At 44.6% G+C, this 72089-nt stretch overlaps 2 protein-coding genes across 2 annotated transcripts; one reads left to right on the top strand and one right to left on the bottom strand.

Annotated features, from left to right (window-relative positions):
* Window positions 1-20145: 20145 nt before the first annotated feature.
* On the top strand, window positions 20146-29566 carry LOC128306422 (homeotic protein ocelliless). The gene is made up of 3 exons (XM_053043942.1): window positions 20146-20326; window positions 25320-25474; window positions 28074-29566. Exons 1-3 carry the CDS (start codon window positions 20146-20148, stop codon window positions 29205-29207), a joined length of 1470 nt encoding a protein of 489 aa, XP_052899902.1. The 3' UTR covers window positions 29208-29566.
* Window positions 29567-55449: 25883 nt separating this feature from the next.
* On the bottom strand, window positions 55450-64078 carry LOC128306364 (irregular chiasm C-roughest protein-like). The gene is made up of 8 exons (XM_053043853.1): window positions 63821-64078; window positions 63574-63739; window positions 62977-63506; window positions 62242-62902; window positions 62006-62145; window positions 61159-61382; window positions 60733-61091; window positions 55450-58871 (listed from the first exon to the last, which is right to left on the bottom strand). Exons 1-8 carry the CDS (start codon window positions 64076-64078, stop codon window positions 58390-58392), a joined length of 2820 nt encoding a protein of 939 aa, XP_052899813.1. The 3' UTR covers window positions 55450-58389.
* Between the last annotated feature and the right edge of the window lie 8011 nt (window positions 64079-72089).

Here is a 72089-nt window from a genome sequence, read left to right as displayed (position 1 = left end):
GAGTACATGTGCCCAGCGGATTAACATTAATTATCATTTTTATTGTTGTTTGTTTAATTAAAAACCATTCCCTGCTCTGGTACCAAAAAAAGGGTGTCTGTTGTGCGCGTGTTGTGTGTGTGTTTATACGCCGACTCATTCACGACCGTGCAGTGCGTGCTACAACCAGGCTACATCGTCCGTCAGAGTGGTTCGCGATCGGCCACTAGCTGGAAGCTACCGGGACCCCCGCTATCTGAAAGTGTGTTTATAATAGAAAAAAAGAAAGCTTCAAACGGTGCGATTTTTCGTGCAAATTCCTGGCGGGAATTCCTGATCGATCAGCTCCTCAGGACGACCCCGCAACGCGCGCCACACACACACACACACACCAGCCGTGTGTGTGTGCCAGGGAGAGAAAGAGAGAGAGAGAAGGGGAAAGTGTGTATGTGTGCGTGTTTTGTTTGTGTGTTCCGTGTCACGGTGTCACCGCTGTGTTTTGCTGCCAGGCACCACAGGCACGTGTGCCCAGACGAGTCAGCTAAGCCGCACAGGAAAGCCGAAGGTGTCCGGGGATAGATCCACGATCAATCTGCAGCAAGCAGCTCAAAATAGCAAATAGAAAACAAGTGCCCAAGGTTGGGTAGGCGAACCGAAAAATCCACAGTTTTCCCGCAGCGCACTGGGTCGGCTTGGGGTCAACACCCTCCCCCCGCAAAACAAATAAATTAAAAACAGCAGCGCGGACAGTGCACGTGTCAATCGTATCGTAGGTGTAACGAGTGCCCTGTGGCTGTGTGTGCGTGCATGTTGGTGTGCGTGTGAGTGTGTGTTTGTAAAGTTGTAAGTGCGAGAGTGTGGAACTCCAGCCGTCTCCAATGGTGGTCTAGCTAAACATTATTTTCCTCCCCCGGGAAAGCTTCGCGTGTGCATCTTCGATCGTATCGCGCGCAGTACGGCACCATAACTATCATCAAACGGATACGGGCACGGGTAGCCGTATATGTGGAGTGTTTAGATATATACGGGGGCACGCAGGTGAGCCCTGTCCCAAACGCCAGTGCAAACAGTGAAGGTGTACAGTTGGTGCTCAAAACCCACCGGTGCTCCGGTTTCCAATCAACATCCACAACTATCAAAAGTCGCCGCTGCGAAAGGTGAGTACGCGCTGCACTGTTACTGCGAATAGCTGCTGGGCTCCACCATTTTTTCGGGTTACCCATGGCCTAACCCTCGGTAGAGCCCATGCTCCATGGCATCCCGATCCGGAACGGAGTATTTGCAGGACTTTATTCTGTTTCGCCTAACCCCAAATTAATGGGCTTCCCGTCGTCCTTTACCGAGTCGCTTTTACATCAATCAACCGAAGCGCTGTAAGGCTCGCATCGACGATAGTATACGGCGGGTGTAGTGTGTTCGAAGTAGTCGAAGATGTGTGCAACAATCAATTTGGGGCCAGAGTTTGAAGGTACAGATGTTGTGTTGTGTTTTTTCAAAAAGAGGACTAAAGATATTGGTAGAACTTCAAGGTCTGGAAGGACCCGTCGGAACATGAGGGCGTTTTCAAATGGGTTTGTTTAAAGGACTCTACGATTTGGACATGTGCTACAGAGCATCTCAATTTGTAATTAGGAATAAAATTACAATTCTTGATTCAATGACATCCCTGGGATTCATTGTGGGTGGAGATCTTTCATTGCAATACATGTAAATATGTGTTGGAGCTCGACTTGGCTGACACAGAGCTTGCTCTTGAAGTCTATAGTCTTCACATAAAGAGCTTCTGGAACTCTGGGAGAATTCATGGCAGGAGTTGTACTGATATATTTGTATTATTACTAACAACTCCAAAGACACATACAAATTGAATTTTTGAACAGAATAACTGTGCAGTTTCATAAATTTGCTGAATATCTTCACATTATTATTGTTTGTGATTTGTTCTTCCTTCTATAATGACAAAATGTTTGAAATAAATTTAAAATATCAGCTTCAAAGAGCACTCAGATGAGGTTTCATGGAGTTGTACCACGTTGTTGTGTCAAAAACACTAAAGGTCATAGTTTTAATCTTGTCTGGTATAGAATACCAGTAGCAAAGATTATAAATAACTCGATTGAGTGGTCAATATATAATCAAGTCAGCTCAGTATACTAAGGCAAGTATAGAATAAGCTCAGATTAAGCTGAGATGGAAACAAAAGAATATTAAACTTCGTCAAAAGCTCTTTGAAAGACAAGGTCTAGCTATAAATACAACTCTGTGAGAGAATTGTTAACATGTACCGAGATATTTGACGATCTCCCGTATCTTGAAATCAAAGGCTTACAGCTTCAAACATATTCTAAAGATGTTTGTAAAAATGATTTTTTTATGGATGTTCCTTCACAACAGTTGAAACATACATTTTCCTCTAAATTGTGACAACGACTTCATTAAAAAGGTGCCTGTAAGTACACCAACTAGTAGATTGTGAATGTTTAGCCACGGAATAAAATGTCCTGGATCATTACATCATCATTACAGCCGTGGGATCACATCTCTGGAGGTTACTTTTTCCCACCGTTTCAAACATTCGAACCAAGGATAATGGTCTGTGGGTTACAATGGCGAATAGGTCCAGCTATTACAGCGGTGTATCCGCTGCATCCGTTTCTTTGTCCCATGCCTCGCTAGATGTCAGAATAAGGTGTCCCAAGAAGAACAGGAAAACAGGAAAGATAGAACCGCTCGAGGGGAAGCAAATGAAAGTTTTGATATTTGTGTGGAAATTTTAGCGATTGACCTGTGCATTGAGCTACCTGTTCGCCGGGGCTAGTGGAGTTGCGTTCCGAAAACCAGACCGTACGGGGTTTGGACCCTCTGGTCTGGGTGAATTATGTGTTGCGTTACGTACAGCTTGGACAGCGTGGACTGAAAACTATGAATGGATAACACCGAGTCGTGGTGCACCCGCACATAGATCTTCCAACGGACACTTGATTCCGGGATGGATGGAGACCAATACAAGAAGGAATACAAATAAAAAAAAGACTCAAAATAAAGAAAAAAAAACGATAGAAAAGGACAAACAAGCAAAACCCAAACGGAAAACTATTCAATTCATCTCGATCTCCACTCGCCTCGCCGTGACGCGAACCCGGCGAACTCGAGATTTTTAATCAATGAAATATCAATCAATTCTCACCCTTTTTCATTCCACCATCCGTGTTGCCACCGCTCGATGGGCAGCTGAATGGAGACAAAAACTCAACTCCGCGGTTCAGCATATTCGGAAGCATTCGAAATGCGGAGCAAAAGCAGCGTGTCTGACAGGGCAACGCGTCAAACGCGTCATGTGTCATACACGTCCGCAATTCCTGCCCGTAACTATATCTATATATATATATATATTCCTCCGTTCGAGGTCCAAGATTATTGTGACTTTTGATTTCCTACCAGTCACCTCACAACTTCAGGGACCACTTCTTCATCTGTCGCTCCTTGCCGTCTTCTCCTCCGCTGAACGTGGGTGCTTGTCGGCTGATGGCAACTGCACGACGGTATACCTTCGCCAACACCTTTCCAAAGCGTTTGCCGTGTGTCTGCTTTACTGTCGCACACTCGATCTATCTCTCTTACGGTGTTTCTCCGGTTTGGTACGGATTTTTTTGTGATTGTGATTGAAACAGGGTAAGAAGATGCCGAATTGAACCCAAGATCGAGACATACTGGAATAGAATAGATGTATGTTGTTTTATTGTAACTTTATTTCGCTCGGTTAATGTATGTTGCTGTGTATATTGACCTCTTTTAATGACTTGACAAACCAAAATCGGAACTCCACACCACGCAGGTGAACCGTGGTGGGACGCGGGACGACAGTACCGACCACTTGTGTCACTTTCTTGGGAGGGCAACCAATGGAGAGAAAAAAAAACCGAGGAAAAAAGTTCTCCACCGCAGCCAAGAACAAATCTTTATGAATGCTTAAGTGCTCTTTATCAACGGGCAGTAAGAGGGGGAAGAACAAAACGAAGCAAAACAAAGGTACCCGAAAGAACCACACACACGCTCCAATCGAATTCCGGATGAGTTGAATGCTTTGTGGAGTTGCCTGTGGCCTCTTAAGAGTGCGATCGTCCGGTTCGGCGGTTCGTCGGCGTCACCCCCAAAAACGATCCGGCGACAGCGTCTGCATCATGCCGATTTGCTTGATGGAAGCGAATGGCGAATGCGACATTGGTGAAACGTCGATATCTTGGCGGGCTCCATACCGTAGCAATCTATTAATAAAAGAAACTAAAAAAACACACACAAATACACATTCAATATCCGTAGAAATCCGCAAATGTCCAGCAATGGGTTGGTACGAACTCGGTGAAAGAATGTGTTCAAACGCCCACCGCTTTCGCGTGTAACCGAGTATCGTTACAGTTTCCGGCACTTCCTTAATGCTTCTGTGAAGTGTTGAAATTTGCCGACGCAGCGGACCGTGCACCACGCACTGAGTGCGCCTGCATAATTATGTCATTCGAACCGGTGTCGGACAACTTGGTTTGCCCAAGAATTTCTTCTCTGTCCGGCTGATAGGGTTTCGCCGTTTTGAATTCTCTGGATACCCGACCAGCTGGCTAACGACCGGGATGGGAGATAAAACGGAGGAAAAACATAAAATCATCACAAGCCATCCGCCAAACAAACAACCACGGGCCACGGGTATCGAACCTGTCCGAATCGATGAGTTACATTAGATGTGTCCGAGCTTTTAGTGTGCGTACCGGGGTGGGGGAAACCGCGGACGCGAAAGGTTTGAAATATCGCACCGTTTGCTATTTTATTGATGGCTAAACTGGTGTTGTTGGATTGGAGTGATAAAGCAAATGGTTGTTAGGCATCCGGGCTCAGGAACGGGGACGCGCGCTTGTGTGCTTCCCTAGGAGGTCTAATGTGGTCCAAGAAATATACAAATGCGTTCGAGATTATTGGTCGTCGTCGGGAGCCTCGGGGTCGGCGGGTAGGCGGGTTATTTGTAAAACATTAGCAACGCAGCAACGCCTCACCCGGTGTGCCTTTGCTGGCGGCGTGATCCGACCGACTCCGATTTACGACGGAAACGAAACGGGAATGATCACGGGAAAAAAACGGGGATTCCTCTTGAAGCGTATGGAGTTGGAAATAGGAAAAAAGACTGATGACGTTGAGTGGCCGCTATAAAACAAATCCCTCGCGACCGTGTCAAACAAACATATTGAGCATCCCCCCTATCATCTACGACGAGTCGTAACGTTTTGGGATCCTTGCCCGGGTTTCGCTGGTCCGGTGGACGGGTGGAGAATTTTTCAGAATCCATTTCCGCCGTGCGTTGCTGTTTGTTCGATCGAAAAGACAAAAGTGGAAGAAGAAACGACGAATGAAGCCTACGGCAAAGGAAAGAAACAGAGAGAGGAAAAAAAACTGCGCGACACGATCTATTAACATCGTGTAAATGAGTCGTTTACAAATCGAAACACCGATGCAGCCTGCGTGCGTATTACGTGTGTTGAATCGGGTTTTCTTTTTGAATATCTCTCGCCCCGCTGTTGGCTCGGTGGTGTGTGCCATTGAACAGCCGGCTTCACCTCACCCTCAGTCTCAGAACCGATGAAAATATTTTTATTCCAACTGTCGACCGGTGCGGGGTAGAATTTGATTGGGCGCGCGCGAACGGTGCAGTGAAGGTAACATTAAGGCAAAGCAGCAGATAATCTAGAGTGACTTAGAATTTTCAAAAACCTCCTCCCCTCCCCGGCCACCGAAAGAAGGTGCTGCGCCTTGACAGGGTTGACATTTTTGACACTTCCGTTGTTGGTCGTTGGCGTTTTGTGTTGTTTTGTTACACACGGTTGATTGTACGCTTCCAGCCCGAGCGTTTGCCGTCCATCATGCCTTTATCGAAGAGCATCGAAATCTGCTTCAATTGAACCAGAGGAATGAATGTTTCTCCCAAAAAAGAAAAAAACCAAACATAATAAAAAACAAACGATGTTGTGTTATGTTCTACAGCACAGCCACGGATGCCACCGTATTTTATCACTTAGTAAAATTATACTTTTTAAACTTATTTTCAATATTATTTATCTACATCCAGATGTGTTATTAATATTTGAAAAGTGTTTCAAAACTCTACAGCACAAAAACCAACTCAACTCGAAAGCAACTGGACAGCACGTTGATATAATTTTATTTCACTTGTAAAACGGGGGTTCGTCGCTTTGAGTCTTTTGTTTCGCCCAAGCGTTTTTGTGTACCGCTTACATTTTTTTATCGACAACAACCTCAAGAGTTTTAGGACTGCCATTACTGGCTTTCTTTGACTTTATTTACACGTAACCAGATAGTTAAATCTGCGTAACAATATAGTAACAATATAGCCGGGATGGCAATTAAATGCTTGAATCTTGCATTAAAAATCTTACAATTTATTTTTACTATAAATAAGCGACCTTACAACATTCTGAGTGTATTTGAGTGTACGCACATGTGCACAGCGGCTGTTACTAGTTGCATTTAATTCAGAATCGATTAGTCGATTAAGAGAATCAATTTCCGTTGATTAAAGTCAATCATTACGGAAACGTTTCTTGTTTTCGCTTGAACTATCGTTCGAAATATTCAATGCTGAGCGGCTTAGTTTTATTGTTAATTGATTTAATTTTTTTTATGTTTTATAATAGTGTTAACGCTTGGAATAATACTTCAAAAGTATTCTTCTACATTTATAATTACTGAAAATACTAACTGGAAACTATGAACTAAAGAACTACTATTTTTGCCGATACATCTGTCTACTACCCACTTAACAAACAACATAATTCTAGATAACACATAAAATACGCTTTGCGTATCAAACATAAAAAACGCACATGTGTAAAACCTGCTGCAGAGTCGTAAAACCGTGCGTTCTATAAAGCGAAACCGAAGAAGCGGGAGAAAAAAAGCGCTTCTTTTCGCTGCGCCTTATCGACAAACAACGCCATCCTCAAGTTTTTTTTTTATACCTTTTTTTCGGGTGTAGGTCTTCTCCCATACACTTTACAATACTTTACCGATGGCAGCTTGCAGAAAGGGTCACTTAAGCGACCCACCGTTCTGATGTCCATTTTTATGATTGCTGATAAATAAGAAAAAAAAGCTACACTGCGATTTTAGGCGATTGATTCGAAACCTTGCTGTTTATGTTTTATATTGGTGAGTTTATTGCTTTAGATTTTTTTTGGGCAGCGTAACGTGATGTCGATGAATTAATGGAAGAAGATTCTTTTAGGTTAATTGTGAACATTAAAAAATAGAATTATTCTTTTAAAAAATATGTTGAAACAGCACAGTAAAATAGTTTTTTTTATAGAAAAGTGATATAAAGTGAGTGATATAAAAGTGCATTGTGTTCAAAAGTGTACTAAATCGACTCTGAGTGAGGTTTTGATCGATGTCAATATTGTATGTTACTATTATATTTTAATATTCAAATAATGAGCCGCTAAATCGTAAAGTGAAACATAACAACCATAATGTCAGCCAAGAGTAACAAAATCGGTCAGAAATGTGCCTGCCTTACCAGTTAGCCATCTGTCGCTCGTGCTACATAATCAGCGAAGAATGTCGCAAACAAACCCGCCCAACCTCAGCCGCTAATGGTTTGACGTGTGGTTCGTGGCCGAAAGGAATGAAATAAAGCCGAAAATAACATAACATCGCACCCGTGCTAGAGAGCGGGTTGTTCGACGGATGCCACCTTCCTTCCGTTGGCTTCCATCCATTTGTAAGAACGAACAAAAAAAAAAAACGAGAGACATGAAGTGCCGGGGCGCAGGTGGATTATCTTATTGGCGGATCTGCAAAGAACTACAAATCGTTGCAATGGTTCCGCGCCTTGCGGGTTTGTTTCCTCGCGGAAAGCGACTCTACTAAGCTACGGGGAAGTTTTATTTATGCGTGTTTCAATCACTTCGAACGGTGCAACATTCTTTTCTTTCCCGGGCATCTGGCCAGCAATCAGGATGGATGCGATTTAGATTTCAGTTCCATTTTTCTGTCGCAAATTCTGGCCTCTCTTTTATGAATTTGTGTCACGTTCCGGCGGTCTGATGAAGGCAGGAAAAGGAGCCGAAACATTAGCGGTTTGCGCATCGCCGATCGCCAACCTCCGGCATTGAAAGTTTTTCGATTAGGCGCCCCCGGGGTGCTGGAGCTCGTGCGCGCCTTATCGTGGTTGTTGACGGAGAACTTCTCCTTATTTTATTTTTTAATCTCTGTGTGTTGTTGTTTTTTTGTTGTTGTGTGCTTTTCGAAATATTTTGGTTTCATTTTTGGGATTTGGTTGTCAAATGTAAATATTACCCCACAGTGGCCGAAAATCTGCCGACGCCGGCATTGTGCTTGCTGTACATTTGTCGCTTTCGGGCCATTTTCTTGACCAGCTTTGTCTTACCCAATGCTTGCAGCTCAGTTTGCTACCGTCTTTTACCCCGGGGGTGTCTCGTTTCATTTCGCTCTGCCGCAGACTGCTAGAGCCGACAGTTGATCCCACTTCGTTCCTCTTCGGTTAATAGCAGACCGCTTTTCCCATTTTTTTTCCAACGCTTCCGTTACGCAGTGGGCTTTGTTTTTGCAAACGCCCGATCTAACACCGATAGCGCGGCGAAGTGTTCCGGCATCTTTCTTCGGTCTGCTGTTTTTGGGTCGTTTGGCAACAAATCTGACACCGGGCCCCGAGGCTCAATTTTCGCTCCGTAATCGATCGGGTGTAACGATCGGGTGTCTAAAAGCGCAGTGAGACAAATTATGAAAACGCCAATCGAAAGCTCAAATTTCCCAGGGCACAGGGATGGATGGATGGACAGGGAAAAAAATCGCCGGAGGCTGTGGCCCCCGGGGCTAGGCGCGTGTCTTCGTGTACGTGCGAAATTTAAGGGCGTACGAAATGGCGCGCTCGGTTCGCTGTTCGTTTGTCTGCCCAGCACGTTCACGTGTGCGATTGGCGAACCGATGTGAAGTGCCCACTTCCGGCGGGTTTGTATGGTTGTGCTAATTTTTGCGTGTTGCCTCCTTTACGCTATAGGACCACCGCTTCCGGGCTAGGTGCCTTCCACTTTTACGCTTGTGTGTGAACCACTTGGCAGCTTGAAGTTGGTACGAATTTATGTGTATTTCGTTTCTTCAAAGTTTTCCGGCTTGAAACCAGCTGCTTTCTTTTGTTTCAAAGGGAAAAAAGTTTAATGATTGGAAAGCACAAAAGATTTTTAAATTGCTGGAAGGTTTAGTAAAAATGCAAATAGCACTAGCCGTCGCAAATCGCAATAATATTTTTGTAGGTGAATGTTTTTGTAGTGTACTGAACCCTATTTTAATCAAATTTTTCATCGTAAAAATTTTGATAACACATGTCTCAACGAGCATGTTTTTTGTTTATTTAAAAGTTGTTGGTAAAAATACTGTTCAGTCAAAGAGAGCTCGTATTATATTATCTAATTATGGAGCCATCATTTGCGGAGCTTTAATTTCTGTGCAAATTTCTTCTGGCTGACAGTGATGAAGTTATTTATATTATTCTATTATTCTTCTCCAATTATATTCTATTCTTTTTATATTATTAGGTATTATTCGTCTCCAATTATAAGTCCAGGAAGGCCTTGTAAGTTTTTTGGTGAAGATATCAACTTGTCTGAGTTCGACCAACTTGTCTGACTGAATTCTATTCCTCGTAATAAATAATAAGAGCAATTCAATATTATCAGCATATGACCTACTAGTAATTATGGCGCAAGACATTTGACGTTCTTATCCGTGATGTATCGGTGGCGTAAAATAAAAAGTAGTCATATAAAGGCTTGTGAACTTGAAATAATAAAATTTCAATGCTGATCCTGATTTATTAAAGGCTCGAAAGATAATTTTTCTAAATAGAACTATTTTATAAAATGATTTATTATTACTAAACCCACTATACTGTTTTCTATTTTACGAAAGCTTTTGTGATGATACATTGCTAGAGAATGTTTAAAAAACGTAACAATCTACTTTGCAAGCGGTATGATATAGAAGACACCAGCTAACATGCCAACGCTTCTGGCATCCTAGTTGTTTCCGGCGTGAAACAGAATTATCTAAACACCCATAAAGACTCCCGGGGTGGATCGAAAACTCCCGGCGGGAAGCCAGAACGTTTGGTTTGCTTGCCCTGAAAAAAAGGTACTTTCGAGATGAAATGTACGTATATGTACGTGCGAGCGCGGGAGCGAGAAAGCGAGCGAAAGAGTGAGGTCGAACCGAAAAAGGAAAATGCCGAATCTGAATCATAAAAGCAGAACTACATAATTAATTATAATCCTCAGTAGCCGGACCGCGGGATCATAAATATTTATTTATATGTGCGTATATTATGTATTCACACACCGAGCGAGAGAAAAAGAGGCTGCACACATACATACCGTCCGCAACGGTGGCTTCTCCCAAAACGACTCCCGTCGCACCCGCGGCCAAACGCGTTGAAGCCGCCGGAGCTTTGGAGGACCAAAATTTGGTAAAATACACATTTTTCTCCCCATCTCCCCAACGGTCGGCTGGGCGTGCGGGTTTTCCACCAGACAAAGGAAGATGTGGAATGTGAATAAAGCTGAAATTAAAGTACACTGGTAGCCACATTCCTACGGCGCATACCGCGCGAGCATGTTCGCGGCTGTTGATCAATTGCATTTAAATTAATCTTAATTATTAGATATTTTACTCCCGTGTTCATGGGGTGGGTGCGTTGGCTTTTTTTTTTCGCCCACATATTTACCTTTTTTCCCATACGGTTAGCTTGTTTTTCTTTCGGAAAAGAGAGAGAGAGAGAGAGAGAGAGAGAGAGAGAGAAAAAAAAAGGCAGTGAAAAAATTGCTCCCGTTTGACAACGCTTCTGGGTCGAGCGGAGTGAACGAGACCGTTTTTCTCGCTTGTCATTCAATTTAATCATAAGGTTGAACCGGATTGTGCTTTTGCTACGGATGGTTTGATGAGGATATGCCGCGCGATTATCTTGTGGGAAAAGTATTGCACAATTTACAGCTCAAATAAAAAAACATGTTACTAATATTCACTTCTAGAAACAGTACTTCCGAAAAGATTTTCCATAACAGGAAGCGTGTCTACTTAAAACAAAAATAAATTTGTTTTAAATGTATGAAAAGAAACAAATAATGAAGGTGAACAAGACAAGGATTTCTTTTCAAACAAATTGAAGCAAATAATATTATATTTGCTATTTGCTAAAATATTATACTGTCGAAAACTTTCCGAGGAAAAAGGGAAATCAACCGAGGTGGATCCGCATGATAATGCTCGAATATGATCAAAATCATCAACTTTCCGACGGTAACGGCACTTCACAAAACTAACTTCTGGTCTTTTTGATCCCGAGAGACCGGGAGAAATGAGCATAATGAATGTGGAGCTAAGATGGAACCGGGAAAAGAAATGACCGTCGCCACGAATAAATGGAATGAAAACGCACCGACACCGAAAACCCCGATACAGGAGCAAGAACTGTTTTATTAGAGCTTCAAGAGCAGTTTGTGTTTATTATTATTATTTTTTTTCTTTCCTCCCCAAAAGCGAAATAATCAATTTTTTTTTCGTCGGGATGCTCTTTGGTGAAGTGGAGTGGCGGAATACGTGGAGTGCGGTGTTTGACATTTGTGACCCCCTAGCCCCCACCCCCCTCCCATATTCTCCACAATCATCCACTCACCCGAAAACTGCCTTCATCTATCCAGCCGAGAATGGGCCAGAAATGAGTCCGAAGCCACCTTGACAGTAATCAAGGAATCCGGGCGGCGTCGGCGGATATCAAAAGGAATTCACCCCCCCGTTCGCAGACCGTTTACCTTCGTGCCGACGCTCCGGCCCTATTGCTAGACGGTGGATGACACTCGATCATATCGTGTTGATTTCCGATCGCACCTCCCGGGTGCCGAGCGAGGCATCGTGGAACCGTGCGCAGAAGTATGGAAAATGCCTCCGGTGTCCCTTTTTGTTTCCCCCCGTGTCTTGTTGCTTCGCCACAGTCATGATCGCTTTTTGCCGTATTTTATTTTATTATCACGCCGGTATGGAAACTGGTTTTGGTCAGGGGGATGACAACCGAAGTTGCTGTATGGGGGTGTCGGTGAACGAGCGTGTTTCGGGTCAAAATCAGGACCGCTCTCGTTCGCTCCAGCTTGGCTTTTCCCGTGCATCACACCGGGAAGCAGTGATTGTGATTGGGATGAAGATTTTTCTTCCAAAAGGCCAAGCTTTGACAGAATGATAGCGCGCGAGAGCGAAAGAGAAAGAGAGAGAGAGGGAGATCGAAAAAGGGTGGGTGATTTTTTTAACCTTCTCGGCAAATTCCAAAATCCCACCAAAATGGGGTACCCCGGCGGATGGCCGTGGAAGGAGTGAAAATATATACATAAATAATAATAAAAACGAGATATAAATTATGAAAAATATGACGATATTATACGCTACCGTATTCATATTTTCCCTGATCCCCCTCGCTGGCTGTTACGTTGCTGCCTAACAGGTGAGGAAAGGGATGAGGATGGATAGCGAGAGAGAGAGAGAGAGAGAGAGAGAGAGAAAGAGAGAGAGAGAGATAGAGAGAAAGAAACAAATGAGGTTCTTGTAGGTGCACGGATCGAATCGCTGTAGAATAAACCCCGATCAAGAATGTCTTGAGGGAGGTAGAAATAAAAGTCCGAATATAAAAAAAACACTAACCCACTGCCTGAACGTTGCGTACGGTTAGGACGTACGGTGGCGTACGTGGGGCAGATACCCGCCCGGTTGGTTGTGATCCGGGAACTCGGCGGGAACAGAAGCAAATATTTTTATTGCGTCCGAATCGATTTAGTGTAGACCCGCGGTGGGACCCGGTGTTGAGACGACCCGGGGTTCGTCGCTTAGTCCTTTGCCCGGTGCGCTGTCGCGACTGTCAACGGCCGTGTGAGATGCTGCGCGCGGCAATACAGGCCCTCCCGGTGGTGCCTTTTGCGCAAAGGCTACGCAAGGTGCGAATGTCTAATGAGATACAATCTGTGCTTGGAATTTGGCGTGGAAGGTGTGTGTGTGTTCGGAATAGATCCCGCAGGTATACGACAAAAAAAAAGAGGGATGTCTTGACGGGCGGCGTACCGGGTGGTGTTTCCATAATTGGATATTTTTATTAAAAATTAATTTTTGAGGGTGATTTTATTTTTGCGAACATCCAACTTTTCTAACCATTTACGATTGGATTCGGATTCGCTACAGTTCGTTGTAGCCCGATGGTTGGTGCTGGAGCATTCTTATTCCCGCAGTACCGCTGTTTGTAAACGGGAATAACGCCAGAAATGCTACGAGATTTCCAAAAACGGTAAAGAAATGTCAGAAATTTTGATTATGGAAAGTTAAAAAAAACAAGCGAAAAGAAATATAGAAAGGCACCGACATAAAGCTCGAGAACGATCCAGCGAACGAATGCCTTAGCGGTGAGTGCGACCCGGGCGACACGAGCCACGGCCTGTGTAAAGGTGGGTGCATCGCAACCACCGACCAGCTCTGTATACCGGTTGAAACCGAACGGCAAAAGGCAGGGCCGACAAACCAAAACGAAGACGTTTGGATATAAAAATAATCGTAAAAATAATCAACGGCCAATATCAAGATTAGAAGATACAAATTTTTTATCGCCTCGCTTCACTGCCCAACATGGAGGGGGAGGGATGGATGTTGGGTGGAAAAGTAGCAGCTTGGCGAGAGAACGAGGGAGAGAGGGAGAGAAAAAAGGAAGGAAAAAAATCGTTTTGCTCCGTGTGTCTCTATTTCCGAGACGGGTGGTTTTTCTGGTGGCAAAGTTAGTAGCAACCTTTTTTGCATATTTCGCCCGTTTTCTCACAACGGGGCGTTGGGCCTGTGTCGCACGGTGTGTGCACGGGTAGAATACCACACCGTCGGATTTTCGAAGCAACGTAATGCGCCCGCCTGATCGGTCGTTCGGTAATTTTTCGGTAGGCCAGTAGCGTGCGCGGCACGTTTATTTTCACACATCTCTACAACAAATCGGTAGCCAAATCACACGGGATAAGCACAGCTGGGGTGTTTTTTTTATTTTGAGAGGCTGCGCGGTTGGCAGTGGCGTGAAGAGAACGATAAAACATATTAAACCCAGCTCAACCATCATATGCCAGATGATGGTCAACGTTTGATTCGTGTTTTCCACTATGTTGAAAGTATTTTTTCATTTTTAAGATATATCATTTACTACATTTTTTTATTTTTGAAAATTGATTTGTTAGGTAATTTTTAGTAAATTTTACCAAATTATTGCCTTTTTTACCCAGTTAACGCTATTTTTGTTACAGGGACTTTGTACAAAAGACTTAAGCGACGAACCCCCTTTTATGACGCACGAGGGTTCGTCGCTTAAGTCTTTCGTACATTATTTGTACGCTGGCTTCGATGCGCTACGCCTATTGCACAATGTTGTTGGAAGTGGCGTTTTGCTGTTCAGCGTTTACAGTTTGAAGGTGATAAATGATTACATCTTCCTGAACAGAGATTTCGTCACACCGTATAGCTCGGAAATCTGGGTCGCCACCTGTTTGGCCAGCTATGAATGTTGAACTGGTTCGGGGTTTTTGTTTTTTTAAATATAACAGGACACAAAAAAAAGGCAGACAGCCAGACAAAAATCAAATCGCCAATACCTGGCGGGGTGAAGATATGATCGCACCAATTAGGGTGTACTCCCGTGCCCGGTTTCGTGGAATGTGTGCGTTCGTTGGTTTGTCCGTACGCGTTGTGATTGATGTTGTCACCTTCGCCTAGTTCGGGCCTTCTCTTCTCTCTCTCCGCGCGGTTTGTCAACCCGAAAACAAAAAAAAAGAAGCAGAATGAAGCAAAAAAAAACAACTAGTCTCAATCGGAAACCGAACGGTCGGTACGCAGTGTGAGAAGGTGGCATAAAAGCAAGCTATCTGATCTGAAGTTGGATGGCAGGCCGGTACGGGAATGGAGCGAGCAGTTCGCGGTAGCTACTCAATCATGCTCTTCGTTTATGCCCACTTATGTAAGCAAACTTAATTAATGCAATTAGTTGCATCGAGCACCCTTCTGCTGGTCCACCCGCCAGGCGTTGTTGATAGCCGACCGTGACTGGTGGTCACCACCGAGCAGCAAAACAAGCGGCGCGCAAGAGTACGAATGAGAAATATCGGATGAATCAAACACGGTCGGGGGGAAAAAATGAACGAAGAAAGCTGTACTTGTTTTGATTGATTTCATTTGAATAATCGAAACAACACGAAACGGCACTTTTTCTCCGACTTCGACGGGTTTGACAGACCCGCACACACACACACACACACACACACACACACACACACACAGCAACGGATGCTGTTGGCCTTGATTTTGCTAGTGCTGCGCCACACTGCAACACAACATTTCAATAAAATGCTTATCCTTTTTTTCCCAACCGTGTCTCCGTGTGACGGTTGCGCGATCTCAACGTTCCTGCTGTACTATTGGCGGGGAGTGCATCCGAAGACAGACAGTGCACGGCAGCTAGCAGTGCCAGCGTGAAAGCGCGCCGCAAACGAGACGCGATGGGTTATAAATCATCGATCGAATAAGGGGCCACCGAACCAAACGCGCACGGTTCGGAACGAAATATTTCGAGCAGTGTATGTGTGTGTGTGTATGTGCGTTTAACGGGGTTGAGACGGGGAGGGCTTGTCTAGCAAGAGGGAGTCGCTAGGTGGCGTTCCGGGCCGTTCGTGGTGGCGGATAAACCTGTCCGGAATGTAATGGTGTCACTTCGGATCGGTGCCTGATTACGCCGTCTGCCGTCTTGATAATTTTGGAATTCAAAAGAAGGAACAGACATAAAAACTACACATACACACACACAAATAAGTTGAAGGAAATACCGGACTGGTAAACCGGGATGAGAGTGTAATAATAATAATAACAATAAACGGAAGAAGAACTCGCAGCGAACGGGAGACAAAAAAAATAAACAAGAACACGATGCCGTTGAATATTTTATATTGATTCGTTTCGGTGTTTCGGTTTTCGGAGCAGCGAACGGGACGTTTAACATAACCTGACTGCTGCCGCTGACTCAATATGCGCGATAAGGCATATCCCGGGCACGAGCGGGAACAGGCCCACAGTATTTCGATAAATACGGTGCAGTACAGCTTCCCGCCGCGACTGATCGCGATTGCAAAACGGCCAAGCGAACTGTTGCACAGTGAAACGAAACGCTTCGTTAGGGTGCGGTTTGTGCAGGTCTCTTCAGCAGCAGCAGAGGCGCAAACTGCTAGATTTACATCTTTCACACCTCATTACAAAACCTCTACGAGCAGGAGATCGATAAAATCGGCTCGCCCGGGTTTCTCGCTTGTTTGATCGCAAGTCTTTTGTTTCAAAACGGCTTACGCTTTTGCCGAGTGACTTCAACGGGGCAGTAAGGAAGGAACCCATCAAACGGCGGTGTGACACGTCACGCGATTAAGATGTGTTTTCTTTCCGCGTTTCGTTCTTGGGCGCGATGAGTCATAAATACTTTCCAATCTTCCATGAGGTGGGGGGGGGGGGGGGGGAGGAGGGGGTTTATATTTATATGTCCATCCTCTGTTCACCCTTATGGTTGATTCTACGGGCTATACGTATATATATAAAAGAAAAAGAAATCGAAACAGATGATCGCCTGATTCTAAGCTTCGATGAGGTTCTGATGTGTTTGATTATGTTACCACCTAATTGATCCCGCATGTCTGGCCCTGCTCCACGGTGAGTGCATTTTGGTGTATTCGGAAACCGTTCTGTTTCTAGTTTGAATAAAAGAAAAAAGCCGTAGCGTGGGCAACGCCACAGTTCAATGTTGTGTTTTGTAGCTGATATGCAAAGTGACGCATTAACCAATCATCGTCCATCCATTAGAGGAAGGAGTGGAGTAAAAAAAACCAAAAACCAAGACCGAATGTTGGAAAACAATTAAAATTTTCACCCACTTGCAAAATCGAACCCTTGCTTGTGGTTCGAATTATGCAAGCAGCATTCCAACCGTGATATTACATTTGGCTATCACAAAAAAGCACACAAAGAAATGGAAAAGGAATCAACAACAAAACTTAAATAAAACAAACAAACTTTCCTCTCCTGCCGCCGGGGTGTTTCCTCCCTCGTTGAGGATAAATGCAAACAAAACAAAAAAAACCTCCTCGATCCCCCTTTCGGGCACGGAAAGAATAACGATACAACAGAAATACCCATGTTTGATCTCGGTTGATCAGATTAGGCGAAATTAATTTGATCTCTTAATTTTATTAATGACCACGAGTGAGCATTCTCGCTCGTCTTCCCCGCGTGCGCTAGCTTCTCGGCATGCGTGTGTGTGTGAGTATGTGTGTTTATATGTGCGTGCTTGAAGGCGCCTTTAAGAGCGATCGTATCGATTACAGCGGCGGCCTTGTGAGTGATCGTACAGTCGGACACCGCCCAGTAGCCAAAATACCCTGGGGCCCTCGGATTTGATGGGAAATCTCGGTGGATCGTTTATCTTATCCTTTCTCCACCCCTCACAGTTTCGGCAGTTGCACGCTATCTGATTCATATTACATCGATTTAAATTGCCCAAGGGGTACTCCCCCTCAAAAAGCCGCTGCTTTCCCCTCCTCGTTTCTTCCATTCCCCAAAGTGGATGAGATTGATTAAGTGATTATCTGCGCGCCGGAGGTTCGTCGCCTGTCCCGTGCTCAAGTCTTTCGTTTTATTTTTCTGCAGACCGTACGCTTTCACCGCGTGGTATTCCTTCGTTTGGGGTTAAAGGGTTTTTTTTATTTGTTTTCTCTCCCGCCTTTTTTTTCTTCTTGTTATCCTCCTGCTTGTATCCCCCACTTTCATTTCCACCACGGCAAGGTACCACTTTATGTGAAGTGATGTGTTTTTTTTCTCAATTTTTCTTTATTGTTTGGTTTTGTTTTACTTCGCTTGTTTTATGTTACTGTTGTTCGTTTTTTTGTTTCTTCTTCTTGACGGCGCGTGTGGTTTAGTGCGATCAGTCGGCAATTACGATAGCGGGTGGTAGGCGCCACGCACGAGATTTATTGACGGTGTCGGATGCTGAAAAATGGGTTCGCAAAGTGTACATGCCCCTTGGGAGCGCAAAGGGCTCTGGAAGAAATCGCAACAACAAAAAGGGCATACGCATCGTTTTTTTTTTGAGCGTTTCCTTTAGCAAAAGGAGTCAACTTTTAATTCCGCACGTACACAAACACACTCACACCGAAACACTCAAATGTGACGTTCGTTCGAGACCACACACCGCACACACATTCGAAGCTTTTGGTACTTAAGGCTGAAGCGGCGTGTGCTGTCAGTTTCTAACGAGATGACACTCACCCGGTACCGCGGACACCCAGTGCCACCCTCTTGACGGTGCACCGGACACAAACGGCACGCTGTCAGCGCGCGTTGATTTCCTTGCGCCTTCCCGGGGCCTTCTTGCCGGGCCGGGCGAAATAATGTTGATTCATGTTCGTTCGCCACGATTTCACCGCGGCTAATTGAATGAAATTTATTTACCTCCCCCGATGCACAACTGACCACGGCCTCGATGGGAAGGAGGGAATCGAACAGAATATTACAAACAACAAAAAATCATATAAACTACGTAACCGATCAAGCTTTTGTATATGCACGGTGCGCACAATATTTACGCTTTCAATCAATGCACTGCACTGTCGGCTTACGGAAGAAAAAGGCATATGTTTTTTTTTCGCTCCCGGCTCTCTCCCACTCGCAGATCCATTCTCGTTGCATGCTGGATGTTGCAGAATTGTCAGGAATGCGTACCAAGCTCACCGAGTTGACAAATGAAACGAAACGTGCCGGAAAACAAATGAACTAACGCACCCCGGCACGGGAACTGGTCCGAAAAGGTTTCGTTCCGGGACATGGTCGTATGAATGTTGCGCATGCCATTGTCACAGTCACGGGCGTAAACGATGAGCACGTTCGCTTCCCAACGTTCTTCCCAACCTTCGGACGTTGAATTTCCTCGTGGAGTTTTTTTTTATTTCCACTTTCGTTTCTGCTCTCATCATTTAATTTTTTTCGGTCCCGAAAAAAACCCATCAGCTATCAGTCATACTCGATTGCGTCCCATTCGGCTGTGGCCACCTAGTCTGAAGGCTCTATCCAGCTCCCACTGTCTATCCGGCTCGAATATGTTTGAAGACGGACGACAGCGCAGCACACACCGCGGAATGGAATGTTCCGGTTGTCTCGGAATCGTTATCGCTAACGCCAACGCCGGGCGGGCGCACATTGGACGCGAAGGCGATTCTGCGGGTGATTAGTTGTGACACAAGCGGCGGTCTCGCAGCGCGGTACCAACAGTGTTGTCTAGGTCTCCGACACTGCCGCTGAGTGACAAATATTTCCACACTGGGCTGCGCGAGGGTTTTGCCAGAACGTTGTTCGATACCTTTTTAATGGATTATTTATGTTCTCGCATAGGTTCGGTCCGCGCCTCGCCCAAAGCCCCGCTTTATCGGGCGGTTGTGTTTTCCAGTTTCGGATACCTCCAGTACCTGGCAGGCTTCTGTGCTACAGTTCGGGAAAAACAAACAGCCCAACTGCGGGTTTCTTTTTTATTGGGTGGAACAGAGAGAAGATTATCCCTTTTTCGGTATGCCAGGGACCAGGGCGAAGATCCTGAATTCCTGGGATGCCGATTAGCGCTGGGATCTTCAATAGTGCAGCAGGTTTGCGGGTGAGCCGAGGATTATCCGGGTGTGGGTCAAGGTCGGGCCGAAACAACTTGAAACACTTCTTACTGCGGTAGCTTTGAGCAAATGAAAAGACAACAAGGTTGGAAAGGTTTTTGAAGATGCTCGGATTCGTTGCCAGAAAAGTCCTAACGATTCGTTCTAACCTTACTCAAAATTCGCATTCTTCATTCTTTCCAATTACAGGCCTAAGCAGCGCAGTACAAACGGAGGAGAGCGACCGTCGGGACCGCAGCAACGTAACGCCAGCACCGTGAGCAGCTACGCGCACCAGTACGCGTCTGTTGGGGGTCGGTACTGCCAACAACACCCATCCACCGTGGCGCTCCACTCGACCGAGGCCCTGATGGCGGGCTTTCTCAAGTCGTCCGATCTCGGACCGCACCCGCACGGGTACGGTACCGCCCATCATCCACACCATGCGCATCCGCATGGACCTTTACCGCCCGGAATGCCTATGACATCGTTAGCCCCGTTCGGTCTTCCCCACGGGCTAGATGCTGTAGGATTTCCGCAAGGTATGTGGGGTAAATATTCGCTTTTTTCTACTCTTTATTAACTATAATGCTAAAACCACCCCCCACTACCAGTTCCGAAATGTGACGACACTGGGACAGAAGCTGTAAAATGAGTAGAGCGAAGTTACCCGTTTGCAGTTACCGAAGAAAAATAAATCGCTCAATTGTTTTCCAATACAAAACGAAGGGGTTCCGAAACAAAGCCCAAGCAGCATAATCCAGCAACCACGAACCGAACTGCAAAACTGGTAGCTTCGTTAATTTTACAGCTTCCGTCGGGATCAGTTCCCGATTCCTCAAGAGTCACCGCGCTCAGGTACCTTGCTCCAGCCGGGCAATTCCAACGGTGGATCTCGATCAACCTTCCCCATTCCCGGTGGTGGATGATTGATTCGTATCCCACACTGTCAGTAGTGCCGGAGCTGGAGGTGCCTGCAGTGTGTCTGGCAACCCTGCCCATCCGCTATCCCACCCGTAGTGTCCAGTAATGGTGTAGCAGTAGTACCGTACCTAGTAGCATTTACCCCCTCTTATCTGAAACGAAAAAAAGGAAAGATCACGCGACAGCAATGAGATGGGAGCGAGAAGAGCCTTTGGGGGGGTTTTTTTTTTGGGACTCCGGGTCTTCCCCCCCAAACAAGATGGTGGGCTGCAAAACAAAGATGGAAAGCATGGAAGAACCTCGCACGACGGGGAAAGCGCTTCCAAAATTACGCTCGAGTGATCACCGTGACAATAATTCATCCGTCACTCCGCTGCTTCGCATCGTTCTATTTATTTAGCTTCTCGTGGTTGGGTTTTCGTTTGGCTGGCTTCCTCGTTTCTTTTGTGTTTTTTTTTTTGGGAGGCAGAAGAACAACAACAAGGAGGCAGATTTTGTCCGCCCTTTTTGAATGCCCGAAGGTTGAAAGCAAACCGCCGCCCGGTTGCTCTTCTTTTTTGTGTTAAGGTTTTCCTCGCCTGAAATGCCCCATCAAAAGGCCCCCAAGCCGCCAGCCGACAGGCCGGGAGTGTGGATGGGTTTTTTTTTCGCTCTCTCTCCCTTTTTCTTCCACTGTTGGGCTGCATCAGTGCCTTTGAGCGATCAGTGGTTCACATTTTCTTTTTTCACCCGATTTTGACGCGGTTTCCCATGACGTGCCGACGTGGAGCCCTGTGGGATCTGTGTAGATCTTGCACGTAGATTGTCTCTGTTTTGTGTCTCTCCTCAGCCATTCCACCGCAGCACTTCGGCGTTGCTCGCAGGAACCGAAACCTGACAGCAAATGGCGCGAGCGCCTGCCAAACGCGAGCCCAGAGTGACAGAAGCGGCGACCTTTAAGATGGCGATACGGGCGAGAATGTGTTTTTGCTGGCTTTAAGAACGGTCCCGGACGTTCAAGTTGGGAGCCCGGGGATCGGGAAGAACTCACGGCAATGAAAACTGTGCATTTCTTTCGTGTTTTTTTTTGTTCGTTGCTCATCAACGTTTACCGTCGGTTGCGCTTGAGTGACAAATTAAATTTTAATGAATCGAGAAGCGGCCATTTGTGCGCTCCGTTTCGGTTGGTTGCGCGAATTGGCAAGCTCTTTTTTTTGGGGAATTCTATTTCTTTTTACGTTGTTTTTTTTTTGTTTTGCTTACACTGTGCCTGAGGGCTGCTTTGCCGTACGGTTGAAGTGTTTCGCCTAATGGATGTGGAATTTTGCGAGACGCGAGAAATGATGTAAAACTGTCCATGTGCGGAATGCTGGACAGATTCTGGAACTTTTAGTCCACTGACAGCCTGTAGCGCTGTTCGGATGCTATAAAACATCTAGGACCGGCATCGGACGTACCAATCGAGCCCATCGCACGACAAAAAAGTGGGAGTTTTTGCAACGAAATGTGATCACTTTCCCACTGCATTCGGTCTATCGTGCGGCCGTGGATGTGTAATCGAAATTCAGAAATCCCTTCACCGTTGGAAAGGGATCCGTTGCAGCTGTAGTTCGCAGTACTGCTTTTTTCGTCATGAATGGACCGAGATAAACCGCTTAACGGGGTGGCAAATGAAAATCAAACGAGCCAACCCTCCGGCGTGTCCGCGACGGGCAGCGCCCACAATGAAGATGGAAAATCGATCAACGAGACGTCGGAGGTCCTCGAGGAAATTGGAGTTAGAATTTTTGGGATTTTCGTTGTTAGATTTGTTTACAGCACCAGGCGTAAGTTCCATCCCCATTCGCCGTCCCCATAGTCGGCCGAAAGATTGGGCTTGAACTCCTCGGCCAGTTGCAGCCGAATGACCTCGCGTACGTGACCTTTACGGTGTGGTGAGAGTTCCCTGCACCACTTTTCTTTCGGTACAGTGGAAAAAAAGGCCGCATCGGATAGGGCTTCACCGGCTGTACGGCTTCTCCGGTACGGTTTTGTTTGGTAGCCTCCGTTGTAGAAGACTCTCACCTAGACACCGTTCGGCACACGGCTCGACAATCGATGTTCGAGACACTGCAAATCCATTTCCAAGCATTGTTGCTCAGCGCTACCGCCACGGGAAATTCTAGCAGTAAGGCTAATTAATACCCTTCGTGTTTACGTCACCGTCCGCGTGGTATACGACCAAGCCAAACGACTGCCAGACACCTTTCGCTACGGCGCGGGTGGATGCGCGACATGCGATACGTGGCCGGGTCCGATACATCGGCAGGGTTTCTCGGCCGCTTTCACCCAAACCCGTGCCTGTAACCGATACATCCCGAGATCCTTGCATGACGGGCATGAAAAGTCAAACCCTCCCAACCCATCACCCACCCTCCCCCCCCCCTCTCCCCCATGCCCAACACTTTCCGAAGTGCCCTCGTATACCCGGCGGGGATATCGAGTTTTAAGGTTCACTTCCTTGGCGTGCGCAAACACTATCCCGAAGAGCGAAACAACCCCGTAGAGTGTTTTTGTTTTTTTGTTTCGGGTTGTTTGTGGGTGTGTATGTGTGTTTGCATATCAATTACCGTGTTCGCGTGGTGAGGGAAGCCCACCCCCGACGGCGATGGCAAAAGCCTTACGGGAAGACCCGTAGCAGCACACGTGACTCGGGAATTGGGATAACGGTGCGAGCTACCTAACCGACGTGTGTGACTTGACTTACCCATAGCCAAAGACAAATATTGACACGACACTCTGCTTGTGGACTTTCACGCTCGTGTGTGAGTGTTTTTGTAAAAATCCCTCTCGAAACGTTAAAAAAACAACAAAAAATAAATGAGCCAACATCCTCCAGCCGTTCGCCTTGAACTACCGTTGCTTTCGGCTTGTTCTCGGCGTGCGTACGTGGGAGCGCCGTGTAGGGCCCAGCGCTGAGATGGAAAATGTAGCGCAAAGATGGCGCAGTTGGCGCCACGAAACGACCGAACTTCATCGCCGCATGCTGCGAAAAGCGTAAAAGCAAGTCGCTAAATACGAACAAAAAAATATCCCCTGTCCACAGTCGAAAATTGTTTGGAAGAAGGGAAAAAAACGCAAGACAACCACCATTTTGTAAATTTTGGGCGCCGATCAGATGCAAACTCACGGAACTCAGTTTCCCGCGACCCTGTATGGCAGCGCATTGGCTGGTTCGACATTTTGCCGCTGTGTTTCCACCGAGTTATCCCCTTTTCGGCTTGATCTCCCGGAACACATGCAGCCCACTGTGGGCTTTTTTTTCTTTATTTCATGTTCTCGCTTCTTCCCTCACACGCTGGTTACGTTGAGCCAAAAAGCAACATCAACACTCCAGTTTGTTTAGGGGTGCTCCCTGGCCATTACCAGCGCGGCACTGTACGTGCCTGCCATAAATCAGGGGTCTTGGTGTTGTTTTGCAGTCCCGCCGCATGTACGCTGCCGTTCCGTGCATGTTTGCGTCTGTTTTTGAGTCTCAGCCTGTGCCCGCTTCAAACGTTTCACCGTTGGTTATAACGAGCTCGATACGACAACTGGTAGCTGAGGCGTGATTTGGAATAAATTTGTCAAACTTTGGCCGCATCTGCACGCTCCGGACCCCAGATTGTTTTTATTTTTTGCGGGCCATTCTTCCCGTTCCTTTTTTCACTTTGGTGATATCCGGTTATAAGGACAAGATAGATGTTAGGATTTGCTCAGTGCCATGCGCAGAAACGGCGTCAGTGTGCCGTAAAACCATTTAAACCATTATACTGCTGGCGCACATAATTATGGCATCGCTTTACGATCGAGACGCTTTTTTTTTTTGGTACCAGTGGGTCTTTAATGCACTTGCAGCTGGTGTTTTACAGTTTTCAGTATTATTTTCGCTTTCATGTCCGTGTGCCGTGAACTCTTTAGCAGAATGGGCGAAATCACACCCTGCAGCACAATGACCTTTGCAGTAGGTAACGCGCGTGGCGAAGATGGTGTTGGAGCCAGTAACAGAAGCAGTAACTATTTCATTACCAATTTCAGCCAACTAACTATGCTTCCATGTTCTTGCAGGACATCACCTCGAGACCTGAAGAAGGATACGAAAGGATGGCCGTACTACCGCGTACCTAATGGAGGAGTAGTCGCTATTCTGGATTCGCTCAGGACAATTAAATGCTTTCTCACAGACACAGTTTTTCCTTCCCCTGTCTACGTCTGGATGTCTTAAGGCATTTTTTTCTCAAATCAAATAATGACTCTCTTTGGTTTTTTTTTTGGTCCACAATTTGGCAGCACTTGAAGCAACTTCGGCATTGCATTGACTATTTGTTATCAATTTTTCGTCAGCAAAATTTGTCCAAACCAAAAAATTATCTCATTTATGTTTTCTCGTTTGATTTTGCGAGGAATTTGCCCTTTGGTTTTGCTCCTTTTTTACGTTTCAGATAGTGCTCGTATATTAGTATTGCAGCGTAGCGTAAGCTTATCCTTCTAACCCTGCCCAACAAAACCCCTGCCTTAACAATAATACGCTTTCCAGCTTCATGGATAGATTTTTAATATTACTTTCTTTATTTTCTTTTCTTCCCTTTTCTTTTCGTTTGTTTTTCGTTCTCCCACTTGTAGGTGTGAATCCTAGAAAACAACGCCGCGAACGGACTACCTTCACCCGGGCCCAGCTGGATGTGCTGGAAGCCCTATTCGGCAAGACACGCTATCCGGACATTTTCATGCGCGAAGAGGTGGCACTAAAGATCAATCTTCCTGAATCGCGCGTACAGGTGAGTTGGATTTGGACGGGGTGTTATGAATTATTGCCGCACTAAACATGAATATCGTGAGAAATTTACACGCAGCAAGAACTGGGCTAAAAGAATGATATGGTAAAGAGCGAAAAGAAGCAACACCACCTTCATCGAAAACCGTTTCCTGAAATGGTGGGTGAGAATTTTCCGGCGGCAAAACATGTGCCGACGGGGAATGAAGCGGACGGTTTGGACTGGGCTAACACAACAAACGGGCCCTAAAGGGTGGTGTCAAGTGACACATTTTCATTTCGCGCGTCCGTGCTTCGTTTGCGTTGTTTGCGGCGAATTAAACATTTATGGACGGTAGCAAGGTTTTTGCGGCACCCGCATTTTGAGTTTGTTGATTTAATTTTAATTTTAAATCAATTGCCCTTCGGGAAGCGGCACCGTGCGCTTTTACTTCCCTCCGTTGTTTTCTTTTCGCCCGACGCCCCAAGGTGCGGGGTGGGTGTTGGGAAATTGGATGCTGCTTCTTGCAGCAGAGCATCCATCCACGGCGTGGTGAGAATGCTGAAAGGGGACCGTATAATGGAGTGATAATCAAGGATTTGGTATTCATTCGCCGTCGCGGTTTTTGTGTCGCTACATTTCGGTTGAGTGACGTTCGAGATTTGACGAAACGCACCACAAAAAAAGAGGGGGAAAATCGGTTTTATTTTGACTGTCGGCATCGTGAAAGAGAGCAAGAGGAAAGAAGAAAAAAACTCCATTTCCAGGGTTTTGTTATTCGAAGGGAAAATGTGCGTATGGTGCGGAAAATTGAATCTTTTCGCTTATCAGTGGCGGGCGCATCAGTTTACCGATGAAGTTTCTTCCCCTCGGAAATGTTGCGGTGCTGTGGTGGGCTATTTTAAATATGCCGCGCAACAAGCCTGTTAACAGAATACTTTTAATTTAGCTAAATAATGTATTTTTAACTTTCATCAAATTGCTACGTGGTGATTTTGATGAAGTACACAAATTCGCTAGTGTTGAGTGATTCTGATTTAGATAAATGTGTTTGATTGCATAACGCAGCACCTTTTTACTAAAATCATGAACTCTCATAATATCATAAATCTTAATATTTTTAATTTTTAAATTTCAACAAATCATGAAAGATTTATGCAATCAAATAGATTTTTGAATTCTGGAGGAATCACAAATGAATTATAGAGGATTATGGACTAAATTTTTTTAACAGATGAATCATGAAGGATTGATCATTGAGGAATTTTTGACGCCTCATTCAGAATTCAAATGGATGATTTTCAATTAATAATAGAATTTTGATTTATCTTCTACTGTAATGATACTCCTTGATCGCGCCAGCCATACTTCTGATTTACTGGACTTATTTTCGACTTATATTTATTATATCAACCAAAGGGTTATATTTTATTTAATTATATTACTATTCGTCATTGAATTAAAAACTATTTTTATTATGATGTTCAGCAACATCATTAACAGCTGCTAACAATTGCACAGTTTCGTAATGCCAAGTACGGGCCCAATGTCTGACGCTACTTGGTGACAAAATCGAACAAACAAACAACACGGTAGAAACATCTGTTTCTCCCAATCCAAACAGCCACAACAATCTGCGACGGTCCCATTCTTCTGCATCCCTACTGTTCGAACCGTGCGCAAACAAGCGTTTGTCCTGTTGTGTTTGTTTTGCATGCTCCGGCATAAACGTATATATAATGCTCAACAATACACGACGAACCCGGACCCCGGGAGTCCTGCAATCGATTGCGATCTTGGGTAGCAAAAATTTCACAACGAAAAACCTCGCTAACCAAACAAACCGCGAATTTGTGATCGCTTCATTTTGGGTTGGGTCTTCGGTGCTGTCATCGATCATGTCGTGCAACATTTTGCGGGGTCTATGTTTGCCATTTTTGTGTACCTTTGCTTGTGCTGGTAGCCTTTTCTATTGTTATGTTATTGTGGGCACGGTTAAAGGTCCCAGACGCTTCTACCGAACTGAGGTAGATCAGAAGAAGTTTCGGGATGGGCCTTTTTTATACTGTGCTAAATGTTTGTTTTGGACATTCGTGTTTAGCATGACCAGCTGTTGTGGGAAATATAAATTTTCCGGCTCCGGCTCCGGTAATGGGAAGCTTACCCACCCCGGGCAGTAAATTTCCCTTGGGGTTGCGTCAGTGTCGTCGAGTGTGATGGAGAGATTTTCTGGCTGTTATTTGATACTGCGCCTGCCGGATAAGCCTGATGGCCTTCCCTGGAAAATTGATTTCCATCCCTCCACAATGCACGGTTGCGGTGTCTCTCGGGGGAAAACCTTCTGGCAGGAGTGCGTGATTTGTTTCGATTCACTTCATTTTATTACGATTACCATTCGGTGGGTTGTGTAACAGTGATTATAGAATCATTACCGATTTTGGTAACGTTCTGGGAGTAGCTCAGCGGGAGTCACAGCGGGCACTCGGGAGCGAACTCTTCGGAGCAAGAGATCCTTCCTGCCGGTCAGCGGACCAGCGGGATAGTTGGTTAAAGCAAACGGAGTAGCATTATTAATGTGAGATTTCTTCCCCTTTTCTGTTTTCTTTTCCTTGCGTTTCAATAGGTATGGTTCAAGAATCGACGTGCCAAGTGCCGGCAACAGCTCCAGCACCAGTCCTCATCGAATCTCAACAGCAGCAAATCGTCCGGCGGTGGTGGGTCGAGCGGATCAGCCCGTTCGGGACAGGCTGGCGGCAACAATGGGCCAGCCGGTGGCAATACGGGCTCATCCGGTGGCGCCGGCAATAACAACGGCAACAACGGCAGTCACAGCGGTACCAAGAGCTCGATAGTGAACGCAAATAACAAGCCCACGATCAAGCACACGCCGATGAACAACAGTCACAACAGCGGCGGTAGTGGGCCCGGCGCGGGCAGCAACGGTGGCAATGGCGGTGCGGGCAACCAGTCGAACCCGGCCGGTCCGAACCATAACGGTCCGCTCGGGTTGAGCCACAGCAATGCCTCGCCGATACTGCCGATTACACCATCAACCTCCGTCAGTCCGCCGATCAACGTGATCTGCAAGAAGGAGCAACCCTCGTCCTATCATCACGGAGCGGGCGGCGGCGGTGGTGGGGGCGGTGGTGGCAACGAAACAGGGGGCATGAAGCCAACCGGCTACGACCTGCTGAAGGACTCGGAGCTGAACCTAGCGCACCATTCGTCCTCCGCCTACGTCAACATTAACTCGCGGCTAGGGCAATCGCTCAGCTCGGCCGGCGTCGGTGGAGTCGGCGGTGTCGGCGGAGTCGGCGGTGTTGGTGGCGTCGGCGGGGTCGGTGTCGGGGTCGGGGTGGGTGCGGGCGGCGGGCTGGGCAATGGGCCGTCCGCCGGCAATCTGACGCCGCTCGGGTCGAACTCCTCCATCATGACGACACCGTCGCCACCGATCACACCGCAAACGTCCCACAATCCGCTGTCGTACGTGCCGAACCACGAGACGTACAACTTCTGGCACAACCAGTACCAGCAGTATCCGAACAACTACAACACACCGTCCTACTACAGCCAGATGGACTACTTCCAGAACCAGAACCAGGGTAACTACAACATGGGCCACACCGGGTACACCACGTCCGCCAACTTCGGGCTCGCGTCCACGTCCGCCCTGGCCGGCCCGATGGGCTCGCAAACGTTCAGCCCGAACGGGCTCGACTACATGAACCCGCAGGACAAGTACGTCAACATGGTGTAAGTAGCTGCGACGATGACGACCCCTGTCACACGGCACCATATCACACACTACACTCTGCCAGGACGCGAGAATAACTCACAAACGCGCGACGCGGCCTCGCTCGAAGAGCTGCCAGCTCGCGAGCTCTTCTAGGTGAGCGGACAAGAGCAGATCATATCAAAATCAGAAGCAACAGCAACAAACACGCAAAAAAAGAACCAGGACTCTTCTTCTCACTCACCTACTCGCGTAGTTCTCGCTCGAGTTTTCTCCCTCCGTAATAGCGTTTTTGATCGTTCCCTCGCTTGCTCTCTCTCCCACTCATGACGGCCCGTGCACCGAGAGGGTGGTTGTGGAGCCAAGGTGCCAACACATACTCACGACGCATGTACAGGGTCCTGCCAGTGTTTTGGTAGGTCCTTGTACGGTCCGCGCTATACCTAGCGCACCCGAATGCGGACTTCGGGGTGCGTTCGGGGATTTGTGACATAGACATTAAAGATGAAGCAAAAAAAAAACATTTTAGACGGTAGGTTTAGTATGGCGGGTTTTAGGTCTTAAAACAACAAACACACGCGCGTGAATGCCACCGAATGTTGTGGAGGGCGGGGGAGAAAAGCGTCCTGGTGCGAATTTCTGGAGCCCTTTGTCTCCTAAAAACCCGTGTTTTGTGTACTGTTGCACCGTGAGATGAGTAGAAGAAACCAACCGAGAGAAGACACAACAAAATCGTACGCAAAAAGTGTAGACAAATGCTATATCAAATAGTTCATATCAGTATTTTCCTCCTTCGGGAGGGAGTTTTTCTATTGTTTCGGGGTTTTGTTATTCTGTTTGAGCTCCATCTGGTCGGGGGGGACCGCAGTGTGTTTGTATAATCAAAGCAAAAAAAAAATGCGTCCATCGCCGCAAACAACCGATTTCAAGCGTAGCTCTGCCACCATTCCGGAAGCAAACCTTGAAGATTCCAAACCTTCAAGACTTTCGCCAACTAAAAATTTCCAAATACTCCCAGCTTACCTCCCGTAGGAACGTAAGTCAAGTACGAACTACGAATTAAACTGTGTATAGGCTGATTTTGGTTAGTTTGCATTTTGTGTTTTTCATTCAACTGCTGTTGAATCCTTTAACGGAAAGCGGATATTGGGGGGAGTTTGCTTGCTAAGTGCGTAATGCAGGCAGAAACTGTGCAATTTAGTTCGTTTCCATTCGCTTCGGTTGTGGACAGGAAGGTTGAAAAAAATAGAATGCTTGTATACCTTCGAAACCTTTACTCCAACCGTCAGCAAAAACGGCCCCACAAACGCTCCCCCGCATAATCGAAGATCCTTTCAAAAGGGCCTTTTTATTCCCAATTCTGTGAGGATTGTGAAAAGACAAAAATACAGCAAAAAATCACGAATTATCAAAGCAGAGACAGAACGCGCGTAAAAAAAAAGAATTTAGCGCACTTGCAAGGATAGACAGAGGAAGAATGGGAGGAGGGCAAGGGAAGGGAAACAAACAACTCATTGCGGCAAACTAGGTAGTACATAAAAAAAACTATAAACATATAAAAAACATAATTTTTAATTGCAAATTAAAATATTTTAACTGTATATCGTACACTATTTAAGTTCCGGCTAGATGTAAGGTAAGGCGTAGGCATCCGAAGCATTAAGCGGGTTGCCTAAATGATGGAAATGATTCACCTTCCGTCAAATCAAAGTCGAAGTCGAAGCAACGAGCAAAACTAGAGCAAAAAAAAGGAAAACAAATGAAAAACGGTTAAAAACAAGTAAAAATCGGACAAAAGTTATGAAAATTATACAGACAAGCAAAACGAAAAAAAAAACAAAACACTCTCTCTAGCACTAGGTACAATATTTTTCCCTCCCCGTTTGCCATAAACGCGCGTGAAAGGGGAAAACCCCTCTCCGGAATAGTAGATATGACTGTGGGCGATGGCATGTGTGAAGGAGCGTGTTAATGAGAAATGGTGAAAAAGAAATAAACAAAGTAATAATACAACAAACGCGACGCAAAAAAGCAAAAAAAGGAAGAAAACGTTATGTTAAGTATCGAATCGCAGGTAAAGTTATGGGCGTAGATATGTAGCTTACGCGAAACACGATTGGATGTGGAAACATTCTGCTGTAAATCTGAAGAAAAAAAAACACGGAAATAAATTGAAAATTTAATTTTGAAAGCAAAAAACCAACATACAAACGAACAAAGACAAATCTCCCTCAAGAGTTAATGGGTATCGTTTCTCGAACGGGCAGCAGCAAAACACACAAAAAAATAAACAAACCAAGAAAAAAGTACACTCATAGAAATACTGGAATGGACAAAAAGGATAAGTTAATGGTAATAGAAGGTGAAAGCTGGCAGATGGAATGGAAGAAAAAGAAAAACATTTGCAGATACGAAAGTAAGCGCAAAACTCTAGCGCGCTGTAAAATATTGGGAAAATGTGACAAGACAGCTGAATTAACTTGGAGTGGTCCAGCAGGCGACAACTCTTCAAGCCTCCCAGTGGGGCTAGGGAACCAGAAACGGTAGTGGGAAAGTGATGGGCACGGTAAAAAAGGAAGAGAAAGAGAGAGAGAGAGAAATAATGAGAGAAAGAGAGAGAGAAAGAGAAAAGTAGTATAAACACGCTAGTAGTATGACTTGCTTTTCATATCCATTCATAAGGCAAACAAACCAGAAAAAGCAGGAGTCAAAGCCGAGTAAAGTCTTCTATTCGATCATTTATCCGGACAGTATTCCCACATCTTTTCTGGGGCGGTTTTTGTAAACTCCATCAGTCAATATCCGGCAACTGTCATATCCAAAACACTTCTCCTCTGTCTCTCTCACTATCTCTCCCTGTTTTTCTCTCTCTTTCTCTCTCTCTCTCTCCTTTAGCTGGTGCCAGGCTCACGTGTTGTACATAGTATTCTAAACATTATTGAAAAACTATATATTATCTCTAAAAGGATAAAATGATATAAAAATATATTGAACAAAAAAAACAACAACCAACACACACACGTAATCGAATGCGTTTCGTTTGCTTTTTTTGTCGAATCCGAATGTCACATTGTGCAACAGGAGAGAACAAAAACCTACCGTCTGCAAAAGGGTTCACTTTTTCCATTCGCCATCTCTGGCCCATCCAGCTCGTCAGAAGCGCAGGTCTGTGCTTAGTGGCGCTGTTTTACATCGTCGCGGCTACGAAATATCGCCGGTCTCGCTGATCTCGCCAAAAAAAATACCCCAAGAAGTCATGCGTCGCCCGGGTGTCCCTTTTTTGACTGGTGATTTGTTTTTTCCCATATTTATTCGCCTGACGTGATCGTTTCGGGCAAGTACCGCTTGCTTGGTCGCTTGGCTCACCAATTCCCTCTGCCGCCTGTCCACGCTTTCCAACGGCTCCAGGTATGGTGCCATGTTTTCGGTCTGATGTTGTTATCTGGTGCCTTTTCGGCATCCGATCGCTTACCGTAGTGGTGGCACCGTCTTCTGTTTGCCTAGCCTTGGTTCTCCCCATTCCAGCTTACTTTGTTATGTGTCGTGTCGCTGCTATCGCTAAAATTCAAAATTATTCAACGACAATTATGGAGCTCGTGCCGAAGACCGATAGTGCGATATCGCCGCCACGATGAAAATCCTTTGTGGTTTTTCGATCGAAGCAAACCAAAAAATAAAACAAAAAAAAATATCGCCCGCCTCGTGTTGTCGAAGCCCCGTGCCAAAAAGGATGCCGGAATAGAAGCCGAATGGGATGGGGCTTTTGGGGGCAGGGTGTGGGCTGGACGTTTCGGAGGCAGACACGCGGCATGATGGAAAAACACTAAATCCATGTGCACGGTTAATGTGAATTTATTTATTCTAGCCAACATTCGCCCGCACACAACAACATCAAAGCTAATGCATGAGGACGCACCACGCACGCACACCTTTTCGGAGTTTGATGCAAAAAGAAGACACACACAACAACAAAAAAACAAGCGGAAGAAGATGAAAGAAGGCAAGAAAAAATAACGTGCAAAATGCGGCCTGTACCAAAAATACAACCCGAAGACACCGTTCGGGGCGGGCCACTTTTCTATCCCGTTCCTTTTTATCTCAGGTGGCAGTTAGAGTGGTTTGCTGAGTGGTTCTGCAGCGGGCCAGACCAAGAGCGGGGCAGGGTATCGGTGGTGTGATTGCGGCGGGATGGAAGGCGGAAAGATTGAGCGGGTGAGCCTCCGGGCGGTAAGCGCGGACAAGAGACACCGGCTCGTCAATTTCGACCCGCTCAAGGCGCTGGAAGCATTTTATCGACTTTTAAAATTTCCATAAAAAAAGCATTTGTTTATTTATTGTTATTGGGTGAGCGGTGGATACGATGATGGGCTTGCAGGCCTCGGGACTGCCAAAGGGTAATACTGTTCAGCAGAGTCATCGGAAGGGAGACGAGGAGAAAGGGGACAAGGGCGGCTATCGGCGAGCGGGCGAAAACACCCCGAAACCCACCCCGGCGCTGGACGAAAATTTGTTCTGATAGTGTCTGCGTGTCAGTGATGTCATTCACGGTGTCGGCGGTTTCTTCAATTTTTCCTGCGGTGGGCTGGCTAAATTTTGAGTTGGGGTGAAGGCTTATTTTTGGGAAACTTCCGTATAGACTTACTTTGAAGTATTCTTCATTAACGGGTTGATAAACTAACGCATGTTGCACAAGGTGCAGTTGTGTCTGATGCATTTGTTTATTTATTCTAAACCTTCCATCGGCTCCAACGAGACGACGAAGTGGCTGAAAATGGTAAGACAAGCTGAAATAAAATTGAAAATCTAACAATTCCCCAGGACCTTGTCGACCATAAATGGACATCTCTGGTCAAATCGGCTCAACTTGTTTCTCATTCAATAGGAAACGGAGTATGAGATTTATCGATCGGTACTCTTGAAGCAGTTGACCACTGATGTAGAGTGTGAAGTCAGCTTAGGTAATTGCTCTGCTCGCTACTCGCTGATTACTACTCTTTAGTTACAGAGCGGTGGTTCTCATCGAGTAGATTTAGATCACATACTTTTGAGATCAATTCTGAAACGATACATCTTTAGCAATGGATGCCTGTTCGGCTATGCGATGTTACTAAAGTTAATCTATTTTCCCTGGGTTTTTCATGACATCTCGTGAAGACTGTAGTATTATAGCAACTGCGTTGCAAGAATTACTTGAATATCATAATACATATTAAGCTATTCAAACTAGTCGAATCTCATTTAAGATATCTTCACATGGAATTCTAAAGACACTCTGCTCTTGAAGAATTCAAGAATTGATTATGATTGATTTGTTGAGAATTCTGAAGAACTTGGATTCAATGGCAGGACTGACTATCCAGTTACGGGTAAATAAAAATTCACAGATAGCCAGAAATGGCTGGAATAGACCTCTTGAGGTTGTTGTGCCGATTAAGAAGAATATCTTGAATAGCCATTTTTACTCTTTTATATCTATATCTAAAACTTAACAATAATTTAATAACTTTGCTTTATGAAATACTATCCTTAATAATCATTGGTTAAAGTCTTTTCTTCTTGCTATCGACTAGTTCATACCGAATCCAAGTACTTCGAACCTTTGACTTACTTACTTATAGTTCAGTACGTGTATAATTATGTTTTAATATTTTTATTAAATGTCCTTGTGCTCATTAGCAAAACCTTGTCCTTTATTAAAATTTAATATCACAGCTTTAAGCTCTGATATGGTGAGTAAACATGATGTAATCAAGCCGAACATCAGCACATCAACATTAACACAAACTGTCGCACCTCTTTCGGCCGTTGTTGGTGAGTTGGCGACAAAACCACATTTGCGGACAGGCATATAAAATTACAAATTAGACGCGGTGACGCGTAGAAACGGCACGCAATCCGTGACATCCGACAACGAGATGCCCGGCATAGATGAAAGCGACACCCTCGGTGCTCCAACAGCGCGCCGAGTGACCGAAACCGATTCGAACCAACGTGGGAACTCCGGCCCGATCGCGTAGGTGCGAAAGGAAGCCCGACCATTCATTCTGGGCCACCATAATCAAATAGAAATCAAATTCCGGAATTGCGGAAGAAAGCAGGAAGCCCGGATCGGTCACACGATCTAACAAATCAGGACCATTTCGATGGTTAGCTGTTTGGTGCACTGGTTTATGACAGTTATTTTTTTTTTCTTCTCCTTTCTTTTGATTCCGTCACCTCCCTACTCGACCTCCGGCCAGGAGCCTCCTAGGAGACCTCTAGGGGCCAAGGGATCGAATCGATTTGCCTGGCAGTTTCCGTGCCGGTGCAGTCATTTAGGACCCTGCAGCTTCCACCTTGTTGGTCCATTCTTGCAACGGAAAAAAGGGCCCTCTTCCTTTTCATAATCTTACATTATTGCTGCTGGTCCGACGGTGGTACACACAGGGATGGATTTATTTCTTCCCCCGGGTGCCTCCGCACATCCGCAACAAATGACACACGGAGCGGAGGAAGCGAAGCAATAAAGGATAGACGAGAGAGAAAAAAAAATCCCCTCAAAATTCCCCGACACCCGGTAATGGTGACGAAAAATCGTTTGTCACTGTTTTGATAAAGCGAAACGATTAGTCGCTAGATGGTTCATTTTACGGGTCGTTTTTTAATATTTTCCACGCTATTCTTCACCGTCCGTCTGTCTCGCCGTGGTAGCGTCTTGTGCGCTTTATTAATATTTACTCTGTCGCACGATTTCGGTCGTTTTGTGTGTAAAATATTCCTTTAATTTCCCGCACCGACACCTTCTACCCGGGGACGGTTGTCCGCAGCGGCTGGTACGTTCTATTTGACATCAATTGGTGGACGGTGTGAAGAGGAAGAAAATAAAAAGCGAAGAGGGAGTTTAAACAGGCATTAGGAAATAGTAATAAAAAAACGAGTTCAACAAAAAAAAGAAAGATATTTTGCAATAAATCAACAATCATGAGCGTGGTTGAGGTTCCTCGAGCTCTGCTGTGTCCCCGGGTCCCAAAGTGAGTAGTTCCGGCTTTAGTTAGATCGGGCAAGGGTTTCGTTTTTTTATTGGAAATGACTGCACTGATGGACCCTAGCGTTCAAAGGATCCAAACAAACCAGATATTCGATAATATGCTTTGAACAAAAGCAACAAACAGAACAGTGTACATCACCGAATAGGAAACAGCAGGAACACACAGGATGAGGAAGGAAGGCGATCAACCCAAAACAAAAGGAAACAGAAAAGAAAAAAAAGAGAGAGAGAGAGAGAGAGAGAGAGAGAGAGAGAGAGAGAGAGAGAGAGAGAACCACCGATAGCGTCAAACCGCAAACCAAATCGGAAGTCTAGCTTAAGCGGAGGTGATAAATTAGAGGATTTAACACCAACGGTAGCATTGGAAGTTGCTACTGGAAGTTGCTGGAATAGCAGCAGTAGAGGCAGCTGCGACATCACGGGTGATGCCAGCTCGAGGTGACCACCCTGGCGAAGATTATTGCTTAATTGACCAAGTGTGCTAAAAAAAACGCACTACATGCGGTCCTCCGGAACAATTGGCATGCTCCTGGCATTCGCTTGGTTGTAGTGTTCCAGACGCATGTGTATACAAATAAAACCGGACAAATCTTTCTACATTTTCCCAATAAGGTAGGATATGTAGTATTAAAGTTTCCTACTTTCTTAAATTATCAAAAACACAACTAGATCTCCCAGACTTTCCTATCAACAGAAAGATAAAACTGATCGAGGAAACAAACAACACTAAAGCATGCAATAGTGTGCTGACATTATGAGAGTGCCTGGAGTGAAATTACCATATTTTAGCGTGTATAGCGACCCCCCGTGTGGAACAGCGCCCTAGATGAGTTATCCAAGATTTTTGGAAAAAAAAGAATTTATTTATTTTTTTAAAACAATTGGAACAATTTTATTGTTGCAATTAATTTTAAACATTATAACTCATAATACTCTTTGGGAAGCATCGGGTTTTGGGATTCTGGATGCACTGTTGTTGTCTGATAAGCAGCGATTTTTGTCGGACATCGCCAGCACCGCTGCTTGTTACGCTTAATTAAGATGTTAACCAAAAAAAAGCTAGCAACTTCATGCTAACCACTGCCATCATACCCCAGGGGGAAATGATAATTAACTGCCGGGAGTTCATTGAGCAGGGCCAACAGCAGGGACCAAACATAACCTCAAATTCACGGTAAAGTACAGGAAGAGTGGTAAACAGAGGCACACGCCCACTCTCCCCCCCACACACCCGAACATTTGGATGATTAGGTTTTTACGACCTGTTTATTGTCGGCACTATTGTAAGGGTTTGTGTGTGTGTATATATGGTCAGGATGATACGCCAAGAAAGCATTATCAGACCAAAAAGTCGTCCCAAGTTTTATATTGTTGGGCTGATCGCCAAAGGAAACAAGACCGCGCCATGAAGGGTACATTCCAGCGGGAAACCTTTTGCGCACTTTTACCGCACCCCGAAGGTGGTGGTTTTATGCCAACTTGTATGGTAGCACTTGATTATTAGAGCCGGCAGCCGACCGGGCGCGTGTCAGGGCTCATCATCCTTTCCCTCATCCCCCACTGCATGGATGGCGTGTGGATGCGCACGTTCTTAACAGATAAGAAATACGATTATGATTAATTTTTAGCAACCATCCTCCTTCCAGCCAACCACTTTCCACCTCCCCAATCACAATGAAACAAAAAAAAAACGCGTGCCGGTTCGGGTCTATCGTTTGCCGGCAAAAATGCTAATCGTTTACTTTCAGACTGGCACGCGACTTCCATCGATATCGGAATCGCCTGGCTTCCGGTTACGCCCCCTTGCAAACAACCCCCTGTGCGGCGCCGCGTCAACCACGATTGCGACAACAAATTGAAAACGTACATCGGTTGTGTGTCCGCCTCTCCGATTTGCCGGTGGGTTGCCATTAGCACGTTCTGGTTCCTCCGGGCGGCGGCTGGTAGATGCTGGTGGCTCAGGTTGCGAACGCACACGTGCCACAGTTTGCGTTGTTCTCTTGAACGCCGTCGAAATGACAGCTATATCACAACGAGCCCGGTGCAAGGTGATGTCCTTTTGGGCGACACTGTCACTCGGTACCCGGTTGCCTCCTGCAAACGCCCCGCGCTTAGACCATTGGTGATTTCTATTTTTGATTTGCCTAATTGGAATATTAATTAATATATCTCGTTCCCAAAACTGGGATCCGCATTTTTAGGCGAAAAATCCCGACAAAAGCAGGATTGGACAAAGGTGCAGTACGATCGATGTTCGCATGATCGTATCGAAAGCGAGCTGCAAACCTACGCATAACGAGCACTGATAATGCCGAACAGATAATGCTCGTCCAACAATGGTAAACGAGACAGAGACAGACAACAATGAAGCAGGCGGTAGGTTTCCTTTTGAACGGGAACGGATTTTCCAGCGGGAATAATTTAGTTAATGAGACCCGATGATTTCAGTAAGGGTGGTGAATTTATAGTGTTTCGTTTGGATTGTATTATCTCATGTTATCACAAAACATTGTTGACTTATATATATTTTAAATAACTATGTTGTATAAATTTAACATGTTTTAGGAAAATTCCATTTGTTTCTGAAACGAGATTATATGATGATGGCATGGAATCGAATTTGAGACCTTAACATATTAAAGAATATAATAGCTCAGAATTGATTTCATTTTGGATATTGTGTGTAACTGTACTGGAATGTACTGGAAACTCTGGAACACAAGTTAGCCTTGTGCCAAAGAGTGAATGGAGCCTGGACAACACTCCTGCAATATAGCAATATATAGCAACAAGGATAGGAATGTAAAAAAACAAATTTGGTTTCACGTTTATTTGAGATGTCAATGTGGTCTTGATGATGGAATTATATAAAAATATGCGATACTGCAGTCGAATTCAAGAGGATTTTTAATGGATATTCAAGGACCCTTTAGAAAATACTTTCTAAACATTTTCATCTGCAGCATCCTGGACAAAAATATTGACAGAAGTTAAAGCAAGCTCTGATTTTGTCCCAAGAGCCACTAATGGCTACTTTAATACATCAAAAGCATACGCTTAAAAGAGCTGCAGCTATAGCTTTGATCAAGCTTTTGCGAGAAAAAACACAACGAAACATTAATCCAGGATTGATTCAATTTGCACGGCGATTATTGATCGAAATGCCATCAGAATTCAGCGATAGCCATTTTCATTTAACGTTGCGTTTAAATTGAAAAAAAAGCTCACAAATAAGCGCACCGTCATCAGGGGGGGGGGAGTGATGGTTTTTTTTTGCAGCTGATTATTTTCTACCCATCACAGTGAAACAATTTTCGTACCTCATACGAATGTCATTGCACTGTGCGCAACCCATTCCACCCACTCCAGTTGTTGTGTGGGCGGAGGCCATGAAGTATCCTTTATCGATTAGTTCTGCAACAGAACATCAACATCATCATTAGCACCCAGCGACGACGCCTGCGACTACAGCGACAACCCCTCCAGAAGTCAAAACCATAGTACGTCGCTTAGTTTTCTTCCCCCATTCTGGGAAAAGAGGGTGGAAAAACTATCATCGACCATATCATCGTCTTTATTAGTCAAATATTTGTCAAATCAGTCCAACCTTATCGGCGTCCGGCAAGAACCGAACGCGTACGCGTTACGCGTCTCAGATTTTGCCACCCTCCCAGCTGACATTTTGCGGCGATGTGGAAAATGCCCGGTAAAATGGGTTAAAAAAATAAATGTTATTTACTAGAGTGATACACACTTCACTCGTCCCAATTTGTGCCCTTGGCGAACTCCCTTTCACTGCGTAAGCTGCAAACCGATGGAACCCCGGGGGGGAAAGAGTGGCAGCGGTGGCATGGAAAACCTCCGGAAAATCCTATAAATATCAAAACCATTTCGCCTGCCAGCTCGCTCGCTCGCTCACCGGTTTTACGTTTGCTTTCAATTATCGAATCACACTCCCACCCCCTTGCATTCATCCCTTTTTACCATGCTCTGCATGCCCATGGGTTGTAGGATGGGCAGGATGAAGGGATGGGTTGGAAAAGAATGTGGAAAATGTGGCAAAACGTTGGTTACCGCTTTTTCGGGGTGCCGGCGCGGAACCCCGGGCGTACACAGAGAAACAAGCACAACAACAGGCGCAAAAGGATAACGGTGACACATACGGAACGCGGGGCCCCTGAGGATGGAAATTGTGACATTTCGAAGCGCAAATAGTTTGCTTAGATAGGACACGCTTCAACTCCGCCCGATGGGAAGCGAGCAATTGTTGTGGCCGACATTCCCTGGTGAAATGTCCTTACCACCCTGGGGTGCGGCGGTCTCCTCTTATCATGGGGCGACTATCAATTTGTGCACTCTACCGAGAAAGGGGATTGTTGCGTGGCTTTTCCTTTTCTTTTCTCTCTCTCTCTCTCTCTCTCTCTCTCTCTCGTTCTCTCTCTTTCTCTCTCGAACTTTCAGAATTTATTCGGTAGATTTTCTTCGAGAGGAAAAACGGTGGAAAATTAAAGAACGAACCGTTTGAGCTCGTTCCGTTTTTTGTTTTGCCAATCAGACCCGAGTTGCGAATGTGTGCGTTTTTTCGGTTTGTTGCTCATCGTCGGCTCACCGTCGAGTAAGGTCGACCAGATGCGCAAAAGGACTCGCACAACGTCAGCGCTTGCCCTTCGGATGAAGGTTCACCGTTCGGTAACGTTGGTTGCACAGATTTGATCCCTCTCGTCCTTGTTTCTTTCGGGAACTCATTTAATTTCGTCACTCCGGTACCGTCGCCCGATGGTTATCTCATCGGTGCCGAGGCAAAAGGAAGTCGAAACATTGCGTAAACTATCCTCGGGGTGCACAACGGCGGGCAAATGGAACCGGGATTGGCGGGGGGCAAAACCCGCGCGGGTAACGAAATAAGCGTAACGAATTGAATTTTCCCTGAGAATCAGTAACCACCCGCACACAACCCACCTGTTAAATTTGGTGAACAAAACACCCTTTATGCGAGCGAATCACGTAAAAGGCAAATGCCCGGGTTTTGCAACCGGTTAGCTTCCGATGCGATGCGTTACTTGAGATGCGTCGCTAATTAATGTGCAACATCTGCCTTCGGGTTTTTTTTCGGGCGTGCTGCAATTGTTTGGGGCAGGGAGTGAAGGAAGGCGAAGAGCCTTGCAACCTGGTTGAGGAAACGCAAATGGAACGCATTGGCGATTGGCTAGGGATCGAATCGGTCGTTAGTGGCTGTGTGCGGCATCAAACGACGAAACGCATTTGATTTGATTTAACTAACATACCCCAAACGAACTATTGGCGCCGGAGGGGTGTGGGTGCGGGCGGAAGAAGGGTCAGAGAAGATGTAAAGAAATTGATGGAGAAACCAGTATCCCCATCACAACCGATTCGCGTTTGATGTATTTCCATGGAATGGGCAAAACCGGAAAAAAGCAGCCCCTCACCCTCCCACTTTTGTGCCGATTTGGAGGGAACGGTGCTCATTAGCGTACCGTGTGGGGTGGGGCGGCAGCCCTTTTTTCCTGCTTTTGCCACGGATTGTGATCGGTTCATTAGCGTTTCCAACCGCGTTTCCTTTTCCTTGATAGTTTTGGATAAATAAGTAACAAAAAAATACAGGCAATCAAAATTCATCTTCAAAAATATGAAATCCCTCTCGCCCAGGGGGGGTCACTGTTTGAACATCAACCACCTAACCCTCTCCCCATCACCCATCGACAAGAAAACATAAAGAAAAACCATGTGAAATCACCAAAAATCCCTTAAAATTAAATTGACTGTAAAATGCTTCCCGAAATCGAATTCTTTCTGGCTGACTGAGAAGGTTCGTCGCTTTGAGTTTTTTGTTCTCGGCAATACTGGCTGCAGTCCCGTTTGATGTTCAACGAAAGCAGAAGCGATTGTTAGCAGAGGAAAAGGGGGGGAAGTAGGAAGGCGTACAGGGGGGTGGGGCGTTACACAATAATTCGATTTGTAACAATTTCTGCTGCTGCTGCTCAGTAGTCAGATTCAAGTCTCCGTTGTCTTTGCGCACCGGCTCCCGGGATGGAAATTTTATTATACGTTTGATTTCCATAACAACCACTCCAGTTTTCCACTTCTCCGCTTCGCCAACCTGCTCAACATCAGGCAGAACCAAAAACCCTTTTTTTCCCTCTTCGGCGCGGGTTCCCCACAGCGCGAATTAGATCCGATGATTCGTGCTGAGGCGCGGAAAATCGAATCACTTTATATTATTGCCCTGCTCTTTTGTCTTTCGCTGCACGGTTGTGTGGCTTCCGTGCTGGTGCTGGTGGGTTCCCAATAAAGGGAAAAGAATTTGATCAAAGCGAATGCGCTCTAATTTTGATTAAGTATTGATGCCATTAATCAACCGCAAGGTTTGGGTGAGTTTTTCCACATTTGGCGCAAACCGAAACCAACTAGAAATAGGAACCCCAAAAAAAACGGTGATCTCTCCGGTAATCTATAAATCAGGCGAGAGCCGTACGTAAACGCCGACCAGACCTTGAAGGCTGGCCCGACAGGTGAAAAATGGTGTACCCGCGGGTTTACTGGTCAGCTGGTTCGGTGAGGTTGGAAGATTTGCATTACAATAGCCGGGCAGAAGAAGCATGAAAGGATACACTTTCTTTCAAGGTTTTGCTTGGTTTGTTGGGCGAGAAATTACAAAAAAAAAAAAAATACCCGGGAACGAAGCGACCGACGACGGGTGCATCGGCCTGCATCTCAATGCATTATGGAAGGGATCGACCGGGCTTACTGCGTTAAGTGAGCGTAACGAATGGCCGACCGCAAGGAAACGAACCCGACATGTAAAGTAATGAGTGAGCCGTACGCGAGAGGGCTCGTAAACGATGTTCAATATTTATCTAATATTTATTCTTTCCAACAAAAGACTCCCGTAAAAACGGACCTTCGCATTAAATCGCACGCGCGGGCGAGCTGGAATGAAAGGAAAAGCTGGACACGCATTGTTTCCGGGCATAATTTATAGGAAAAGGAGAGAAAAAGCATCTCTTTTTCGGGATGGATGCCTGTTTAATCACCTTGTCTGCTGGCTCCCTATTTAGGGAGTTCCACTTTTCGATAGCCACAGCCTACCTATCCAGCGGAGTGTTTGGACTTGTGTGGAAACCTTGGGGAAACAATACGGAAAACCTACTCCACGAACAAAAGAACATTTTGTGCTGACGGTCGGAAAAATCCATTCTTCAACCCAAAAACCCACCCACTGCTGAAGGGGGAAAACCCACTCTTTTCTGCACACCACGGCCCACTCGTGATGGAAAACTTATCAGAACCAACTTGCCCAACGGATGATATTGATGTTTGCGGGAATTATTACTTTTGTACCGTCGTGCCCTCTTTCGGGTATGAGATTTATCCGAAAAATGGTAGTATACGACTGTTTCAATGTGGCGGAAGGAATGAGACGAAGAAGAGGCAGAGAAGAAGATGGGGAATTTTTCTTTAAGACGATGAAAGTACACCAAAACGTGTAGCTTATAAGTTCGGGCTGTTATGTATTTTTTTTTATTTCGTTCACCCTCTTCTAGTCTTATCGAACGATATTAGCTGCGTTATCAATGTCTAATGAATCTCAGAATGAAGTTTTTTTTATGGAGTTTCTCAAAAACGAATAAATGTTAGCCGCGAGAGGGAAAGTGAGCGCGTTCGCGAGCCGTCGCCGTAGTATCGATTCCGGCCCGGATAGGTGCTGCACAAAGGATTCTTGCTGGATTCAAGCGAATGATTAAAATTCTAGGTCAAAGTTCAAATCGGATTAATTAGAGACCGCGCAGTTGCTGTTGAGCTCTTTGGGCGCAGTTGTTTCAAGATGGAATGAATAGCGCGACGTCTGATGCTTTAATTTCGAGCGTTTGAATCATTTTTGTATGTATCTTCAACGTCAAACTAAAATCAAACTAAATGTCAAACTAAAATCCCCAAAAAAGGATCAGTGTTGTTCAGGGAACCCAAGAATTCCTCAAGAATTCTTTGTGTCTACCACATCTTTTCGATTTTTTAACACAATTTTTAGAGTCCTAAATTGATGTTTTATTTTTCTTTATTTAATTTTTCTCATACCGGTAGGATATTCATTCGTTTCGTTGGAAAATGTAACAGAGTTTGATTTTTCTATTTGCATCCAATGTGAATGTTTGTGAGCGATAAAACCTTCAGCGTTTCTCCAGAAGGCAGCAAGGAGACGCTTCACTTCAAATTGGCTTCCATACATTGATATCATTTTTTCAGCGAAGCACAAGCGAAAGGCCAGAACAAAAAAAACCAACGATACCATATACAAACAAGCGTGTCCCAACAAAAGAGACCTATGCCTTGTTCCACGAGGATGCGTACATGCGAGAACGGTTTGTCATAAATATTCAAATATAAGACCCTGTTTTTTTTATTCTCGTTGTTTGTTTGTTGCTTTTATTGTTTTGCATGAGGGGGGAAAGAAAGGTGTATTGAGGTGCCTTGTGAGGTGGCAGTCGCCTTATCAGCATTTCCCCCCTCCCCTCCCCCCTCCCAGGGGTTCTGACTTATGTCCATCGCCGTGGTGACGTCGTATCGCTTACTTAGTTGCTGGTGGTTCGGTTCCGAATGTCCTTGCGCTTAATGAGATCGCTCGAGGTGTGCTTGGATGTAAGGTGGGCAGCTGTACGAAAGGGAGCATAGCAACCCCCGGAACCGGAAAGGCGGCCACGATGACTCAGGGCGTGTAGTAGGCGGAGTTGAAGGTAGTGCCAAGTTTCCGATGCTTACGATTGGTTGCAGCTACCGTGCGTTGGTCACGCCCATATTGGTTTGTTTCCTGCCGTTAGGGGTGCGAAAAGGTACGGCAAGGAGTCTGAGGTGCAGAGGTGACGGTGCGAGGAACAACTCTGCCCAGGTTGAACTGCGTGCTCGTGGACGGCCTGCTGGAAGAAAGGGTACCTCAGTAACAATGGACTCGCGGTGACGGTCGCATCCAACGATGTTTGCCCGAGCATTTCGTCAGCTCCGAGTCGTGTTCTTCAGTTACGGTGGATGTATTCTTGCTCTAGCGCAAAAGTCTCCAATATTGGGCCTCCATTACATTACGAAAAAAGGGACGTCATTACCCATTACGAAGCTAGTCGAGTAACGTTTCGTGCTTGGCTTCCCTTTTCTTTCGCACTGTCGGAAACAGCCTACAATGGAATCGTTTCCGTTTTATAATACAGCACCGCAAGTGGGTGAAGAATTTTCCGAGTACTTCTGGGACGCTCTTTGCTGGAGCTAGGAAGCAGCGGTGTACAGGGAGTTAGGTAAAAGCTTGGCGCACTTGGTTTTCTTCCTGTGGTATTCTTGTCCCCCAGGAATAGGAACTTTGGTTTTTTTTATTCATGTTGTCAAATGACGAGAAAATGGAAGCAGCTTTCTTTTTCTGCACGTTTGACAACGAACGCGCTGGAGACCAGTCAAGGAGCCTTCAGGTGGGAACCGTCGACATGACATGGTCTCTTGAAAATGATGATGGAACGAAATGGAATTTACACCGGTGCAATTGTTTCAGCTTGCCTCCGGCTGCTCCTGACACTGTGCCGCTGGGTATCGGCGAACGGAAGGAACATTTATGTCAGCAGGCACACGCTTCTTCACCTTTGCCATGAGTTTCCTCGGAGCTCATCGACATGGAAAGCTTCCGTTGAATGCTCCACCGTGTAAGAGTTTTATTTTTTTGTGTGTCGGATGCTTCTCTCTTGTATTCACACACTGGGAATGGCTGGTGAAGGTATTGCTATATTTTTTCCGAATTGAAATGTTTGCTCTTTTGCGCCCTTTTGCTTGCTGATGTACAGCCCTTTTCATGTGTACCAGATGAGGTTGAGTACGAAATTTATGGCACTAGTATTGCTGAGGGATGGAATCTTGGTTTCCAATATTTTGGGCGTATTTTGAGGGAGTTCTTACATTTGGCCTTGTTTGGTTTAATATTTAATATCAACAAAATGAAGCATTGCTATATAATGAATTCTTGGACTCTTTTTACTACATAACAGTTTCCACTCCAAGATGTGTTGTCAATTTCGGTTTTTTGTTCTCGTTAAACCTGTATGGTGGATGAGTTAACGATTAAACGAGTTAACGATACGATTAAACGTTTAAACAATAATAGATCACTTTTCTCGTCTGGCTGAATTGAAGTTCTTAGAAAATTGATCTCAGCACAAAATGATTGGAGAACTATTTATTGTTTTCGAATTCAAATAAGTTACAAACAAAGCAATTACAAACATCTTTCGTTAAACCTTTGACAAAGAACAACTCTTATTCGTGGAATTTCCACATCCCCAAAAAACCTTGGAAATTGCAATACAAACAGACACAGAAACATAGAGCTGTCCCTTTTTTTTGAGGTCAACGGTACGTAATGCTCCTGTTTCATGTCTCTTCGTGTCGTTGGGAAAAATCGATAACCAGTTTTGTGACGACGGTAGCGCCGCACGTCGACGGTTTTTAGACAAACATTAATCAACAACGCGATTATTTGTGCTTCCAGGCACGGATTTTGTGTGTTTGCTGTTAGAAATTTTGTGTTATTTTATGTTCAAAAATATGTTATAGGCTTTTAAATACCTTTGAAATACGTAAGATTCTAGAGCTTTATTCTGCTTGTGGAAAATTCATTTGACAAAATGTTTGGCGTTATTCGATTGAAAACGTTCAACTGCACAGCTGCAGACAATATTAGAATGAAGGATTGAACGGAATATACATAAGGCAGTCTAGCAGAATTTATCTTTTTAACAATGTTACAAAATCTCCCAAAAAGCCCTACGTAAATCGGGCTTTATGTTGAGCTCGATGGAACGTAAAGTTTGTTCCAGTTTTCATGCTGCTGTATTTTTAAAGCCCAATTTTTTAACGAAACATTTCGAAGCTTTTTCGTACAATGTGGTATACAAGCTAAGGTTGGGACATTTGGGTGCGTCAAATTGTTCAGTGAGAAGGGACGTGACATTTAAATGACATTTCGGAACGTTAAAGATGAGGAGGGTTGCATTATTCGAAAATCAACCGAAAATCTTGTTAAAAGAACTGCAAACACTGCGATACTTTTCTTCGTATTTTGATGTTATAGAATATATTTTACAGGATAGAAAATTCGATTGTTGACATATTTTCAGTTAAGCTGATTCTGCCAATTGCATTCTATTGGCTGTGCTTGGTTAAAACTTTCGATTTAGTTGTTTGGCAATGTAGCCGAATAATTGTTATGCCGTGAATATAACAACATGGTTTATGAAAGCTTCTGCTTCTGCTGTTACATAACTGATTTTGTTCTTCTTTTTGCCTGCCCCTGAGGCCGGCCAATTGTGTCTTTCTTTGTCTTTATTTACCCGTAGTTGGTTAGTCACTTCTGCGTACGGGGTTCGGATGGGAATTTGTAAAAAAATCCGGTCCTGTCGTGCGAAGACTGACGCCACTATAAATATATCTCATAATTGATTTCCAACAACTGCAAAATTTTAAATTAAATAACACTGAGAACACTTGCATGCAATAAAGGCTCGGCAGTCAACGTGCTAAGGGCAAGCGCGCTGTCTATACTGACGTTTCGGAATGTCATTTCATTGTTTGTTGTTATTAAAATATAAATAAAGCCATGAATTGGCGTCATTGGTAATATGGGTATTTTCGTAATAATTTCCTTTAATAATAACTTATCGTTGCTTTTTCTATATCCTTAGAATGGTTGTGTCTTATCGTGCAATGGATATCAATTACTCTTGTTGTTGTTTATTCAAAAAGTCGATAAACCGGTGGCCCTTTCGCCACCGAATTGATGAACATTACAAATATAGACGCGATAGCAGTATGAAACGAGAATACATTGAGATTACTGGGACGTACACCTGACAGTAACGCGGCTACAGAAATCAGCAACCGAAATCCCTGGCTCAAAAGCGGCACTGGCATCGTTGATGGTGCAGCAGGTTGTTACGAAAGGGTCGGAAGTACCAAATGATGTTCTCGTCTCCTTAATGAGCAGCATTGACTGAGCACGGAGTAGCCTAGCTGGCACGTACAAATTGATTCTCGGAAGGTGAGTCGGAGAATCATTGCTGCCATTTAGCAGTTCAGCAATGAAACCCAGTCTAGCGCGATCTAGCATTTCGATGGGAGCATTTCGAGTATTGCAGAATTGAGCAGCAGAATGGGAGCCAACATGACGAAGACGAAGTGCCCCCGCCATCCTTGGACGAAGTCATCAGCGCCGTCAAACAGTTGAAATGTAATAAGTCAGCTGGCAGCGATGGACTGGTGGCAGAACTGTTCAAGATGGGGCCAGAGAGGCTTGCCGTTATCATGCATATGCTGATTCTAAGGATTTGGGACCAGGAAGAACTACCGGTCGAGTGGAAACTGGGTGTCATACACCCAGTCTACAAAAAGGACGACAGGTTAGACTGTGCTAACTTCCGAGCCATCGCAGTCCTCAATGCTGCCTATAAGATCCTGTCCCGCATACTCTTCTGCAGACTTGCGCCCCTTGCTACAGATTTCGTCGGAAACTACCAGGCTGGGTTTGTTGGAGGCAAATCGACCACCGACCAAATCTTTACTCTTCGGCAGATCCTCCAGAAGTGCCGAGAGCATTCACAAACACCTGCGATCCAGAAGGCTCCAGCAACACACGAAATGCACGATATACCGCACACTGATACGTCCGGTAGTCCTCTATGGCCATGAGTCATCGACAATACGAGCGGAGGACGCCAACGCCATTTTCGAGCGGTGGGTGCTACGGACTATCTTTGGCGGTATTTTTGAGCAGGGAGTGACGTGATGAGGATGCCGGATTCATGCCCCACCGGGAATTAAATTAAAATCAATCAATCAATTAGATTAAATTTACATAAACCTTAGAAAGCCAACATCAGAGCGTTTAAAAGTTTTCAAAAGGGGACAAATAATTTTGTACGTGCGAGACTTGTGCAGGTAGAAGCTCCAACACATTGTACACCACAACTTTAATTATACAGCAAAGCAATAATACTGCAATATAATGCAATTATATGCAATCGTTTTTAGTTCTTACTGTTATATATTGTTGAATTTATCAAAAGCTGCTAAATAAACCTGGACCAAAGCATTATTTACGGGTTCATATAACATCAAATATTCTGTTTGTTTTCTTATAACGATGACAATAGACGTGCAATTGCTAGGTCAACTTCATTGATATTTTCTATAAAAATATAAGAGGAAAAGTAACTTTGCAGTTTAAAATGATGTAAAGCTGAAAAAGGAATATATAAAGTAAAATGGTTCGCAATATTTGGAAAAAGCCTAACGAGAAGAGATTAGTATGTGAAGACCGATGTATGAACATTTATTAATTTACTGAACTCGAAACGATAGTACGTGGAAAAAACGCATTTTCAACGCAATTTCAAAAGAAAATATTGAAAAGAGGTAAAGTGGTCGCGCATACTTTATCCATTTTGTATGCAAAAGAGTGGTTCTCAAGGGTTAGGTTTTCAATGAAGGGTGGTATTGTGTCCATATATGTCAGGTATGGCTGGACGTACTCTTAAATCAATACAATGACTTTGTTATGTAGTTCTTAAACGCGCCCTACCACATGGTCTATCAACAAGGATAGCCCTCAAACTCCACAAGAGCTCCTTTAGCTATTTTCTGTGTAGTACCCATTGTATTATATTTGTTGCTAAATGTTTTTCGAACGCTCGATTTAAAGGGTAATGAAGTAATATTTCAAACATATGTAACATTATAAATATTTTTTGTTTTCTGTTTATTAAAAGAAGAACCAGACCATGTTGCTTAATAACAAAATTTGTAAAGGGTGAGTAGGGTAGATACGAGAGTTGTAAGATACGCCTAGATCCGATCACGTTTCGTTCTACATCATCCCAGCTCGGAGAAGAAAGTCAATGGATGTCAAGTGTGTGTACTAAAGAGAGAGACTGTGGAAAAAAGCATTTTTGTTGCATTTCCCATGTAGGATGCTCGGTTCAGCTGAAGTACCTTTCGATAGCGGGTCGATGCGAACGTATGCCGGGTGAATCGCCTCTGTGCGCAGAAGTTTATTGTACTTGTCGTTTTCGAAGCTAAAGTATCTGGTACCTTTTGTTACGAGTATTACAATGCGAATATAAAGAAAATGTAAAAAATAAATAAATAAATAAATAAATAAATAAACAAATAAATAAATAAACAAATAAAAAAATAGAATCAAGAATTAAGAATTTGAAGACCTTCGTACATCTACAAAATAGCGCAGAGAAATGTGACTGAAATGAGAGAGGAGTTGTGACTGATGATCGTCGATCCCGCATTACGAAGCACAGTAAAGTATTTCAACAAAAACCATACAAAAAAGCTTGCAAACTATGTCACAATTTAGGACACTTTCGCACCATGTTGCCGTGGTAGCTTTTAAATCGAGGCACACCACCTCGATTAAGCTCAATCCACTTTTGTGATAAATTCCTAAACTCGACCAAAACCCTGTGGTGCGAGAAAACGGTGTTGACGAAAATCCCGCTGTAGACAATAAAACGCTTCGCTTCTATCGCATCAAGGCGGACAGTTTCGATGGGATGCACCGTCCGTAGGGCCGTAATGTTACCCTTTTCTATTTCTCGCGCTTTCTCTCTCTCTCTCTCTCTCTCTCTCTCTCTTTCTGTCTTTCCCACTCTCTGTTTCACACCTAGGAATTTCGGTGGTGCGCATCACAAGACAAGATGCATTGAGATTACCCGAATGTATGCGAAAATTTTGCGAAACAAATCGGGATGCAAATGCTGTAGGCGTATTACTGGCCATGGTGTGAGGGCGTCAATGGAACGTCGAGAGTTAAGCCCCGGGGTTGGTTCAGGCACGCCACGGAATGCGAATCGGACGTACAACAGTGTTTCGCCCCCAAAATCCAGAAGGCATCCGAGCGTGGAACGTTCACACCAAAGTCGAATGCAGCCGGGTGTGTGTGTGTGTGTGTGTTTGTGGCCCTTTTTTGTGATTACCGGAGAAATGCACCGTCACATACACACACACAGACACATTGGGATATGCTTGCACCTTCGTCATGCAAAGCATGCACGTATGCATCTGGTACTTTCTTGCAATTTTGTCCACACAGTTGAACGCGCACGAGTTTAGTAGCACCAGTACCCAACTTTGGAGGAAAACAAAATGCAACAAAAAAGGACAGCAACAGAAAAAAGTCACAATAATGCACGCCGTTCTAATGTGCAACACAATGTACCGCCATGGTTTTCGTGAGGGGTGGGGGTGGGGAGGACCTAGCTGGAGTCCGATTTAGCGGCATGTTGCTCAGTTTGCTGTGCCGGGCATTTGCAATCTGTAACTCGCTCGGTACGATACGATTTGATTCGTTAAGGAAAGCTTTTTATACTGACCGAAATGGAAGCCCAAAAACCCTTTCGGCGTGTGTCGAAAACTGTGCAACCCCGGTCTTCTGTAAAAACAGGAATATGCCCGGCTGTCGAACGTGACTGTCTCAAACGTTGTGTCCTTCAGGCGCTTTCTTTCAAACAATAAGCGTGCCCACCGTTGGTGGTATGCAAAGTGTGTGCTGCATTATGAACTGTTTGCATTGGTTGAATATAAACACGTTGGGGTGTGAGTGTTTTGTCACTTGTTCATAATGACCTCGCATTAGTATGTGATGACGTGCAATAGGTGATAACAGCTTACAACTGTTGTATTGGATTATAAAATATTGTTTCTTATTGACGTTTATTTATTTCTTCCAACATGACAGCTTTTCTCGTGTTATCTTTTTTTGACGTTAACAATAAGTAAGACATCACACGTAGAGAATATGTTCGATAATTTTCAAGCTTAACTCTACAGCTAGAGACTCCACATTTTAGCTCCGGATGAAATGAATAACTCCGGAATTAAGTCTAAAATTACTATACTTTTACATATAGTATAAAAAAAGAATAAAAATTACGGTATGAAATTTAAAATTACTATACTACAGGGTGTCCCCGAAAATATAAGCACGATTTAAAAGTTAGACAAAAAAAAACCTGTTCCAGAAACTTTATGTTTAATGCTGGACTATTTAAAAAATAGTCTAAACTAAAATTTTTTAAAACAGTTTTTTGACTTTTAATTCAATCGTATGCTAATGATCGCACTTTTGATCTGATGTCTCCCATCAGGATCTGACGGTCTTGCATCAGGATTCGACTAACGCGGATTTTTATCGGGTTATAGCGGTCCGCTATAATAGCGTATCTCGGGGACTGCCTGTAGTTCATAAATAGACAAGCCATTCTCAACAAAATCTAAAGAAGCGGAATTTGTTAGATGCCAAAACAAAATCTAACGCTGTTTGCTGTGAATCATTATCGCAACTTTATATTCACTCGCATGCATTGCAATTCCGCGCGTCAGATGCACTTGGAGGCGTGCGGTGCAGTACATGTCAAGATTTTGTGAACGGTTGGTGGAGGTCCACACCCGGGGTTTGGGTTCGTGTCGAAGTGTAGGCTCATGTTAAAGAGGTGCCGCCACTGAACTTGCGCGTGTGCAAATGCCACGTGTCTTGCAGCATCACCTTCTTGATGCATTGGAAACGGAGACAATGCTTATCTTGACGCGGTAGCTCTTCGTGCATGAAGCATGTCTGAGTGTGTGGAAAGCACCAGCTTGGTAGGGTTTTGAAGCAGTTAGAGCTTGATGGGTGGAGTCGACTTCGTACATGGTTTTGAAGTGACCTCGAGTACCTCTGCTGTGTGATGACACTTCTAGAGAGGAGTAAGATAAAACCGGATGTCAGAGCACTTTACTCAGGCAAGCAAAAACGAAAAATAAAACGGACGTCGGGAAAGAATTTGTACCTATGAGGCGAAACTTCACTGGATGTACTTCATTTGGGTACCGTGGCATGCGGTAACTGATCCAAAACTGGTCGTGCTGAAAGCGAAATGACCAATTCATCTGACAAAGCATAACCAGACAGGGAATAATAAAGGTTTCTGTCTTCGTTAATGAAGATGCTACTATTCTGATATGGTGCAATCTTCCTGAACTCGTCTTGCATCTCGACCATTATGCAGAACATATCGATGTGCTATGGTAAAAGACTAGTGTAGACATTAAATTAAAAAAAATATATCACTTGATCTCAAACCAGGAGCGCTTTTCCTGGCTAGGTAGCGTTCGTCATCACCATAATTTGGAAAAGGTTCTAGAAAACTTGGCTCAAAGCACATAGTCGCTGGAAATTACGCGAATAAGACACACCCAGCAGAAAAGCATAAGAAAGTAGTGCAGATACCACCAAAAGGAGAAACATCCAGATTTGTAAAGCGCTTACTGACGTGGAAAACGGAAAGGGAATTAAATGTCAAGGGCGGGTGCGGCGAGCGAAGATGGCCGGGCGCGATAGCATGCCGTCTGTCTGGCCCGAGGGCCAATATTTCGCGTCGGAACCGTATCGCCTGGACTGGGTACGCTGGTCTTTGTGCGCTGCTGCTCGCCGAACGGACGCGCTATCCGTGCTACAAGCATGGCCAACATTCCAGCCAACATTTGCCCTTTTTTATTATTTTAATCGTTATAGTTATGGTTATTACATTTTGTTCGCTCTTATTAACATATTTATTATTTCCCAAGCGCACTTCCGTCCCGTTAGCGGACGTTCGCACCGGGTTAGCGTTTACGGGGTTTTGCTTCGGTTCGGGTTTTTTTTCTCTGCTGGTAGAAAATTCGTATGCATTCGACAAATAAATTTAGGCGCTAATCGACGACGTAGTAATGCTTTGCTTTGTATGGATGTGAGTATTTGTGTGTGGGTGTGTGTGTGTGTTTTTCGTTATATCGCTACGGCATGGTGCTATCGTCACCAGTATCGCTAAATTAGTAGCGAAGAAGTAGAGAGTGAAATGAGCGTTTGGATAAATGAAAAATAATTGGCGCGAGATTGGCAGGATAAATTGGACGCTAACATCCAACCCCCTCGCGTAACCCTATTTCGGATGAAATGAAATGCAAAATCGTTTCCGAAATCTGTCTTACGGTAGCTACGTTGAACGTAGCAGCACGGTACGCGACACTCTTCAGCACACTACGGACAACGGTGTTTGCGCGTGGGAGAGTCAGAACTTCTTTGTTCTGGCGTATATTCGACTACATATGGCAGCTTTACTACGACAGAAAAAAAGAACACTCACATCCCCATCCCAATTTGCTCTCCGGATCCGGAAACGACGATCCTGGATAGAAAGTGTTCGGGTGCACCCACCTGGCGAGCTTGTTAGGTGCTCCAATCAAGCTGTTAGCAAAGTTCTTATCAAGGTGGCCTTTGTCACGTAGATTGCATAACTAGAGGCGCTCGGGACACCTTTACTATTTATATTAACGATTTCGCCCCGAAGTATGCAATTCGCGTAACAAAACGGCTTTAGCCGTATTTTAGCGGTGGCAACTTTCCTTTTGGTAGGCCGTCTGCTGAACCATATCACCACAGCGCGCACGAAACTGCGCTGCCAGGATTATTTATGCTTGGTGGAGAAATTTAATTTTGTTTTTTCCACTTCGCGCGCACGTAGGGAAACATCTTGCTCGTTAGATCTAAAACCGCATCGCAGTGGCACCCGCCTGCGAACTTTTGCTGCACTCTGTCACTCGGTGTGGTGGAAGTTTGGCGGGCGAGGGGGGTTATCACCTTTGCACGGTCGAGTACTGGTTTCCCCGTGTGGGTGAGACTAATCGGAAATGTAATAACACCTCGGTCCAACGTCATCTGGAGAAAATTTACTGGGCTACATACTCCGACTCAAGCGATACGACGGTGCAGCAGCAGCAGCAGCGAACAATACTCGGGGAGGTTAATCAGTGCCCGGTTATACGGTATGAATTTGCTGCTGGGAGTTAGCATGTTTGTTGCTGCTGAAGTTCAATTGGAAGCCCCCGCAACGAGCTAGAATTAAAACTTTCAGAATAGTTTATGGTACAATCGCAATACATAATAGTTGCATAATTATTTCAATATCAATTCTTATGTTTATACACAACTTACCCATCTCAACAGACTGTTTCGTGTCATCACTGTTGAAACATTTAGGATACAAGCTTCTTTTGCACCTTTTATATAAAATTTATTTTTTCCCGGGTTTTCTTTTAGCATGACGGAAGGAAAACATAAAACCAACCTATACACAGTGGCATTAATAGATATGCTGGATATGAACCGCATTTAAAACCGAAATGCTCCATTCTTTTGTTGCCGTTTTTTTTTGTTTGTTTGTTTGTTTGCTTGTTTGTTGTTTCGTTTTGGAATGTTTGAATTGAAAAATGTACTCTATCTAGCTATCACTACCGAAAATGGATATTTCATTCGCCCAATGTGTGTCACTAGTTATAAGAGTTTCGTTTATTTTTTGTTTGTTTGTTTTGTTTTGTTTTCTCTCTTCTCTTTCTTTCTGCATTATACTTAGCAAGCTTCTATAATTCCTTTGTTATCTAGACATTCGCTTATACAGTAAATGGGATCTTGTGTGTTTTTGTTTTACTTATTCTCTCTGTCTCTCTCTTTATTTCTATATATCTTCGTTTCTCGTTCACTCTATCTATCTCCTTTAGCTTATCTCACCGGTGACCCAAAATTCGTTTTTGGACAACCTTGTCTCTCCCCGATATGATGCTGCATGGGAATGGGGGGAGGGTAAAGTTTGTATATGTTTAGTAAAGTGTATTAGGCGATGATGTAAGAGAACGCGAGAGAAAGGGGTTAGAATAAATGGTGGTGATTTTAAAATGGATGATTTGGTTTCTTTACTGATAAGTTTTGTTTTGCTCGCGAGTTTTTTAAAATACATCTCAGTTTTTCTAGCAAGATGCGATTGGTTTGGGGTGTTTCTTTACCTACACAATCTCGTAACACAATTCAGGTGTAAAATCTTGCTGGGCTTCTTCAACATTGTTGCATAGTCTCGGATAAACACTTTGTTTGGAAAATGGCCGTTCTTCACTAGCGCTTGTACTTTCCTTATATTCCTCGCAAGAAACAGGCTAACTTCATCAGGCAGTTAACATAACTTTAGATGTAGCGCAATGTTTGTAATTTTGCTAGTGCCGTTTTGAAAATTGTTTGACCTGAAGTATACTACTGTTTAGTTGCCTCGGCAGTATGTTTGTATATCGCTAGACTTAAGCTTTAAAATGGCTACCACCGATTGTAATATCACCGAATTGCATTGGGAAATATACCATGGAATGATCTTCGTTGTACGTGAAATATATTAAATTTTATAGATGAAGTTGTGCAACACTGTTCGTCGATGTTATTGGTAGTACGGCCACTAGGGTTTTATTTCTTGCTAGAATTTCTAGGGTACTCTGATCTCTCTTCAGACGTCGAACTTTCTAGGGTAATATTCTTTCCAAAAATTAGTAGAACAAACCCGAGAAAGGGAAATCAATTGTTATCTTACTGGAAATTCCGACTTCTGACATATCAGCATAATCAGATTATGCATGGTTTGGGGTTGTCAGCAATAGAGCATCTTCAATGATTAACTACGGGATGTTTTATTGGAGAAAGGATTAGGACAACTGTATAAATCTTGTCTAGTGTGAGTCTTGGCGTCCCGACACTCATATGCATCTCCGTCCGTCTTTGCAAAACATATAGATACGTCAATAATACCAAGATCTTTAAAATTTTCTAGTAAATTTTAGCCCAATAACTGAATCTTCGATGTAGTTTGGTTCCTATGTCAAGATGTGGTACAACAAGTTGCATCCTTAAAGCCGGATATACTTACGAGTGTTATTCTGTTTGTTTAATGATTTCGTTCACATCCCTGCAGACGAGCTGCTATCTCTGGTGTGACTCTTCTATTACCGCAACAGGATGGCGGTAAAAGGGGCTGTTTTTTTTAGTTTCACAGTAATAGACTTTTAAAACTGGGAGCTATGATATGAGAGTTGATATGGATGTGGCACAGGAGTTAGGCTGCTTTGGAATGTTTGCATCCAAACCGAAACTACAAATTGCCAACTGTCGCGGGCTCGTACAACCTCCGTGTTTGATTGTAATCTAAAGCTTAATTTTAGCGAACAGCACAGGGAATGCACAGTTGCGAGTGGAGTTCGAAAAAGTGGAGTTTGGGCAAACCGAAACCGGAACCCCCTTTGCTTTTTAAAATCTTTGACAACACAACGAAAACAGCTTAACGTCACCGTGTTTTGAGTGCGTGTTTCCTTTGAAGAATGCGCATTTGACACGTGCACTAACGTATGGAGGCGGACAACATCGAACAAGGCCACACTTACTCATGCATTCAATTCAGGTGGTTTTTGTGTGTGTGCGATAGCTCCAGGGCATGGAAACGCGATGGAAACAAAACGAACCGAAGCGATGGCAATCGACATTACACTAGCACGATAGAATCTTACCTTTTTGTAGCTCAAAGCGCTTATGATAACGATACAGTAGTATTGACTATATATTAACAATTCCGTACCGTAACCGTACCGACCGGTGGCGCGGGTAATTAATGCTAGAATGTGTGTTTTTTTGTTTTCTTTTTTTTTGCGTTCACGTAGATCAGGCTATATCTTATCAGCGTCTTGGATATGTGTTGGGTTTTGCACGAGATTAGAAAGTTTACGGTCGAATGTTAGTCTCTGTTTTTTTGTATGGGTTTTTCTGAGCCTCCACGATTCGCGCCAACGTCGTCCAGCAATTGAGCGTAACGTTGGGTAATGGATCACCTCGGCAAATACTGGATACGGACTGCTGGAGTAAAATCTACCTCTTGGTACGGAGTTAAAATGTGGACTCGCATGTCTCGAAGCAGTAGCCGGCATCCGTATCTGTCCGAGTAGCTGTCTGCAGAAGTTTGTCCACTTGCATGCCATCCGCTCGTAAAACCGTGGAGATAGAAGCGTTGCCATCGTCCACCTTGCTGTCACCCTGCATTGCAACGAAGGCAAAGTATAACAGTGTGCTCCATTCGTATGAGGTGTTGATCAGTAAGTAAAGCTCAGTTCTTAGTTTATACGAGGATTAGCTACCCTACTATCAGGGGAATGGGTGTGTTAAAACTGAATTGACAAGTATCTAATGCGACCACGCTTCGGGTCGAATAATATCTCGCACACTGCACAAGATGGTTCGCTGGTGCCGGCTTACACGTGTGTCGCCAGCACGCCCGGTTTGATGGTGTTGCTGGAAGGAAGAATAAACTGTCCGGGAGGGCTGTTTGGTTGCTGTTGCTGCTGTGGCTGCTGACCCTGCGGCTGCCCTGGTGCGCTGACGGTTCCCGTGCCCGAAATCGATGCTGCCTGCGACAGCTGCGAGCTGGCGAGCGAAAGCGAACCGGACTGCGTCGAACTCGGGCTACTGGAACCGGTGGCTAGCAACGCCGAATTGTTGCCGCTGCTGGCCAAACTGCTGGAGGTGCCACCGGGTGCGGGTGTAAGTCCCAGCCCGAGCAAACAGTTCTGGTTGCGCGTCGCACTGTACGGTGGTGGTGCTGGGGTTGCGGCGGGATTGGCCGTTGCGGGTGGGGGTAGCTGCATCGGGCTGCTGCTGCCGCGACCGTGCAATGTACCGTAGTTGGCACCGAACCTCGTATCCAGTCCGATATGGCAACCGAGCATGGGATGATCTGGGTTAAATTGTACAACATTTAGACGTTTTTCATACATCTTGAGGCAATGGATCTTTGAACAATAGAATCGTTTTTCAAAAGTAAATCATAAGTGAGTTAAGGTTTAGACATTGGAATTTCATTCATGTGGAGAACATTATATCAATATATCCACATTCTTCACATCTCAATTGTCTTTTTCCACTTCTCATATACAACTTGGTCTAATACACCGAAGATCTTGGATTGAATTAAATACAGACAATATTCATAGCAAAGTCGTTGCTATATGTCTAATTCAGACCAAAAGAGTACAGCACACTATTATAATGCTGGCACGGCCTTGTAATTCTAGGAATACTGATAGTTTCGTCCTGGAGCCAGTGAGCCTATCATCAGATTAATTCCAAGTCTGATATCGTTAAAAGGCGTATTAGATGCTTGAGATTACTCATCTCCTTATAACTAATTTAAACCCTGTAATGGGATCGATAGTACTTGGAAAGGGATTATCTTAATGAGATTCAATTTAAGACACGCTTTGGATAGTACCAGACATATAAATCTTATAAATCTTATAATTCTGATTCTTGTAGAGATATCTATTATATAAATATGTAAGCTGATCAGCATCTTGCCCCAAACAATATGTGAATAAATATTTTCGATACTTTTAATGAAGATGTTTTGTGAATATGGGGTCTTGCTAGCAAATTCAATCAAGTAGTGGCCATCGATCTTAAACATCTAATTCAATTATGTATTGCCCGCTCAATCAGGCAAACGATTGACAGCTGTCAATCTTTACACGGTCAAGCTACGCAGGTCGTATTAATTTACTAATTAAATTAAAAACTGGCTGACTTGGCTGCAGCGATTAATTGAAGCATGTTGGATACTCCCCTTTAACAACAAGTTCTGGCGCTTTAGTGTGAGAGGTGGTGTAAACTTATGAAAATTAGTAAACGAAGGAAGCATTTAACAACCTGGAAGTGCAATTTTGGTCAGCAAAGTACAGAAATAAAGTTACTGTTACAGTTTTCCCAGACCGATTTTTCATTGTTCCGGATCGTACGTACGATGTAGCTTCCGTACCGGAAAGAAAAACAAAACAGCACTGGAAGAATGCTTTCTTAAACTATAAAAACTAATCCCAAACTGCGTTAATGCAAATACCCTCCGCACGCCAAGCTTCATGCCAACCGTTGCACATATTTATTTGTCTCTATGCATTCCTCTGGTTATAGTTCCTGGTATTTTAGTTTGTTTGTTCCCGCACGCTCTAAAGCGAGAGGGGGAAACTTTTTATTTTCCTGCAAAAGGGGTATGGCGCACAAGCCCGAGGTGCAAGTTATGGACTCTCGTCGCATTGGTCGGTTGGCCAGCAGCAGTGCGCTACTGGGAGCAATAAATTCAAGACAAACACAAATCTATTAGTTTGCTCATGCCTTGCCCCCTTTTTTCGCTCTCCTTGTGCAGGGCATTATGGGAAAACAATTCTACCATAAGGCGCACACTGGCCAACACTGGTGTTCGGGTGTTCGTCCTATAACCGAATCAAAGCCAAAAGGATCAAACCGTACCGTAGTCCGGTTCGAAGTATGATGCCTTTCGGTAAATCAGCAACAGCAACAGACGCTGGACAAATGTTTAAATGTGGTCTCGGCACGAGTAAAGTTCCTTCCGGTACCGGGATGCGGGGCTGTGGTTTCAACATCAAACTTTTCCTACGGTCATACCGAGTTGCAAATTGACTGAGCAATCCACCCCATTAGCTGGCATGTTTTGTCTGGGGGCAGTTCTTTCTTTTCGTGCTGAAAACTGTGAGCCGTAACCGCATTGCCGAATAGAAATAACGGCAGCAACAACAAAAACTTACTCATTAATCCGTTCGGGATGGAGGACACGCTGCTCTGGATGCTTGGCAGGCCTGTTTCGGCTGGCCGGGTAAGGTCCGGCGCCGGGGTACGTTTTCGCGACAGTGTCATCGTGCCAGTCGGCAACTGGCCGTTCGGTGGCTTGGCCGGCGGTTTGCCGGTGAGCGTGTTGCCAATGCTATTGCTACTGCTGCTCGCCTTAAACTGCATCAGGTGCTGCGTCGGCGGGCTATAGTCGCGGGCATAGTTGACGTACGGGACGTAGCCGTTGTTGTTGCTACTACCCACACCACCGCCCGGACCGCTGGCCTTCTGACATTGAAGATGACTCAGCGAGTCGGAAAAGTCTCCGGAGTAACGGCTGCACCATACAAGGCGAAGTAACGTTAGTGCGATGCCAAATGTAACGAGACCTGATGTCTACTTACCTGTAATCGGTGGTAGTATCACCCTTTAGCGCTGTCAGAGACGAACTGATGGCAGCGGTGCCGGTTTGTGGCACTGCTGCCGAGCGCACGTTCAACACAATGTTTGTGGTGATGGTATCCCTCGGATGGTCCCCATCCAGCATATCGTCGATTCGGTCTATTTTATGTTCGGTGCTTACCGTCGTGCCTCCATGTTCGCCACATTCTTTACCGGGTACATCATACTGTTTTGCGTTGCAGGAGAAAGGTATAAGATGTGACTTTAGTTCGAAAAGAAATCCTCATCAGGGAATATTAGACAAGAACCAATATTTCTTAAATGTCCTACTGAGGAGCTCTGGAATTGTATCCAGCACTATTACTTTGTGCAATAACCAAGACTTCTCAGATTTCACTAACGGAAAAACGGACATAAGATTGGAATTCTTGAAGATGTCTTTAATGTGATTCTATTACGTATAACTTCTGCCAGCTCTAACTTCCAAACCTGAGTTCTTGAGGATCATCGTTACTATCTTGAGACTATACATCTGAGGACTATATATCTCTCTTTCTCACTAGGCCTAAAGACCTTCTAGACATAGCCGAATAGTCAATCCTTGCTACGGAGGATTGGTCCGGATGAGATTATGATCTGATCCTGTCGTGTGAAGACGGGTGCCGATACCATCATTCCACCAGATAGATACTGAAGATACTATGGAAGGTTTCTCTAAATGCATTGATTTGTCATGTCATCCGCCATATGATTAAATGTCTGGAGATTGTAGTCACTAAGATAATCTCACTACATAGTATACACTTTCAAAGCTCAAGCTTCAGCTCAATCCAGGATAAGGGTACTCACCTTAGGGATGACGTCAGCTGGAGGAAGGTGCTTCTTTTTATTTCGACGACTACACAAGCAGATAACAATCACGATGACAATGATTAAAAACGTTATGCCTCCAAGAGAGCCCAACACGATAACTGGTAACAGATTTTGTTCTGCTTGTTGCCATAGGCAGTAATGAATAAGAGAAAAAGATCGAAAGATATTGGTGATGTAATAGGCGCTGGAATTTGTACAAAGCCAGAAAGTACCTTTGGAGACGAAGTCAATTTCCAAAAAGTCAATGCCGTAATCATTTACCACAGTGCAGTTGTAACGACCAAAGTGCTCCCGTTGACAGTGGTGAATGATTAGCGTCGATCGGACACCGTTCGGGATGGGAATGTCCAGTGCCCGGTATTCGGCAGCGCTTGGCTCAGAGCTGATGTTAATTTCACGCCCATTGAACGACCACAGCACGTGTCGGGGCTTGGGAATTGAAAGAGCAACACACTCTAGTTGGGCACTGTCATGAACGGCACCGTACTGTTGGCGCGGTGAGTTGATCGCAGGTGGGCCCCGCAGATAAACGGTAGCCTCTGCTTCTATCTCGGCGAATCCTTGGACGCTCGCTTTGCAATAATACCGACCGGCTGTGGCGGTTGTGACGACGAGCGTTACGTTGTTAGCGCTCGATACAACCTGATCGGAAGGTTCATGTATCCATAGGACGTCCGGCGATGGGTTACCGTCAATGTCGCAGCTCAGCGTTACGGTAGCGTCTTGGTCAGCCTCGAGCGATTGTGGCAGGGCGCGAAAGCTGGGCCCGTAGCTGATGTCCAGCGTTACGCTCTCCTCACTCTTGCCGACCGCGTTGCGCACCTCACACCTGACTGTAGTCCCGTGATATCGCCGCGAAATGTTAGCAATGAGCTGTTGATGTACGTAATAAATTGTATATGGTGAATATATCTTTGGAGAAGCGGGAAGAGCCTTTCGTAACTCACCAGTTCTGATGCATGATTAGCCTCAGACAGCTCCTCACCAACGTACCAACGGAAGGTTACATCTGGCGGGTTAGCGTCCGCTCGACAGGACAACCGAACCTCCGTTCCCTCGAGAATACGGCCCCCGTTGAGAGCACCTCCTATCACGGCAATTTTCACCTTCGGCGCATACTTCACCTCCAACTTCAACCGTACCGAACGATACGTCCGGTCGGCTGTATTCTGCGCCTGGCAGGTGAACGTGGTGTTGTGGTGTTCCTTCTTGGGTGTAAGCTTCAGTATCGATTTGGCGGTGTAGCGACGCGCATCTCGCAACGGTTCCTTCATGTACTCGATGCCCTTCGTCAGCACATTGCCCAACCCATCGATCCAGGTTATTTCTGCGGCCGGTTTACCGCCAACCGATACACACTCCAGCTCAATCTCGCGATCCTCCGTCGTGACCATAAAGTCACCTTGGACGATTTTCGGTGCTTCTGGTGGTACTAACACGGTCAGCTTGGCAAATCTCGATCGAATTCCAGGAGTTCCTGCGTTGGAGCAATACGCTTGTAAGGAGTTCTGAGTTTTGGGGTGGACAGAGCGCACTATTCTTACCTCCTCTTCCGGGTCCTACTTGACATTGGTACCTGGCGTCGTCGTCTAACATTACCGGGGAGATGTCCAACGAGAAGTCACCCTCCTCATCACTGCCCACCATCGTGTACCGTTCAAATCCACTCAAATTCCGATGTGTGCCTAAACCGAAATCATCTTTGGTCCACTGTGGAGTTGAACAAATTGTAATTGTTGGAGTCAGAATAAGAGATCAGGCTTTTTGCGACATCATATCCGCATCACCTACCTGTAATTGGCCCGACTTGTTGACCACCCGACAGGGCAGCGTTACTCTCGAACCGACGATGGCCGTCTGGTCCTGCGGTTCCATCGCAAACCGCTGCTCAATCTGTCGGTTGTTGGCTACCGGCGATAGCTTCGCACCGCTACCAGCTCGCAGCAACAGAAACAGGTAAAAGATCGGATAGGGAGACACCACGGCAACAAGCCGAGATCTGCCGGTGTGCACTATCGTCTTCCGTCGCCCGACCAATGAACGGAACATGCTCGTACCTCGTCGCTGCCGTCGCTGGATTGTATCTAAGTAGGTGATTGTACGTGCCTGCTATTGCCTGGCTGGGGCGAATAAAACCTAACCGTTCCTGTAACGCACTGCTGCCGTAAGGGTACCCACGGTTGTCATCTTACAAACTCAGGATGAAGCGTCCGTGTACTGTTCGAGTGCTGCTGCCGTGCTGAAACTATCTGTAAAGAAAAATCAGTGAATATTGGAAGCAGTGTGTTAGAATAACAGCAACACCGGAACAGGTGGAGCGCCACCTCCACCAATACGACACGAAAGAAAAACTGGCTCTTTGCACGCTACGCGCTTAAATAAACATTCCGCTGAAGTGTTGTTATGTCGACTCAACGCTTCGATTTTCTCAGTGCAATGAATATTTTAGCTCGTAACCGCATCGATTGCGTTCGATTTTCATTGCTTCTTTTTTCGCTTCTACTGCCGGACACCCGTCAGTTGCAAACGACATCAACGAGCTTTTCCACCTGCCACAGCATAGGACTTTATTTTTGCATCCAATGTTTCCCCGTCGCAGTGTTATTGTGGCATCGCTTTGCAAGAAATTAAATAAATATTAGTCTCTCTTACCGGGGATTTCGTGCTATTCCGGAACGAAAATTTCATGCTCTCTTAAATTTGCACACTCAACAAAAAAAAATCTCCTAGATCCCTCTGCCACCTTTGGTTTACCACTCGCCGGGCAGACCAGTGCAACGGGAAATGTCTATCAACTCAAACACGAGCGAAGCACCTGGCACATGGATTGTCGTATGGTAACTTACCATCCTTGCTCGCATTCGCATGTGTGTGTGATGTTACGTACGTTATTATCCGTAGAGCGTTACCCGGTTTGAGTTATTCACTTCCGATCCGGTTTATGCCCACCAGGGGATACAGACAGTGCAATGGGTGTTTCTCAACGATGAGAAAATACCCGGAATGTTTTTTAAGAAGATAAGTGGTGGAATATATTTTTAGCATTCCGAGCAAGCGGCGTGTTTTGCGTGTAAGCTGATTTATTCGAAAAAGCGTCCGGTAACAAGACACCGCTGCATAGTTCTGCTGGTGTGAAGTAACCTATATGTGATAGCGTTGATGCTGAAAGTCATGTTTGCTTTTCCGATTATATCAATAGTAGAGATAATGTTTGTTTACCTTTAATTTGCAATATTAGGATTGCAAATTATTTGTTGAAGGGGTTGTTGGCCGCATTTTCTGCAATGCTACTCGGTAGACCTCAATATATTTTTTTAATTGGTTTTGATACCCAGGAATTGGGGTTGAGGTTCCGGGTTGTAAGAATTGTATAGCTCCCAACAAAGGTATGAATTATTAATGTCTTCATACTGCGTCAGAGGCCAAGATTTAGCTATCTACAACTCTAAACGTTACACAGCTGTAGAGACAGCTAGGAATTTCCAAAGAGGTTAGAACAAATGGTAAGGTGTTTATTAGTAATCGATTCTCAAGGAACATAGGTGATGAAATTTACAACGAAACCAATAAATCCGCAGCTCAGAATAATTGGGAAAATTAGAATATACGGTCTTATTTGTGCTCAAATTGCTCAGTCTTTTAACTCTTCAACTCTTTTTGAAGAAGTCGTTCTTGAGGAGCTTTCCTTAAAAAAGGCCTTGAGGACTTCTTCATAATTCTTGAACAATGTGCAGTGTACAACGGTTAACATTTACATATATATGATATTTTGGATATGGCATGCACAATGTCTTCAAGAGCAGAGTGGAATAGGTTGTTAGTTATCTTACTAATGACAAGACTAACCTACTTGTCTCAGTAGTATATTTCGTTGTCTAATAGTTTTTTCAGTATATTCTCCTATTTCCTAGGACACATACGAGGTCAAATATCTTTGTGGGCATTATCCTCCCGCGAGTGGCTTAGAGGTGATCTTCAGCTATAGATGGAGTCTGAAGTGCATATTAGACTTAACATTTCAATTGTTAAATAAATGATTTCAATAAGACCAACCGTTGATGCAGGTTAATATAGGTTAATTCTTCCAACACGATTGTTTTTCTATAAATGTGTGTGTACATGAATTCTGCCCATGGAGTGTTCCTTTTTAGGAGAAAACTTAAGAGGGATTTGTAGAACTCTTTTGGACTATCTCTGGCATATCTCAGGAAAGCCAATTAGAAACCCCAGCGAATAGAGCCACCTGCTCACGTGCAGGTGATGACATTTAGACGAGAATGTCGGCGCTACCTTTATCGAGTAAACTATCATCATTCAGCCGATGGGTAAGGTTGTTCAGTGATTGTTTTCTCGCGCCACTACAGTTGCCTCCCCCATTTTTGTTTTGTTTTGTAAATGTATATTGCCTGGTGTACCATATGCAGAACAAAAGTCGTTATCAGCTAGACAAATGGAGGGACCGAACTGTATTGTAACCAACCCTGTGAGAGAGCGAGAGCAGGCGAAAAAATTCAAAGTTATTCACAACGTTCGGGGCCTTCACTAACTTCCTATCCGAGATGGTTCGGGTAACTACACGGTCCGTTCGGGATTGCAAAAGGAACAGTATTAGCTGCATCTCAATTTAGCTTCCAACGCTCCTACTGCCTGTTAGATGTCCCTGGCAGCCAGAGTCACCATTCGAACACCTTTCACCCGACCCGGACAGTTACGGGCGGCAGAGGGGAGTGACTGGGTCAGGGCGCTACGGTGGTTAGGTTTTTGTTGATGGTAATGTCAATTCCTTACAAGCCGCACTCGCACAACCCACTATTCTCATCTCCTCACCGCATCGCTTTCCTTCTACCCAGATATGGGCCCAGATATGGGCCGGAGCGTTTGTGCTGAACAGCGAGTTCGTGGAATGGGACAGTCTCGAAGGTCCTGAATATTCCATAAGTTTTATACGGTACTATAAACGACCCGCTTAACTTGTCAGCTTCGGCCGGGCTCGGTTTTCCTTCTTGGCCCGGTTGGATTCTTATCGTCGACCGTGTGTGTGTCGCTTCGCTTTTGTCCGTTCTGATTACACCCAGCCTCACTCACGGCATACGAAAACCAGCACCAGCAGCAATTGCGTGCACACCAGCAGCCGAACAGTGTGGTGGTGCAAATAAACGAGTAGAGAAAGGGGCACAAAAAATTCAGCTTTTTTTGCTTCTTTTCATACGAAGTAACCACCGAACCAGGGCAAACTAGCGAACTCGAACAGCCCGCTCGCTTCATGTCGCAAGAAATAATGTGCCGTAAACGTGTATTTTCAAAACCATAAATAAGTTCTAACGAGCCACCTGGGACTCGTAAGCGTCTTTGGAATTATTATTATTTTTATCACCGGGGTTTTGCCGACTCCGTGGCCCGAAGATCCGTGTGAGCATTTTTATTAGGCAGGTCCCCGGATCTCTGGTCAAGGTAATGGTTGGTTGACGGTGGGTTTGGAATGGTAGGTCGGTGCTATCATTCAGAGGCTCAGAGGCAGAGTCGCGCCAGCAACCAGATCCGCTGGCTCGTCGGTCGGGTCACTTCGGCCAGGTAGGCAGCAAAGGCTCTGGAGCACTTCCGAAGTCTGCCAACGGTTTTGGAGCGGGGGAGGGTTGCTTCTTCAATGACAAAAGTGGCTCGAGCTAATGTCAAATTCATAAGCCTACGGACGAAGCGAGTAATGATTGCCGTCCTGTTGTGTATCATCCCATGGTAGTCGTGTGGTTACACCGATACAGCCGAACCGTGTGTTCGGAGCACGAAGGCTTACCGATAATTCCAGTGATTGCATAGCAGGAGTTTGGGTTATTAGCAAATATTTGGGCCGGCTTGAAGAAAAGAGTACATCTACAGGAATTAAAGACAAAGCACACCGGCCAGCACAACATTATTAAGGCTCGCTGTCATCGAACCGGACCGTCGTCATTAGAACGCGCGTTGTTCCTTTCGTTTCCCATTGCCCATATCTATCGGTTGCGCCTATGTTTGAGGGGAAAAGAATTATCTTCCCAATTCGCCAAACTTCCAAACGCCTTTTCCATGCGCCCTCTTCCCCCCCATCCGGCATTGCGTTTTCGGGAAAATCCACGGCTAATCTGCATGTCGCCGAGAGATTGTGGAAAAGCCATTAAGCGTTTTGTTTATTTCATTACGAAACGATCCATGCGGTTGCGGCTGCTGTTGTTTGTCGAGCTTCCCGAGATATTCCCCACTCCCTTTAATCTTGCCATTTCCTTCGTTTTCTTCCTTACATTGTTCTTAAATTTACCCGCATTACATTACGGTGGCGACAAATCACAACTCAACGGTGGTGGAAATTCGGAAACAAACGACAAAAAAAAAACACATAACACACAAATGATGTTCTCACTCAGTTTTCGGAGATTAAACACACATTATTTAGTCATCATGGTGTGTTTGTTGTTTGTACACGTCGTCACCACTAAACAAATCACTCGCACCGGCCGGTGTTGCCTTCTGGTGTGCGAATGCGACCCTCCCGGAAGCACTTTTTCTTCCTCGAGCATGATTTTTATGACGAATGTGTTCTTTGTTTTTTTTTCTGTTGCCTGGTGTAACTTGAAAGAACCAAACAACAAATAAACCACCCCACCGCCCAGACAGCAGGATGTGGAAATGGTGGACGTTACGTTTGGAAAATTGTTTCAAGTTCACGCAGGCAAAAATCTATTTTCGACCTTCTGTTCGAAAAAATGTCAGATGATTTTTCAGGAGTGTTCCGCTTTTCCGATGGTGAAAGGTATGAGATTAATTCCCTCTGTGTTTTTTTCTCTCTCTTCTGAACATGCTGATGGAACCTAGCGGCGAGGCATAATTTTTTACAACTCCATCATGTGACCGTGGAAGGGAAGTGGATGTATTTTTTTTTGTATAATTTTGATGAAGGTTTCCTGCAGGAAAAAAGGCAACGAAACAAAAATATAAAAACCGGCCCAAACTACGCCATGAACAGAAAAGACTTTTAGATTTTTGCCTTATCATCTGTTGGCTAATGTTTTCTTTGGAATAATCAATCATTTTTATGTGGTGGAATTGTGCGACACCGACGCAGAGCGATGAATGGATGGGTATTTTTGAAATGTTTCATGTTTTTTTTGTGGTTACTTTCTTGCCGGTTTGCCTAGAATCGAGCCAGAATTAATTCGAAAGAAGATGGAAATTGTTCAGGTTTCCTGGAATTAATAATCAAAAGAGATTTTTTAAAATTCCAATGAAACGAACGAAAAGGTAATTTTAGCAATTCGTCTGTTTTACGTTTAGAAATGTATTACACTAGAGTAATCATGTCAATCTGTTAAATGACATTAATAATTGATATTGAAAATGATGGTAGTTTGGTGGTAAGGGTCGAGGATGTCTCACGCGAGGATGATTTATTAAATATAGAATTTATTTACTTTCCTTAACTAACGCTGTAATCATAAGTACGTTACTCATTCGTTACCTTTTCAATTGTAAGATATAAGTGATCTCAGAATAAAGTCGTTGGGAAAATGTGTACGTACTAAAAATTGTTTTTTTGTCAAGTTTATGCAGCTAATTTAGAAATAAATAAATAATACATTTAGCTAAGAATTATTAGAAGATGGATAATACGGAAAAAGCCTTCATAATGGAAACATAAATAAATAAATAGATAAATAAATAAATAAAGAGATAAATAAATAAATAAATAAATAAATAAATAAATAAATAAATAAATAAATAAATAAATAAATAAATAAATAAATAAATAAATAAATAAATAAATAAATAAATAAAAAAATAAATAAATAAATAAATAAATAAATAAATAAGTAAATAAATTCATAAATGATTGAATGAATAAAATGAATAAAATATATATAAAAAATGATTAAATGATTAAAAAATAATTAGAGGAACAAAAAGATAGCCACAAAGAGAAAAGTCTCCATCTCTTAAATTCTTAAATTTTTCTCTTTCATTATTCAATGCTCTTTGAACATTCTTATGGTCTTAAGATGTTACTTGTTGTCTCGAACGCCATAATACATTTCACTTTGATCTTCACCTCCATGCAACATGAAAATAATCGGCTTCTAGAAACCGTGCTAGAAGTGGCTGTAGCGGATTGGTATCGCGGCTCATCGGAAGCTGAGTGGAATCAGCTATTTATCCGGATGATCCTGGGCAAAGCAATCCAGCTAGAAAGCTCCGATAATTCAATGCGAGATTCTTCTTTATTTGATTGCAGCGATGTTATTGTGAGTGCAGCGTCAGCGAGACGGAGAGCAGATATAGCTAAAGATAGCGGAACAATCTTGCTTAGGATATTGTGTGTATATTGTTTTTTTTCGCTCCTTTTTCTCTTCTCGCGAGACAAGAGCAAACTCCGGCTGGTGCTGGCAATGGTGGCAACATCGACCGAGACGTCCTTCAGTTCATTTCCGAAGAATGTCTTCACGGGGATAGAGTTATTCTTGGAATTGAATGAAGCAAGCAAACAAATAAAATGAGAGAAAATAGGAAAACCACTGTTGGTGCGTGTGTGATTTTTTTTTCTCGTCGTCTACCACACAGCGATGTTGCAATCTGAGATGGTGTTCGAAATTGCCAACAAACGATACTAATGAGGATGGCTATAATGATGATGATAAAGACGAAATCGCCGGCACGTTTATTAGGTGCGTGTGTTTGGAGAGGGAAGTCGGTCCAGAAAAGGTACCAGATCGTGCCTTCGTTGGCGATGTTTGGTTCGGACAGGTGATGTTACCCGGTCCGTCCTTACATTGACTATTGATGAACAACATTCTGCAGACATAAATATTCTCCACCCAGGCAAAGTAAACATCTGCCGTTACCGATTGCAGGATCCGTGGTCCGGTTGCCCTTCGCTGGGACATGTTCGGGATTACCGCTTTCTCATGACACCATGTTCCGCTGAAGACAGGAGCGGATTTCCCGACCCGAACCGACGCGCCATGCTGGTGGGACGAGAGGGCGTGGCATTGTTTGGTCGAGCAAAACAGGCATTAAATTTAATCTGATGAACATGTATTATTTTAATTGATTTCTGTAATGCCAACCGGGCACGGAAACCGGACCGAGCCGGAACTTTTCCTTGCCCGGACCGGAGCGACAACCACACGTCCACGTGCACTTGGGTGGTTTGGCTGTAATTAGGTTTGAACTTTCTAATGAACCTTTTCTACCAGGCCGCTGGGCGGGTGGTCGCTCTGGCGAGTTGAGATATTGTTGCAGCAAATGCAGGTTTGCAGTGGGCGGATAATTTTCAAACCATTTTCCAACAAAGGTTTGGAAGATGGAAACGGGGAGCGCTCGAGTACCCAAACGCAATATGCGCTCTGCTGGCCACGTCTGGTGGATGTGCTTGAACGTGTTCACTGGATGTTGCTGTAAGCGCCACAGCGCATTGCATCTGGCTGAGTCGGTTGTCTGTTAAAAGGCTTCCAATGTGCATTGTGTACCGTCCGAATTACTTTTCCGGGGTGCGTTTTGATTGCGGTAGACACACGGTTTGCAACTGTTTTCACAGGGATACACTCACGCAATACACTCGCCCCGTGACGGACGATATGCTTGGTGGTCTTCGTGGAAGATATTCGTTCCATCCAGGTTGTGGAGCAACGCGCAAGAAGTGCATCGGTTTTTGATTGATGAGGCAAGCTTTAGAGGAAAGAGGTTAGAGAAAAAAGTGGAAAGGAAAAGGACTTGAAAATTTTACAAACAGTTTCTCAATTAACAGTCGCGCGTTTTTAAAGCACCAGCTACACAACCCTTAAAACACTAACAAATGTTTTAACCGAACCAAATGGAGGGCAAAAATCAATGTGAAAATCAATATTAAATCTCTCATCTGCAACCACCAACTGTATGACTCGGTCTCCCCTTTACCGCACGTGTTTTCCGTAGTGCAATATATTTCTGTTTCATTTTCCCAGAGCTCCGAGGGAGAGGGGAGAAATATGTTTTTCAAACGCTTTCCCAATACCGTCCGAAAAACTTGCAGAGATTTCCCGCGAAATCAATGACGAAC

Source organism: Anopheles moucheti, chromosome X, assembly GCF_943734755.1.
Source record: "Anopheles moucheti chromosome X, idAnoMoucSN_F20_07, whole genome shotgun sequence".
In the NCBI taxonomy this organism is placed as follows: domain Eukaryota; kingdom Metazoa; phylum Arthropoda; class Insecta; order Diptera; family Culicidae; genus Anopheles; species Anopheles moucheti.
Note: the sequence above shows the minus strand (reverse complement) of the source record. Positions and strands in the feature narration are given on the sequence as shown.

What these genes read in the sequence shown, in the direction of transcription:
- LOC128306422 (XM_053043942.1), top strand. Translation starts at nt 20,146, where the DNA reads ATGGCGGGCTTTCTCAAGTCGTCCGATCTCGGACCGCACCCGCACGGG. An exon ending in ATTTCCGCAAGGTATGTGGG is followed by an intron (nt 20,327 to 25,319) that starts GTAAATATTCGC and finishes TCCCACTTGTAG; the next exon opens with GTGTGAATCCTAGAAAACAA. An exon ending in TTCCTGAATCGCGCGTACAG is followed by an intron (nt 25,475 to 28,073) that starts GTGAGTTGGATT and finishes GCGTTTCAATAG; the next exon opens with GTATGGTTCAAGAATCGACG.
- LOC128306364 (XM_053043853.1), bottom strand. Translation starts at nt 64,078, where the DNA reads ATGTTCCGTTCATTGGTCGGGCGACGGAAGACGATAGTGCACACCGGC. An exon ending in AATTGACTTCGTCTCCAAAG is followed by an intron (nt 62,146 to 62,241) that starts GTACTTTCTGGC and finishes GGCAACAAGCAG; the next exon opens with AACAAAATCTGTTACCAGTT. An exon ending in CATCCCGAACGGATTAATGA is followed by an intron (nt 58,872 to 60,732) that starts GTAAGTTTTTGT and finishes AATTTAACCCAG; the next exon opens with ATCATCCCATGCTCGGTTGC.